Here is a 72089-nt window from a genome sequence, read left to right on the forward strand (position 1 = left end):
ATGTCATTGATGTTTTATTAATACTTAATTTAAAATTTAGTTTGACATTCACGAAGTGTCAAACTCAAATGTAAATAACCTATGCTTGGCAAATCGAGATTTAAAAAAAAAGTAGCCTACTTCCTAATCAACCATTTGAGCTGACGTTTAGTGTGTCTGTAGGAGATAACCGGATTGTGACGTCACATTTTAGACTTTGAGGTCGATTATCTCGAAGACGGTTAGATATATCGAAATGCCGTTTTCAGATTTGGATTCAGAAGGCAAAACTACATATTAATCCATCGATACACCTGCTCTAAGTATTGCAGGAGCGGCAACGCAATAACACACAGACTTTTGCAAATTTATAAACGAAAAGTTTTCGTTGATAATTTATTAGTAATACATTTTACAAAAAAAAACACAACCACTACATGCAACATTTTTGAAACAATTAAAAACTATCTTTTTATGTAAATGCAACAAATAAACAAAGAAAATTAGTAATAAATTTTACAAAAAAACACACAAACACAAAATAAAATATTTTGTGAAGACAATTAAACACTACTTTTGTATGTAAATGTAACAATGTAACAAATAAAGAACGAAACATTTATCAGTAATACATTTTGCAAAAAAACATGTTTGAAAAATTAGAAGCTACTTTTAATAAAATATTTTTAATATTTAATTACATAAGGTGTTCAAAATTATCTCCTAACACATTTATGTACGCCTAAAACCGATCATTGAATGAGCTACTTACTCTACGGAGCATTTGTAAATAACACATCGAAATACACTTTGTATTCTATTTTTCATCTCATCCCTTGTTGTTGGAGGTATTTTATAAACTTCATTACTTATAACCTAGGTTATAACCTAAAGATGCTACTAAAAGTGAACTCGGACTTCTGGTTCCACAGTTTCAACTGAAAGTACTATTTTTACATCGCCAACATAATACAAACGATATATTATTCGACGCGCCTTAGCAACACTAGAACAAAAAAACACCTCTCAGTTTTTATATCACTTCCGGTTTAAAAGTTATGACCGAAAGTTTAGCAAAACATTAGTAAAATGGTATTTCAGTCTACGAAAACTCACACGAAGAATTTAAATATTGACTTCCGGTTCTAATTCCGGTAACGTAGGGTGAAAATCTATTACTTAGGAAGTCCAATTGCTTGGTAACGTGTATATTACACAAAGCATAATATCACGATCCGTCTAGAAGAATTTCTTTGTTTTGATTGTGTTCGAAGTTCTAGATCTTCCTTTTTTATGTTGTTAATTGTTGTCTTCTTTTGTCCATTTTGAAGACATCGTATCTGAGTGAGAAGTTTCTACTAAAAATACGTTTGATTACTATGAGTTTTTTAAATTATCCTGGTATTTAAAAATAGGTTTCATCTTTTTTTTACCAGTACTATCAACCATCTCATCATCTCGCCATCTTCAATGATGTAGGATCCGCCATAGATCTATATGATCTATGTTTTGGTCATATATTCTGCCCGAATATAAGAAACACGTAGGAATCGTGATCCACAGATGAAAAGCAAAGTAAGCATAAAATTAAATATAGAACACGTTTACCTTACCCACTTGCGTCAATTTTAAATTTTTATTTTTTATTTTATTCTCTTTTCATGGACGTCGAGTCCCAAATAATCACGAAATCATGGCCCTCATTTATGGTTTAAGGTCAATAAAGATTAAAGTGGTTAGTATATAGGATACAGCATAGTACACTTACTGTGCATTATATTCTAGTCTATCCTAAAATTTTATAATGGGTAGTCAACAGTGGAAGATTGTATTTTTGGTTTTTATTTTTCTAGCCAAAAACAGCATTGTTGGTGCAGGTAAGCAACGATACTAACGTGAACTTTAAAATGTCTTAAATAAGTTATATACAGTTGAACATCGATAGGTAAGATTAATCGGGACCGCTGCCGATCCGCGTTATCGAAAATCCGGGTTAACCGGAGAATATAATAAAAATTAATAAAATATTGCATACTTACAGATAAATTCCATTATAATTGCACAAACATGAAATATATAGGTACAGTTGTACCTTACAGTATTGTTTATTTCTTGGTAAAAAACTCAGGCAAAGTGAAAAAATGATTGTTTTATCTGATGATAGTCGGTCCGGGTTAGCCAAACTTTCTAGTTATCGGAGGCCGACTTATCAGAGTTCCACTGTACATACTTTCAATAGATTGCAATCGATTTCTGTATTTTAGATGTTATTAAAGATGAGCACTACGAAGCATGTAGGATCATGAATAATTGGTTTCCTGGTTTTTTCCATTCTTTAAAACTTTTATTTTATTTCTTCACATTTCTTCATTTTAATTGTTGCTTTCGATCATGATAGCTATTTTTTCTCGGTAGTTTCCAAATATGATCAACAATCTTTGACTTTTTGCTTTTACGCTATTACTTTAATCATCATCATCATCAATGGCGCTACAACTCTTCGTGAGTCTTTGCCGCGTTTGCTATTGCCTTCCATGTTTGTCGGTCCTGTGCCACTAATTCCCATTGTCGCACCCCCATTTTCTCTAGATCTTCTTTGACTGCATCTTTCCACCTTTTTCTAGGCCGAGCATCTTTTCTTTTTACAGACCTTCTTCCATCTGGCCTTTCCCAGAACACATTGTTTATAAGGCGATTGTCGTTACTGCGTATCACATGCCCTGCCCATCTGAGTCTATTAGCTTTTATATATCTAACTAGATTTTCTTTTCCGAATAGAGACTCTAGCTCGTTATTGTATCTACGCCTCCATTCGTTTGTCACGCTGTCTCTGCAAGGACCATATATCATTCGAAGGATTTTACGTTCTCACACCAGCAATTTATTTACTTCTCTTTTTGTTAGCGTCCATGTTTCGCTTCCATACGCGACTGCTGGTCGTATTATGGTCTTATATATCTGGATTTTTGCACCTCGTGAAAGAAGTTTTGACTTCATTAGATGTTTCATTGTAAAGAAAGATTTCTTTCCTGCCATTATTCGCGTTTCAACTTCTCGCTCCAATTTGTTGTCATTTGTGATTGTTGCTCCTAGATATTTAAATTCTTTAACCACTTCGAAATTATGATCGTTTATAGTAATAATTTGCCTTATTCGCCGTCGTTCTTGTTTTGAGACGACCATGTATTTTGTTTTGTCTTCATTTATTTTTAGATCGATGTTCAATGCAGCTTCCTCAAAGCTCGAGAAAATATCCTTAATTTCTAATGTTGATTGTGCTATTGCGTCTACGTCATCGGCAAAGGCGAGTATGATTTTTGCTCCCCGAGCAGTTATGTCTGGTTTGAGTTTGGATACATTTTTCGCATGACATATTCTAAGGCCAGGTTAAACAACAATGGGGACAACGGATCTCCCTGTCTTAGTCCAGAATTTACGCAGAAAGCATTTGATATTTTCCCCCTATTCTAACTTGTGCAAAGGAGTTACTTACACACATTTTTGTTACCGCAGCTAGTTTCTTTGGTACGCCGAGCTCGATCATTGCCTTCCATAATGTTGCACGATTAATTGAATCATAAGCCTGTTTGAAGCTTATAAAGATCTCATGAACGTCCTGATTATATTCCCAATACTTTTCAAGCATTTGTCTTATTGTAAATATTTGATCAACAGTCGATCTGCCCGGCCTAAAACCACACTGGTAGTCACCAATTATTTCTTCGGCGTATGGTACTAATCTTTTTAATAATATTGAAGCCAATATTTTATACGCAGTGTTGATTAGTGAGATTCCTCGGTAATTCATGCATGATTCCTTTTTTCCTTTCTTGTGTATTGGTACAATAATACTATTACACCATTCTTTCGGCATCATTTCTTGTTGCCAGGCCTTTTCTATTAACCCTTAAACGCCCAACCTTTTATAGGTTCCATGTACGCCCAAGGGTGGGTAAAAAATGTCCACCTCGAAAACAGCTACTATATTTATTGAGAGTTGTTGGAAATGGATTAGACTTAAGAATCGTATGCTTAATAAACACAGCATCTTTTAAAATATTAATATAAACAGTTTGCAAACCTTACAACAAAATTACAATGTACATCCAAATTAACATACCAGTAAAAGCCATTATTTCAGATTTGTCGATTTTCTCCACATTCTTCCTTTCAGCCTCCTCATTGGCAGATAATTATGTTGATAATGTAATTATACGTCGATAATTATATGGATTATGTTCCTACCAACGAGAAATTATAGAGAAACCTTTAGTAACAAGTTTTACCAAGTGTGTACTTTTCATGCCCATCCATATTTAACTCAAGATATTACTTTTATTTTCAAAAATATCGGTGAAACCAAATTAACATTCGATAAACAATAAATAATTTTTGAAAAATTTTTAAACACGTAATAAATATGTTACAAGGGAATACGCATTAGGTGGACATTTTTTACCCGCCCTTGGGCGTTTAAGGGTTAATTGATGGATTTTACTTATGCGTTCATGACCGTCTGTTTTAATTAGCTCGGCATCAATATTGTCCAGACCAGGGGATTTATCGTTTTTAAGCGTTTTTATGGCATGCGTGATTTCTTCCATGCTTGGTGGGGGTGTTATATTACTTTAACACTAGAGGCTTAATATAGCTTTGCCCCAATACAATTTATATGTTCTTTTCAAGTATTGCTATGATTTTGGGGTCTTAATATAATATCTACATTCAGACCCCAACTCATATTAACAAATAAGTTGGGACAAATACATATTATGTAGCTTTTTCCCAACTTTCTCCCAATTTTTAAATCAGTCATAATTTGAAAAAAATAACATAAATTTGTACAGAATTAAAATTTGTTTTTCTTTTATATCATAATTGGAGCAATTTTCAGATTCAATTGAATAAATTTGATTCACAAAGTAGTAAAATTAAAGGTTCTTTTTTTTATGATTAGATAAAATTTTTTAAACATGATAAAGGTTAGCGTAAATTTAATTTTAAATATGTTTTATGGTATAATAAATAAATGGTATTTGAAAATATATATGTTGTTTATTGAGTATACTTATTTTCTTGTTTATTCTGAATAAAGCAAGCAACTGAGAAATACTAGAAGCCACGAAATAAAAGTAATTCATACGATAAATTATCCCTGAGAATTTTGTTTTACTGTAATTAATAAAAGTCAGCTTATTCACATAACAAGAAAAAAAGCAGATCATAATAATACATACTTAATGAGATTTTGTATATTATTTGTAGTTAGGGCATTATCTATTTAAATGTTTTTCATTTGGAAAAACCTGGTTTTTTATTTTACATTATCTTGCAAAGTCAGTTATTAATTCTCCATTCTCTAGTGGTGTTAAATGGAAAGTATATTTTTATATTCTAGAAATAAATATTTCTGATATGAAATAGTTATTTTCCTAACTAATGCGGAAAGTGAGACTTTCACGCACGAGATTGCCGTTGAGCAGAATGGTAGGGGAGCCCAAGCGGGGATTTTTGCAGTCACTCGAGCGCGTCAGATTAGCATATGGTGAGAAACCTGGTACCCTGCAGATGTACCTCTACCATATATTGGCTCGTAACACAGGGGAGTTCGTTAAGGGGGGCCCGAAAAAAAAATATATCCTTAAAAAAACTCGAAATTGTCAGATTAAGATAAGGTAAGTTAAGTACATGCAAAAGAGTGTATATTTCAAAAATCTGACGATTTGAGCCGGGCGTAAGGAAATGGGTGAGTCCCAAAGTTTCACAAGAAAAAAGCGAATATTTCGCGAAATGAATAACAGATCGAAAAACTAGAAAATATGTGCTCAATATTTTTAAAAAATCTATCGAATGATACCAAACACGACTTTCCATGGAGAGGGGTGGGGGTAAATTTAATATTTTAAATACGAATCCCGCGATATTTTGCGAAATGAACATCAGATCGAAAAACTGAAAAATACACTTATTCAATATTTTTGAAAAATCTGTCCAATGGCACCAAACACGACCCCCCATGGATGTGGGGGGGGGTTACTTTAAAATCTTAAATAGGAACCCTCATTTTTTATTGCAGATTTGGATTCCTTACGTAAAAATAAGTAACTTTTATTCGAAACATTTTTTCGAATTATGGACAGATGTCGCTGTAATCGGAAAAAAACCATTGTTGGAAATGGAAAATTAAATTAAAAAATGGCAAGCGCCCACTAAAATGGAAAATTTTACTTAACTTTTTTTGGTTTTAGGACCTATTCTTTACAACCCAATAGGTCCCCAAAGCGCTCGAGTGACTGCACATTTAGCATACTTTGCTCCCCTACCAGAACGACGCGATAGTGGAGTTCGGGCAAGCAGTCGAGTGCGGGGAAAACACTTTCCGCATGAGTTAGGAACAATATTTTAGTTAAGGCCGTACGTTTGGAAAAAAGCCACAAAAAAATGGAGTTATATCAATTTGTATTTAGAAATGAAAATAAACAAATTAATTATTTGACAAGGTTGTCAAAACCAAACTTTCAATATAATGGGTTACCACGACGATGATATTGGTTTCCATGACGACGATTCAAAACCATTGTATTACTGATCTGACTTTTAAATATTACGTCAAAATAATTTAATTTTTTTATTACGTCAAAATATTTTAAGAGCTCTAAGGGCCGGTTGTTCGAACGCTAATCAACATTGATCACTACCAAATATTTAATTACTGTCACAACTGTCAATGTTAACCCGGGTTGGGTTGCTGAAAACATAGTTAATTATAATTATGAGATTATTTAGTCAATTAACATAACAAATATTAACATAATTGATTAACTAATTTCATAATTGTCATCAATAATTATGTTTTCGTCATCCCAACCTAAGTTGACATTGACAGTTGTGGCAGTAATTAAGTATTTGATAGTGATCAATGTTGATTAGCGTTCGAACAACCGGCCCTAAAATTATCGAATTTTTCCCGAGTGACACTTTGACAGTTTTAATTTCACGACCCGAAGGGGAGTGAAATTATGTCAAAGTGTCACGAGGGCAAAAATTCGATAATAATTTTAGAGATCGAGTGCAATTTGTTGCGATTATTTCATGAATAAAACTGTTCAAAACCAAAATTTTATTGTAATTTATATATATGTATATGTAAGTACAAATTAGTACAATTAAACACAGAGTTGTTATAAATATTTGACGGCTGAAAATCATTACTTTTATAATTTTTAAAACATTAATTTGTCATTAATGTCACTGAATGTAATTTTTCGTAGCAACGAAGGGCATCTGACGTAATGTACTTGACGACGGGATATTATCAAAAATTATCAGTTTAATTTTTATTTCTGTAGCTTTCTATTGGTCAGAATCTCCTATGAATGAAATAATCGCGCTAATTTAATTAAAACATGAACAAAATAAGATAAATTTGAAATAAATTAGTAAATAATATCTAAATATTAGTTTTTTGCATGTATTATATATTATATCCCGCACGGCGTGCGGGAAAATTTACTTTCACGCACGCAGTGGCGCGCCCTCTGGGTAATACTCTGGGTCATTTTTGGTGACGAATTTAGATTTCTCGTCCCAAAAACCCCTGCGTTCAAAATTTCGTGTTATATTATCCCATGTCTGTTAGGAAATATTCAAGAATAAATAAAATAAAAGTTAAGTTAATAAAAGTAAAACTGCGACACCCTGTATTTCGGTGCTGCATTTAGTTGAGAACAACCTACAGCGTCATCGGGAGATGGTAGATATTTTTAAGCTGGTATAAAGTAGTCGGCTATTTATTTTGCAGTTGAAAGTTTAGCTGTTATATCTTACAATCTATTTGAGTTTCGGGTTCTGATTTTTTAGGTAACAGTTTACGAATAATTGGGGGACGCAAAGCTAACATTGAGGACCATCCGTGGATAGTTTCTCTCAGAAATTTTAACAAAGTTTTCGGAGGATGCGGAGGATCTCTTGTAAATGAGGACACTGTTGTTACCGCTGCGCATTGCTATGGTTTGTAAGTATTTTATGTTTATTTTCAAGCTATTTGTAAGCAGTTTATTTATTTGGTAAGTTTATTTGGTTATATTTTGGTTATATTGACGAACATTTAAAAGTATATACGAAAGAACAGTTGAGACAGTGGTGAACTGAGCATGGTCCCGAGGATTCTGTGGAACCAGGGCCCAGGCCCCGGAGGTGCCCGCTCTAACTCAGTTTTTGCTTCTTTTGTTTCTTATTTAACAGGAACATTTGGAACTACACAAGTACCAACTAGGAAATGTAACTGCTTAAGAAATTTAAATTTTTGTGTCTATGTAAATACAGCAACTTTAAACAGTAGGTAATATAAATAAAAACGAAGGATACCTATTCATCAACAATTTTAAAATAACATTTACTAAGAAACACATGGAACGATTTTTTAAAATTCTGTACTCGTTTTACCTGCTTACCGAAGCCCTTGTTTCAACATTTGTTTAAAGACTAACCGCTAGTACCTGCCTACACGTGCTAATTGTATTTTTTTTTATAATAAAACGATCCATGGATAAGTTGTAGGTAAACTACAAAGTTGCAGAAATTCGAAAACTGATCAATGCAATTTGTATGCAGTGGGTCATAAAAATAATTCCAATACAATAGGCACGATGCTCGATACTACACGTGTCTATAGCACACTTATCCTTCAGCCTGTACTTTTTCCTTCTTCTTCAGGTGTCATCTCCGCTACGGAGGTTGGCAATCATTATAGCTATTTTAACTTTTGAGGCAGTAGCTCTAAATAGTGGTTTTGAGCTGCATCCTAAATTCTCTCAGGTTCTCATGAAATTCGTCTTCTTCCGATGGCTGTACTTTTAGGTAATTCTTAATAACTGAAATTAAATTGTAAAAACTGTTTATTTTAAAAGCTGTTTTAAGATTTAAATTTAGAGAGATTCTACATTTAAATGAGATTTAAATGTAGAAAATTTTTTAGTTTCATTATTTATAAAAACGGCTGACGTAACAGATCAGTCATGACAGTATGAAAAACGATAGGATTAGTATTAACTTACCGTTTTAATAGTCCATTGTTTTTTTTTAAGTACGTAACATCAAAAGTAAGTAAGTTACGACCAAAGTAATGTTGGTATCTTTTTTTTTTGGTTGGTAAAAACAATCGTGAAAATCACCCTCTAATTAGCATCCGAAATTAAATTAATCGTTATCGCTTCATAAATTACGTTACTTATGTATTATTTATAAGACATAATATGTAAGATTCGTTGGTTCAAAATCCATATTTTTGAAAAGGCTGCAGTTAAATTTGCTTAAACGAATTACTAATCACAAGTGTGTGCAAATTTTATAGCCATATTTTATATAACCAATTTTTGTCTTCAGGAAAACAGAAGTAAAAAGTAGTCGCAATAGTAATATAACCTATATTTTTTACTAGTTGAAATTTTTGATATCACCAATAATTTTGAAGTTATTTTGAAAAACATTTTTTTTATGACTGTTGCGTCAGATATTGGGTTTCTCCATGAGAGACCGAATCCCAAACGAAGAAATACGTCGTAGAACAAAAACAACAGACGCTGACGATGTCCGACAAAATACATAAGACGTTTTCGTAATCTGACGTTCCAAATTCTTAAACTGTTCCACAATTAAAACTTCCCCTCTTCCAGTGTTCCCGTACATCAAAGTTTGTCCGACTATACACCGTAAAGCTATTAACGAATTTTCAGCTTGCTATTAATCAACTTTTTTTTGGTACGCGGGATCCAGGTCTAACACCTTGTCATGACAGTCGCCAATATCTGAAACCACGCATAGACACTAAAAGAATAAGATATGTGTATATAAAAAAACATACACATGTTGTTCAATGGTCCCTCAACAAAAATACGCTACAATATTACTTACGGTTTTCTGCTGGACAGAAAGAATATTTCGTTCTGAATGAAGACGTTATAAAATACAGTGAGGAGCACGCGAATAACCAAAGAAATAAACACAGAAGATGGAAAACATATTAAGTTGTGAGATAATAAGAAATGAAACTAGTCGAGTTGTAAAACTTTAGCGATAAAAACCTATACATTTATATTCTATCTAATGTGTCCAACCTTTACACGTATCAGAGGAGTATGTCAACTAAAATTGTCACTGTCACAGTGACAGTTGCCAAACTCGCCTGATACGTCTAAAGGTGGGAAACCATAACTAGAATGTCAATTTATAGGTTTTTATAGCTAAATTTCCCAACTCTACTAGTTTCATTCCTTTTTATTTCACAACTTAAAATGTTTTCCATCTTTTGCGTTATTTTGCCGGTTCTTAGCTCGCTCATCACTGTATAGTTCTCTGCATTTTTGCTTATGTACAATTATGTTGTAAAGTTAATAATAAACGAGATTCAATTCAGTAGTTACACTTCCACCTCCACCCACTCTCTTAACTCGGAAAATATCGACGGCACGAAAAAAGTTGTAAAAAGGAAATTAATTGTAGGAGATCAAATTTCCATTTCTATCCGTTTTGTCGAAAAGTTGAAAATGGTGGAGATATTGAGTTCTTTAATATTAAGATGGCGTCTAATACAACGGCAGAATTCATTCTCGATTTTCAATTTACACAACTGTGGATCCTTCCTATTGGGACCGTGCAAGTTCGGAAAAGAGACACCTGGTTTCATATCTCAGCAACATTTTGGGCACTTTTAATTATATTGGCCAATTATATTAGTCCTGGTTGCTGGACAATTGTCAGGGCCATAGCCCAAAAAATTATAAGAAGAAAAAGTAATATTAAGGTTATGTTATTAAAAGGTAAACAATTGTATGTAGTAAATAAAATTAATTATTAAAATGCACTACTACAACCAAAATACAATTAATTAATAGTTATGTAGGATTGTAAATAGTTTACCTTATATTTTAAATTCCCCTGTATATCATTTTTCTTAATTATTAGTACGAGAACGGGATAAGGGTCTCACATATGGACGTTGGCCCAGATGTGCAGAACAAATTGGGGATTACGGCGACGGTGGCGGACTACTTTTAACTTTATAGTTTTAGTTTATTAGAAAAAGACGGCGGTGGGTCGGTACATACTTTGAACCAATTTTAATTGTGTTCTTTCACAGGAAAAAAGAGATTAGCCTAAGAGGGTTGGTTTTAGCGTAGGGAACTAGAACGAATACAGGCAGTCGATTATAACATCACAGCGACGACAGACGCGCTCTTAGGGTTAATAAGACGTAAAAAGACGAATTAAGACGGGTATTATATTGATTAGTCGCAAATTATCTATAAATACATTTCTTTTTTGTCAGAATAAGAGCACGTAAGATTTTAGTCGCAATTACACAACACTTTTACATTTCGTCAATTTAATAGTATCAATAATTTAGTCATCTGTTTTATTAATTAAAACTGTTAAACATCAAACGGACTTTTATTGCGATTGTCTTTAAAGAAAACCTACATTTTGGGGGCTTAACCGGGATCTAAGAAAGACAATTTCGTCGTAAAGTTCGCGAAATACAGTAAAGTGACGTGTAATTAAAAAATCGGCTCAAGTGACGTGACGTAATTTTTGGAAACTGTTTATTACTGTTCGGGAAACGTGGAAACTGTTGGTGATTTTTGAATTTTTAAACTATTGGTGACTTTCACAAATTGGGAAACTGTTGGTGAATTGTTGTGTTGGTGGAGTAGCAGGCTAGTACAGTGTAGACGACGCTGTTAGGCAAATACGACGGCTGTATGGGCAGTGACGACGACGACGACGAGACGCAATCATAGCAAGCAGTATTACCAAGGAGAAATCAGGTGTGTTTGTTCCAATATTTTAAAAGTAGACAAGACACTTTGGTCTTGTGTCTGGAAATTAGAAATCTGACCAAAGACTATTTTTTTCGAGGAGCTGTGAACTGGAACTTTGACGATAAACAGTGAATGTTGCGAAAGAACTATCATAAATCATTTAACGATTAACTGTTTTTTGTTTTTCATTGTTTTTTTTTTGTTCATTTATTTTAATAAACCATAACTTTGTTAGTATTTGTAGTAAATATTGATCATTTTGAAGTAAAAGCGACTACAATTCTACAGTTCACAAGTACAATTTGCACACGGGAAAAATAATCTAACTTTTTAGTTAAAAGGTAATTTATCTTTTTATTTTTTTTTATGTACTATTATTATATACCTTTTTAAAATGCAGTCTAAACAAACTCTTAACGATTTTCCAAAAATTAGTTTAAACCTTAAAAATTCGGCATTAAGTGCTGTTAAGGCGTTGCATGTTGTCGCGTACGGGGATAAAGGGTTGCCGCAACAAACTAGGAAGAATTTGCGGAATTTTACAAATTTTGCGTGGGATAAAGAATCCCAGGAATACTCCACAAAAATAGACGACATTAAAAACAAACTAAGTATGCCGGACTTAGTAGCAGTTTGCAGTGTTTAAGATCTGAACTACACTGGTTCAGAAGACGACGTGATTGAACGTATTTGTTCATTTTTGAACGACTTCAATCTTGAAGACGAGAATGACGATGAAGACGAAGACGCTAGCGATGATGACGGTGATAAAGACGTTTATCACAAGGAAAACGGTAAAGACGTTACCGAAGACGATCGCTATAATGAAGATAACGACGCAAATAGTGATAAAGACACTTATCACGAGGAAGAAGGTAAAGACGTTACCGACGACGATAATAATGATGACGATATGGATGATGAAGGGACGACGGATTTATTTACGAGGAATAGATCAAAATCAAACACAATGACGAGAGGTAGACTGAATGATTCATTTACCTTAACTTTTAGAGACGTAGAGGACAGTATAAGAAATTTCGACGGAGAAGACGATTATCCCATAGGAAAATGGATCACTGATTTTGAAGAAATTTCCAATCTGATGGGATGGAATGATTTGCAAATGTTAATTTTTGCTAAACGATCTCTAACAGGAAAAGCTAAACTGTATATACAGTCAGAGAAAGGAGTTAATAGCTGGAAGCTCCTGAAGAAGAGACTGACAACAGAGTTTGAGAACAAAATAAGTAGTGCCGAAATACACAATATGCTGATGAATAGAAAGAAGAAACAAGGTGAAAGCGTACAGGAGTATGTACTAAAAATGAGAGAAATATATAATTGAGGGAATTATGGACGACCCTGCTAATAAAGTAATACTTTATGGTGCCAAAAATTTCAATGATTTTAAAGAGAAGATTAAACTGTACGAATTGATTAAAAAACAGAGGACGCAAAAATTAGTTAAAACCGAGATGCATAAAAAGACGTGGACGAACGAGGAAGTAAGACGAGATGAAAGAAGAGCGCCTTAAAGTAGGAATAAAAAGGAAGAAAAATGTTTCAATTGTGGAATTGAGGGACACAGATCGACGGATTGTCCTGACAAAGCCAAGGGACTAAAATGTTTTAGATGCCATCAGTTTGGACACAGGTCTTTTCGATGCAATGAGAAAGAAGAAGAATCATCAACTTCTGGACATGCAAATGTTGTTAACTTGGGGTTAGGGATGGCGGTTTTTGACAAAACACCGGTTTTCGGTTATACCGGTTTTTTTGCTTACGGTTTAACCTGGCGGTTATAACCGGCCACAAAAAACCGGTTTTTAAAAAACCTGTTTTTGGTTTTTTTAATCCAATAGGTTACAAAGTTACATTTACAATACACTTTAGTTTGCGATACTCCATTCGACTCGATATCAATATGATCAAAATTAGTACTATCGAAAGAACATGTATTACTTTTAACACGTTTGTATATTTGTAGAATAGGTACATTTTAACTCATTTAATACTTCCTGTATGAGTGTATCATTACTCATCAGAGCATTATTTTTGGTAATCAGAAAAAGTCATTCACCCACTTTCAATGTCAAGAGTTAAGTGTGAAAAATAGATGATGTTTGCGTCTAATACAACCAGATCACTTCTTATGTAAATATTATGATTACAAATACCTTTTCAAGGAAATATTATAATAAAACTTAATAACTGTTTCTGGCTGATGTGAGATTGAACTTTCAGTATGCTTCTGTATTTTATAAAATAAAATAAAATTTGAATAATGGTTTTGTTTGGAATAATTACTTGAGAATAATAATTATGATTGGGATCCGAAATAATACCTAACTTAATCCTAATCACCGTAAAAACCTAATAACCGGTTTTTACTTAAAAAAGAAAAACCGGTTATAACCGGGACAAAAAACAACCGGTAAAACCGGTTATTACGAAGTAAAAAAACCGGTTTTAGGTTTAAACCGGTAGGTTTTTCCCATCCCTACTTGGGGTATAAAAACTCGGTAACAGTGAAGGTTGGAAAATTATCACTACGTGCATTATTGGATACAGGAAGTGACATTAGTTCAGTACGAGAAGATATTTTTGAAAAATATTTTGATGACGTGATTCTTTTACAAAACATATTAGATTTAAGTGGATTAGGAGGTACGGGAGTTAAAACTTTAGGTTCATTTAATAAAATGGTAGAAATTCAAGGAGAGGATTTTAATATTTTATTTCATGTTATTCCAAAAGGAGCACTAGACGTTGAAATTATTCTCGGAAACAATATACTGAGACAAGCGGAAGTTACAATAACCGAAGACGGAATAATTTTATCAAAAAACAGAGTAGATACTTTTATAAGGAGGATTACAATAATTAGCGAGACTATAGTCAATAATCATTTTCAGCTGAACCATACAGAAGATAAAAAAATAAAGACGGATATAGAGGGAGTAGTCAAAAGTTACGAACCCGACAAGACAAAGACGACGGAAACGTACGAGGACTTCTTTTTAAAAAACAATATTCTTTTTAAATACGAAGACGGCAAGGAAGTGTTAGTCATTCCGAAAAGAATGCAAACAGAAATAATTAGAAGCTTACACGAGGTAGGACATTTTGCTGTAACAAAAACACAAGATTTAATTCAAAGAGAATGTTACATTCCAAATCTTAGAGAAAAAAATCGAGCACTGTATAAGGAATTGCGTTAAATGTATACTTGGAAGCAAGATAGAAGGCAAAAAGGAAGGTTTGTTACATCCGATAGTAAAAAATCGATGGGCCTTTACAAACGTTTCATGTTGACCATTTAGGACCCTTAGCTACGACTAACAAAAACTATAATCACATTCTGGTGATTTTTGACGATTTTTCGAAATTCGCATGGTTGTATCCTACAAAATCAACGAAGGAGAAAGAAGTTATAGAATGCATGAAGAGACATCAAAAGGATATGGGAAATCCGCTCCGTATAATATCTGACAGAGGTACCGCATTTACGGCGAAGGAATTCGAAGACTATTGCGAAAGTGAACATATAAAACATGTAAAAATTACAACAGGCGTACCAAGAGGCAATGGACAAGTAGAACGCATCAATAGAACGTTAATCCCAGTATTAACTAAACTCAGTCTAGAGGAACCGACGAAGTGGTATAAACACATTCATAAATCACAACAGTTCTTTAATGCAACTTATTAAAGAAGCATAAATTCGACGCCGTTTGAAGTACTGTTCGGAACGAAGATGAAGAATAAAGAAGATCTGAGGATGAAGGAGATCATAGAACAGGAGATAATTAAACAATTTGATGAAGATAGAGAGATGCTGAGAAACGAGGGTCGACGTCAGTTAGTCAAAATTCAAGATGAATATAGACGCAGATATGATCTACGAAGAAAAAGGGCGAGGATGCATAAAAAGGGGGACTTAGTGGCAATCAAGAGAACACAATTTGGTGGAGGACTCAAACTGCTGAAGAAATATTTTGGACCGTACGTGGTAGTACAAGTAAATCCAAACGACAGGTACAAGGTAAAGAAATCTGGATACCATGATGGACCTCAGAGCACTTCAACGTATGCAGAGTACATGAAGCCGTGGATAGATAACTACATGGATTCCAAGTCGGATTCCGAACAGGATGGCCGATTGTAGGATTGTAAATAGTTTACCTTATATTTTAAATTCCCCTGTATATAATTTTCTTAATTATTAGTACGAGAACGGGATAAGGGTCTCACATATGGACGTTGGCCCAGATGTGCAGAACAAATTGGGGATTACGGCGACGGTGGCGGACTACTTTTAACTTTATAGTTTTAGTTTATTGGAAAAAGACGGCGGCGGGTCGGTACATACTTTGAACCAATTTTTATTGGGTTCTTTCGCAGGAAAAAAGAGATTAGCCTAAGAGGGTTGGTTTTAGCGTAGGGAACTAGAACGAATACAGGCAGTCGATTATAACATCACAGCGACGACAGACGTGCTCTTAGGGTTAATAAGACGTAAAAAGACGAATTAAGACGGGTATTATATTGATTAGACGCAAATTATCTATAAATACATTTTTTTTGTCAGAATAAGAACACGTAAGATTTTAGTCGCAATTACACAACACTTTTACATTTCGTCAATTTAATAGTATCAATAATTTAGTCATCTATTTTATTAATTAAAACTGTTAAACATCAAACGGACTTTTATTACGATTGTCTTTAAAGAAAACCTACAGTTATTTATGAAATAGTTCATGAAGTATGCTTTTTTCGAACGCACGCGATGTTTACAACACGTGCGACAGCGGAGCGAGTGCCATACTTCGCGTAAGTTCACAAAAAGTACTTCACGCACAGTTTCATACAATACTGTATCTACGATATACAAATAAAAAAACTGTAACTCTTCGTCACCGAAATTCATTTTTATTTTACAATTTTTAGAAGTTTGATATTTAAAAATTCTAATTTCTTTCAAACCACAAAACTGTCAAAACTTTTGTTGTAATTTATTGCTCATATGTCATCACCATGACAATGCGAAAATTAAGGATATTTGATTATATGAAAGTGTGCCAAATAACAGTGCGAAAAAGTAAATCCCATTTAAAATACATTATTACTTCACGCACTGCTATCTATAATGACAGTTTTCACAAACTAAAAATTTATACATATTATGATATAGAGTAGATAAATTTACTTTTATATAATAATTGCATATCTTATCAATATTGTGGAGCAACATAAAATTTTTCTTCTTCATTGAGAGTAGATATGAAATATACGTCAATTTGACAATTTCAATTGACAATGAATTATTTAAAAAAATTGCAAGATTTCTCCGCTATTCGCGCACGATCGTTTCTCGTATACCCTCCAAGTACTTGCACACAATGCACACGGCGAATAGATTATGTATAATATTTAAATTTCTGGCAAGGTCAAATGCTATCCCGACGAGACTATTAATTTTGAGGAGAACTTTGAAATATTTATGCAATTTTGACAGTTATTTGATGTTTTTGTTTTCATTACTTAATTAGAACGTTCTTATTTTAATTTTTTTTAGAAAATATGTTGTAGCTGGAGTTTCCAAATTGTATCGAAAAGAAGAAATTTATATAGAAATTAAGGATTTTAAACAGCATGACCAATACAATGACGAAGCTATCGATTATGATATAGCAATTGTTAAGGTGCGTATTATACCTATTCGCATCCATATTTTTAATTAACCTATTCTAGCAATAATTTTTGTTTTTAAAAACTTTTGTTCATTTTCTGCTTAGACTTTATTTAATATCGTTTCCTTTTTGTTGTGGTTGTCGTTCTCTTGCTGGCCTCGATCGTGTTCTTCGGATTAACCGTACTTGCAGTCCAACCATTCACTTAATCGCAGAGAGAATACGACTACTTGCGTATTAGACATTTGCACCTTTGCAGAGCATTAAAGTTATTTCTCAAAAAACTTTGAGCAAAATAAACAACTGTTTTTTAATAAATGCAAACTTTCAAATAAATTCAAACAATCTAAAAATTAAAGGAATAATAGGGCTTTTCATCGATTGACACTTGTCTCGAGCTTCTGTCATATTTTGTATAATGCATGTACCTATATTAAAAATATTCGCTCCGTGCGTCTCATCTCTTTTAGAGTCACGTGACACGCTGTTAGATTTGCAGGACGTTTTAGCATCGAGTCTTATGGGATTATTTTGTTACATTTGAATATTTTATTTTGTAGTGATAATAACCGAATACAAATTGTGAGAATCCAATAGTTATTCTTTTAGAATGTCATTTATAGTTCAACAAAAATATTTTTTGTCGATAATAAAGATTTATTGACATAATCTACGATAGTGAGGTTATATATACATACCGTGTCCGTATTTTTTGGGAGTCAATTCGGATTTATCAGAGCTAAAAAGTGTATGTAATATGTATGAAACTTATAAAAACGTAAATAATATTATTATATCGCCTAGTGAGAACAATAGTGGCGAAACCCGAAAATCAACGTTTTTGAGTTAAGCGCAAACAGTAGCGATCAACAGGTAGCAACAAACGCGTTCCTAGATTGCGGCTCTAATTTTGAATATTTTGTCGAGATATTTGGCACACATATTCGTAATCATCATCATCATTCTCTTTGCCTTATCCCTATGCGAGGTCGGCTTCCCTAATTGCATTTCTCCACACAATTCTATCTTGGGTCATATCAATGTTAATTCCCTTTACCAACATGTCCTGCCTTATCGTCTCGCCCAGGTCTTCTTTGTTCTTCCTCTCCTACTCCTTCCAGGAATCTGCACTTCAGCTATTCTTCGTATTGGGTGATTAATGTCTCGACGTTGAACATGACCAAACCTTCTTAACCTATGCTCTCTCATTTTGGCATCAATTGGTGCCACACCTAGACTTCCCCTAATATACTCATTTCTAATTTTATCCTTCTTTGTCACTCCAGTCATCCATCTAAGCATTATCATTTCCGTCACATGCATTCGTTGTTCCTCTTTCTTATTTACTGCCCAACATTGAGTTCCGTACATCATAGCCGGTTTTATGGCTGTTTTATAGAATTCTCCCTTCAGCTTCATTGGAATTTTTCTGTCACACAACACACCACTCGCTTCTTTCCACTTCATCCATCCAGCCCTAATTCTACTGGATGCATCTGTATCTACTTCTCCAGTACTCTGTAATACCGATCCTAGGTACTTAAAACTATTGCTTTTCACAATCATTTCACCATCCAAAGATACCATTTTAGTTGTAGTAGCTCCATCTTTAAATAAACATTCTAAATACTCTGTTTTTGTCCTACTAAGTTTTAAACCTTTTTCCTCCTGAGCTTGTCTCCACTGTTCCAGTTTTTGTTCTAAGGCTCTTTCACTATTTCCTACTAACACGACATCATCAGCATACATTAAGCACCATGGAATGTTACCCTGTAGTTTCGCTGTTATCTGGTCCAAAACTAATGAGAATAAATACGGACTAAGCACAGAGCCTTGGTGCAATCCTACTTTCACATGAAATTTATGTCTCTCCCACACCTGTCCTACCACTAGTCGTTACTCCCTCATACATATCCCTCACAATCTTTACATATTCACCAGGGACTCCTTTCTTATTGAGTGCTCACCACAGAATCTCTCGAGGAACTCTATCATATGCTTTCTCAAGATCAATGAATACCATATGAGCGTTTGTTTCTTTACTCCTGTATTTCTCCATCAACTGCCTTATAATGAAAATTGCATCTGTTTTTGATCTACCCTGCATAAAACCAAATTGGTTCTCGGATATTTCGGTCTCTTCACGTATCAGTCTATCAATTACTCCTTCCCATATTTTCATGGTGTGGCTAAGCAGTTTTATAGCCCTGTAGTTTGTACATTGTTGTATATCTCCCTTGTTTTTGTAAACAGGTACCAGTATACTGCTTGTCCATTCGTCTGGCATTTGTCCGACTTCCATAATAATTCAATTAAATAGACCTGCTAGCCACCTTGTTCCTGTCTCTCCCAATGCTCTCCATACTTCCCCAGGAATATCATCTGGTCCTACCGCTTTTCCTTTCTTTATTTTTTGGAGCGCTTGAGCCTCTTCCTTGTTGGTTATTTTGGTGACCATTGCTGCTACTGTCTCCGTTGACTATACAGGCTGTCTGTCAAATTCTTCATTTAATAAGCTGTCAAAGTACTTTCTCCATCTCTTTTTGACATCCCTTTCGTGAACTAGTATTTTATTATTTTCATCTCGGATAGATCTAATCCGATTAAAATCTTTTGCTTTCTTTGCTCTCTGTTTGGCTATTTTATATACCTTCATTTCGTATCGTATAGTTTTGAATACACTTCTGCTTTGGCTTTTGCTACTGCTACTTTCGCTTCCTTTTTCGCCACCATATAGTTTTGAAGATCTGTGTCGGATCTGGTTTCTTGCCACTTTTTATATAATTTTCTCTTCCCTTTTATTTTTCCTTGTACTTCGTTTGACCACCACCAAGTCTCTTTATCCTCAAACTTTTTTCCTGACGTTTTCCCAAGTATTTCAATAGCAGTCTTTCTAATACTGCTAGCCATTTTTCTCCAAATTGTATTAGGGCTTCCTTTCATGTTCCAGCATATTTTTTCTACTATTTTTCTCCTGAATAGACCTTCTTTCTCATCTTTCAGCAGCCACCACTTGATTTTTTGTGGTCCTCTCCGATATTTTTGCACACATATTCATAATATAATAAAGAATGGCGGTACAGAGCCCAATTTCAGAAATATGTTAGTATGTGGAAATTACTCTATAACTAAATAAAATATTGAAAAAAGGAGCCTGTACCGCCATTAAGAAAGACAAAAAAATACACTTTCTTCAAATAAACTTTTTATCCCGTGCTTAGATTTTGTGTCACTTTGGAACTACTAAAAGTCGATTTTTTTATAGCAAGAAATCAAACGTCACTGACTTGGCAACATTTCGCGCCTAGTTGCATAAAAATTATTGTTTTTGATAGTATAACCGTCACTGTCAGTATCGAATTACCGAAGCACTGTTGCCTCACTTTTGAAAGTTCGCACAACTTTCGAAATCTTGGATAGCTTTTGTTGCTACCTGATGCGATGACATCTAAATATGCCCTCTTTTATGTGCAATATCGGCGAACCAATATTTAATTACCTTATTACTAGAGGGCGCCTACATGTCTTTAGGGTATTGTGAATTTGTCAAATGTTTTGATGCATTAACGACGAAATGTCAGTTCTTAAATTGTCTTCAATCTCTAATTACGCCGTGCTTCCACGTATTTGAACATTCAATTATTTTCTTTAAAAATAGTAGTGCAATGTGCAATAGTGGCGAATCCGCTCTTTTGTCGGTGTGGTCTTTTTTGTTTGTGTAGTTTTTTTAAACAACTTCTTACACAGAATCTAAGTTTCAATCGGTCTTACTTAGAAATAGAAAATCAAGAAAGCGACTATGCAGTTTGGATCAGTATTCTTTGGTTCCACACGATCGAGAATCAATATCCATTTCTAAAAAGAAGTTTGATGACTTACAAAGTCTCTTACAAAATAAATAAATTCCTTCCGACCACAATCAGTTCTTCAGTGGCTTGAAATATGAACACAAGTGAAATAATGAATTTGATTTTACTATTCATAGCTTTTCTGCTTACTTTTCATTTTTTTTATCATGTTTATCGTTTTGTTTGTTCAGAGATAATGTTAATAAGTATTACTTAAGATCATATTTTGTTATTTTTCTATGTACTTCTATTGTAATTTAGTCTCATTTTGTGAATAAATTTTTGGATTGTACAATAAAATATGTTATTTGATTCAAAAATCAAACTGTTTTAGCGTAGTAGTAGTAAGTATAGTGGCGAAACATCCAATTAAACATCATCGATAATGCAATAATGACGTAATAAATAAAAAAATCTAAGTATAACTTTGCTCCCTACAATCAGGTCCAGAAAAGTATACTTTCGGTAGAGGTAGGTGGAAAAAAGTATTTCTCCACGTATTTTTACAGTGAACAACACCACAAATAGTGTGATATGACATTTAAAAAAATATATCCCATTTAAACATTCACTAAATCGTCCTTACAAGCATTTCAAGCAACCGCCACCATGAGCAGGTCGGTCGATTTTGCTTTGACTGCTGTTGAAATGACTGTTGTTGAAAAACCCTAGTAGGAAAGGACAAAAATTGCAGATATAACTAAATTAAGTAACCCATGAATTAAAAATGCCAGTAATGTAAACATTTTATAAATGACAATAATGTCAAAATTTTATAATTTAGTGCAGTAAGCTTGCTTGCGGTTGGACCAATAATTATAAACAAGCATTATAGCGTGGTGAAATGAATTACTCCTTCTAGATTAAAAACGAGGTATATCAATCATCAGACAAAAATTACCTTCCTAATTGTTTTACTGTATACTATGCTAATATCAACAAAACATGTATTAAAAATAAATTGTTAAACCATCGTACCTCTATGGTTGCCAAATGTACACCTAAATGAAGATGGGGGGGGGGGGATCCTCAATTTCAAAACTTGGGTAATCAATCCCAGAAATAATAACTTCATTAATTTTAAGGTTAGTATATTTGGCTTTAGTTATTATAGTGAATATTTGATAATAACAAGATTATTATCCAATACATACTTTTTAATTTGATTTATGGGCATTTTAATACGTTTTTGAGTATTTGTTTCATACTTGTCGCACTACAAGATTTACCTCTATCGTTGTCAAATGTACAATAACACGACTTGAGGAATAGAGGTGGCTTTGTATGAAACACTATTATAAGAATACAAGGAAGATGGGTGGGAGATCTCATATTTCAAAACTTTGACAATCTATCCCAAAAATAATGACTTTATTAATTATTGGTTAGTACATTCGGATAGTAAATATTTGATAATAAAAACAATATTATCAAATGCCACGTTTTATACTTTTGATCTATGGGTGTCTTAATACGTTTATGAGTTTTTCTTTCGTACCGATAGGATGTTTTATTATATTTTTATATAAATTTTACATTTAGAGAAATCATAATTATAATTTGTTTATTAATTTTAGTTAGCCGAAAAAGTTAAATTCTCCAATAAAATTCAACCCATACCTCTACCAGAACAAGATGCCGAAGTACCACCGGGTGCTGTAGTTACCACTGCGGGTTGGGGCGTAACTGAGGTAATAGTTATTTATGTACCAAGTCAGTAAAGTTACTTTTTATCGAAAGAGTCTGATATTATGAGTAGGGCGAGCGTAGCGAGCGAGGTGAACAACAGACGAGTTCGATAAAGAGTCTTTACTGACGTGGCGCACTCAAAATTTTATCGCCAACAATTTGATATTGGATTTAACACTTACTTACAATTTATAATTTAAGAATTTTTTAAATTTTAGACGTCATAAGAATGTCATGAGAGTGTTGACAGATGACTTTTGCATGATGGCTGCTTTCGATTTTTAATCGATAGTTACCAATATTGAATAATTACTAAATCGGTAAAGTTTTTATTTATTTTATAACAACATAATTACAAAATACTATAGAATTTCAATTTTTCACATAAATTTAATGAAATGTAACTTTTGTACAATATTTCTAATAATTAAAGTAAATAAATAATTGAGTGTGAACTCAAATAAATAATCGATTACTGCCATCGACCACTTACATTCAATCTCGATTGATCGCGGCAGGTAAAATACAATTCTTCTTTCAGTACAATAAAGTGTTACGTTACTGCCGGAAATTAGGTCAAATAAGTACAATAATGAATGACTTTACTGACGGTTGGGCAGAGAATGACAGAGAAATAAGGTTTTTGTCGGGGCACTTGACCGGTCAGGACCTCGATTTTTGACCCTTCGCTTCGTTATCGATCATTCGCTATCTGTACACTAAACAAATGCGAAGGGAATACGGTCGATAACGAAGCAAAGAGTCAAAAATCGGGGTCCAGGTTGTAAATGCGTTTTTTAGGTACTACATACCTAATACATTATAAATTCAAAAATGCCCTTCACTGTTTGGACGAGAATTTTAGTTATTAAAAATTAAGGGTCAAAAATGGCTCTTTTTTGGTTTAAATCGCTGCAGGTAAAAATAGCGTGATTAAATATCATATTTAGATTATTCACCATTTATAAGCAACTGTTTAAAATGGTTGTTTTTGAAGTTTGGTCAGATCATTTGTTGCCTCGGAAATTGTAAAATAAAACTAAAATTTCGAAAATAAAAAATTTGCTATAGCTTTTGCAAAAATGAACTTAAGACTTTGATATTACACAAAGAGTAAAGTCAAATAGTCTGTATAACACACAAAGAATTAAAAAAAAATCCGCCAATTAGTTTAAATTTTATTCAGTTTGTTTTTCCCACAGAGCTTTTTTGCAATGTTTATTCAGAAAATAATAATTACAGGATTTGTTTGGAGACCGCATGAGAGAAGAATACTTCTATTTGAAAGTATTTAAAAAAATCAATAAAAAGTAATTTTTACCATGCTGAAAACCTTTTCGTAAAGTAGAGTCATTTTTTTCTTATAAATAATTTGGATAACTTTGTTAATATTGACTGCAGACTAAATCTAATTTGTGATTTTAAAAGCTGACATTTTTAAAATAATTCTTGAAAAAGTATTTTTTGCCTAGGTTAATTTCGGTCAAAGTCAGCCACTTTTTTATTTAATTCACAGCTACTTCTATAAATATAAAATTGTCCTGTAACGGTGTTAGTTATCATACTCCTCCGAATCGGCTTAACCGATATTTATGAAATTTTTCACATATGTCTTGTAGGACTGAGAGTAAGTTTTACTCTATTTTTCATGCCCATAAGTTATAAGAGGAGTTACCCCTGACATTTTTTAAATTCTTTTAAACAAAATTATCTAACTTAATTTTATATGATGTAGCGATAAAAAATACACACAACTCTTAATTTTCACCTTTCTATCACCATCCTATATTTTTTAATAGCCATCTATATATTTGCATCTATAAAATTCTACTGTCGTAGTGTTAGTTGCCATACTCCTCCAAGACGCATTGACCGATTTTTATGAAATTATATATATATATATATATATATATATATATATATATATATATATATATATATATATATATATATATATATATATATATATATATATATATATATTTGGTGGGTCTGAGAATCGGTCGGAATCTATTTTTCATATCAATGAGTGATAAGGGGGCTCCCCACCCTAATATTTTGTGATGTTGGGGTGGGGACATGTGTACATAACGTACTCTAGAAGCCTACGAATACATACAAATTAAAAAAATAATGATCAAACTCAATCAACAAATTCCTGAAATATTAATCATAGCATTTGTTTGAAGAAACAATTTTATATTTTGAGTGCACGGATTTTAATAATACCCCTCCACCGACTCCGAGCTGATTTCGTTAGGACGTAATTTTTAAGGCTTTATTATCCGTTATGTCGAAGTTCAAAGTTTACTCAAACTTTTACACATAAATTACATACCTTGTGCTTCAAAATGGAGCTAGTTAGGTTGCTTAATTCTTATAAACAAAATTGCTGTGAATTAAATAAAAAATGGCTAACTTTGACTTTAATTGATCTAGGCAAATATTTTTTGTTGAGTTAATTTGTGTAAAAATTATCAGCTTTACAAATAATAACAAAGTGGATTTAGTCTACAGTTAATATTAATAAAGTTATTCAAATTAATTATAAGCCAATAATTTCTTTAGTAAAATGTTTTTGCAATAGTAAAAATGACTTTTGTTGATTTTTTACTAAAAATAATGAAAAATAGTTCTTCTTCTCTCATATGGTAGCCGCAAAACCGCTGTATCATTATTACTTTGTGAGCAATAACACTGCCAAAAAAGCTCTGTGAGATAAACTAATTGAATAAGATTTAAACTATGAAAAGTCCATTTAATGTACATCCGTACCATTTTCTCAGTTTGCGCAGCCACGATATTCTAAATAAGATATTTAATTACCCTATTTTTACCTGTAGCGATTTAAACGAAAAACTGCCATTTTTGACCTATATATGCTAATAAATAAAATTATCGTCCGAACTGTTATGTGACGGACATCTTTGTATTTAATCTATTAGGTATATTGTACCTAAAAAACCCATTTGCAACCTTGCTGGTCAAGTGTCAGGATAATGGTATATTTTGGCCTTATTTCCTTGGAGTATACTCAAATCTAATTATTAATGCTTAAATAACCAGAAAATGAAGCATTTTATAACATCTACTTACAAAATGCTTGTCAAAGGATTGAGAAATATCTATCAAACGAGCTCCAGAAAAAGTTAATATCATCAAAATTTATACTCCAAATTTTTTTTTTCAAAAATTATGCTAAAATACTTTAGTGTTTTTTTAGAACAACTTCGCTAATTTTTATAATATCAGATTCATCTAAGAAAAGGTAATTTCAAGGAATATAAAATTGCATTAAACTTTGTCTTGCAGAGCCTTATCTGTTTTTTAAATATAAAAGGTTAAAAATCCCCGGTTACATGGTTCTTGCTTTAAGGCTTTAAACGTCTCTATCCCTGTTATTTTTTGTTATAAAAATAATAAAAAATAAATAAAATCTTTGTTAAAAAAACTAAAATTTGGTTGTGTACCAATAAAATTTACGAAAATTTGAAAAGTTCTGATTTTTTAATCATATTTTTTTCAAAAATATACCGATAATTTTCAGGTTCATTACTTGCCAAAAAAATGCCAAACATATGATTTATTATTCACTTTTTCTTAAAAAATTCGAAAGGGTTCTATTATTTTCATCATAAATTTGGAGCTTATTTGATAGGTACTTCTGAATATCTTGATGGGTGTTTAACAAGTATATGTTATAAAACCCATAGTTTTCCCGTTATCTAAGCTTAGATACATAGATTTCAGTACCCGCCGAAAAAAAATATACATCCAATTACATATGACTCACTATAAACAAATATTAAAAGTTTTTTCAAGTACTTAAGTAGTTTATTTGATTTTTTATTGGTTTCAATCCATATTGCGCCTGTGGTGGAATGGGAGATCTACAGCACCTCATATTGGAGTGTGGATTGTACAGACAAAATATTAAAGTAATGTATGAAAAGTTAATTGATCTAAATTGGCCTTTACCTGTCAATTTAAACGAAATTCTTTTTCCAAAAAATAAGCAGACGTTACAATGTCTTTACGAATATGTAAGGTCTTGTAAATTTAAATTTTAAATAGGCTTAGATAATAAAATTATAAAATTGTAAAAATATCACACAAAATTGAAAAATGTATCCATTAATATATTATAACACTCTGTAAATTTAGATAATAAGTAGGCTTAGATATTAACTTAAAATTGGTATTGTAATACCATACAAAAAAGTACAAATAGTCTGGCTAATTGGCTCTGTCAAAGCCAATAATAAAAAAAAAATTTGTTAATTATAACTTTTTTGTAAAAACTATAGTTTTTGAGTGATTTATGAAAAACCGCTTTAAAACAATAATTTTTTTTCACGAAGTTTTTTTTATTTATGCCTCAAAAATAATGGCCATTAGCACGGTACAGTTGATTTTGCAATCAGATACCTAGTGTAGTTAGTAGTGTTTGTGTTGAGTAAATGTTTTGTTACTTTGAAAAACCGTCTTCATTGCCTTTACAAAGAGATGCTCTAATTATATCCGAACGTCTGCGGTCCCTCCTCTTAGTACCGGCCGGCGACCCCACAAGGATAGTTAATTTATTAATTTTTAATAAATGAAAAATCGATTATTCTTGGTGAGATTTGAACTCACGTCCTCTGAATCCAAAGGTAGTCTCTCTTACCACTGAGTTATAGAGGGGGATTGCGAAAAATTAAAATCTTTGATCTTTCGTAACCCAAAATGTATTTAGGCCTAGATCCCTCGTACCCAATTTTTTTTAACATCCCATTTATTTACAATCTGTAATAATGATTACAATAAGTAAATTGCTTAACAATTAAAAGAGACTTGCAGGAGCCTGTCCAGTGACAATAACCTATGAAATCATAATTTTAGTACTTAACAAAATTATTTGTGACTAATAAATAAAACCCTATAAATAAAACTCTAATAAATAAAATATTTTTAAAAATTTAAAATTTAAAATCTTGTTCGTAGATCGCTTGGAGTGTGGCGCTTTAGTCTTCTGTTTACTTGGGGTCTCATTAGGTTCTTCGCTAGCTTGTTGGGGTGGTTTTGTAGTCGGATGTCGTATTTTTGGGCGTAACTGGCAATTTATTCTATGACAGTCTTCATTTGGAGATCACGATTGATGTGTTCATTGGGCATGTACCATGGTGCATTTGTGATAATGCGCAAGGTTTTCGATTGGAATCTCTCCAGGATGTCGATATTGGATCTCGACGCAGATCCACACAGTTGGATACCATAGCTCCATATTGGCTTAATCACTGCCTTGTATACTAAAATTTTATTGTACAAACTCAGTTGTGACCTTTTTCCTATCAGCCAGTACATTTTATAGAGTTTCAGACCCAACTGTTTTCTTTTCGTGAATATGTGTTTCTTCCACGTTAATCTGCGGTCCAAGTGCATACCTAGGTATCTTACATCATGCGTTTGTTGTAGTACTTGATTATTTAATGAGACGGTTGGGCACGTATCTTTTCGATTAGTGAACGTTATATGTACTGACGCTTTCGTTTACTTTAATTCGCCATGTTTGTAACCAGATATTTATTCTGTCGAGATTTGTCTGGAGCAGTTGCGAGGCGATGTACGGGTTTGAGTGAGCTGCAATGATTGCTGTGTCATCTGCATATGTGACTGTGATGATGTTTTGGCTTGTAGGAAGATCTGTTGTGTAGAGTAGGTAGAGAACTGGTCCAAGGACACTACCCTGAGGTACTCCAGCTTTGATTGGATATAAGTAAGTGCACTGATCTTTAACTTTTACAAGGAAATTGCGGTCGGAGAGATAGGACTTGAGGATTAGAAAGAAGTTGAGAGGAAGGCCTTTTCTTATTTTGTATAGCATGCCAGTGTGCCAGACTTTATCAAAAGCCTGCGAGAGTACCCAAAATAAGTTGATTAATAGCAAGCTAAAAATTTGTTAATAGCTTAGCGGGGTCTAGTACGACAAACTTTTATGAATGAGAAGACTGGAACAAGGGAAGAACAAGGAAAAAGGAATCTATATTGTCGGACAGAACTCCCAATTGATTTGTTACCCTTTCATTAAACTTTCGTACAAAAATCAGGCTGCTATTTATCACCAACATAATTCCTGTCATTTGAAATGTTCTACGTGTCGGACTTATTAATACGCCCAATATATTTGTCGGACAAATTTTTTTTCATATATCATATAAGGTTTGCTATTGAATAAACTTAAAAACAACCTGCTAGTTTTCACAATCATAAACTTGTCTGGATGACAAGTTCCACAATTAAAATCACGTTCTACAATTAAAACTTCCCCTGTTCCAGTGTTCCCATACATCAAAGTTTGTTCGACTAGACACCGTTAAGCTTTTAAAAAAATTTCAGCTTGCTATTAATTGACTTTTTTTGTTACGCGGGATCCCGGCCTAATTGATTTATTTTAATAACTTGATATAACAAATTTTGCTATTATCGATTTCTGTGAATATTTTTAATAAAACAATTTTCATCCCAAGAAAGTGTGGCAACCAGGCCATGGTAAAGGTTTAACGAAATCGGAGGTGAAAACCTTCAGTGACTGCCCTATCACACAAAAATACAGAAACATACTAAGCGATATACGGACTCACTCAGCCATTTTAATTAATTACTTTACTAATAAATACTAAGAAAAATAAAATTATTTTAATTTTTTAGGAATGGAAACTTCCTGATCATCTATTGGAAATAGACATTAACATCGTAGACCGACACACCTGCCAATCATTTTTTAATACAACAATTACTGACCGAATGATATGCGCAGGGAATATTGAAGAAACAAAATCCACATGCGTCGTAAGATTTTTTTATCTACCTTTTTTTTAGTTTTCGTTAGATTAGAATAGAATAGAATAGAATAGAAATATGCTTTATTGTCGTTCAAAATTGTACAATTTTATAGACAAAGCTTTCAAATAGACGAAAAACAAAACAATAACAAATTACCAGAGAACGGCAGTTCTCGCCAGTGGTGGACACCTACACCCCCTACTCGCGACACTATATAGGGTGAGGCAGATAAAGGGCCTATTAGAAATATCTCGAGAACTAAAGACAATTGAATTATGAAAATTGGAATAAGGGGGTTTTGAAGACTGATCTATTTAATGAAAATATTTTTATTTATTTGGTACTTCCGGTTATAACGGAAGTTGTTTATAACTTCGTTTTTTTAAATGGGACACCCTGTATATTTTTACATTTTTGGATTCTCCTCGATTTCTTCTTTCTTAAAATATAAGGTTTTGTAATAATATACAGGGTAGGTTAAAAGATAATTACGTTTTCTTATTAATTTCGTAGCAATATTCCCACCCTGTAGGATTGTAGTAGTTTGACATAATAAACTCTATTTATGTTCAAATGATTTTTAATATAGTCTACTATTGTTAACAATTATTAGTGTAGTTAAATTTTTAATTTTAGTATACAGGGTGGGTCGAAACTCGGAATGAGTATTTTCTGAGTTTTCTTAAATGGAACACCCTATATTTTAGTATTGTAATGAAATGATATTTCATGGTACTTTTTACTTCTTAAGCATTCAATATACCTAACTGCTTTAGTTTGTGCTTAATTGTTAATCGCACCAACAATCTTAACTTCGATGGTATTTTGATACCTCAACCACTATTGTCAATTTTAAGTATCAGTATAGATTAATATGTATTTATTTCCAAAAAATTATTTGTGGATGAATATTTTCACAGTTAACCTACAATTTCACCTATTTTGTGTTGCAATTAATGTTTGGTTTTAATCACCCATAACTCACAAATTAAAGAAGATAGGTATAGGGAATGCTTAAGAAATTAAAAAGTACCATAAAATAACATTTCATTACAATACTAAAATACAGGGTGTTCCATTTAAGAAAACTCAGAAAATACTCATTCCGAGTTTCGACCAACCCTATATACTAAAATGAAAAGTTTAACTATACCAATAACTCTTAACAATAGTAGACTATATTAAAAATCATTTGAACATTAATAGAGTTTATTATACCAATCTACTACAATCCTACAGGGTGTTAATATTGCTACGAAATTAATAAGAAAACGTAATTATCTTTTAACCTACCCTGTATAATATTACAAAACCTTATATTTTAAGAAAGAAGAAATCGAGGAGAATCAAAAAATGTAAAAATATACAGGGTGTCCCATTTAAAAAACGAAGTTACAATCAACTTCCGGTATAACCGGAAGTAGCAAAGAGAAGAAAATATTTTCATTAAATAGTTCATACCTCAAAACCCCTGTACTCCAATTTTCAAGATTCTCTTAGCTTTAGTTCTCGAGATATTTCTAATAGGCCCTTTATCTGCCTCACCCTGTATATACACGAAATTTTCGACTTTCTAAATCTGACTGAATTGAAAATTGGGCCAACTCCCATCTTAAAGATTAGGAAAAGACTCACCCATTCATATGTCAACCATCCATTTTGGTCCAAGGGTGTGGATTTTACGGCCCTTCCTATTTAGGGTCTGTTTTTCGTTCCCGTCTTCAAAGCTCCTAAAAACTTCAAAAATTTAACTCCAACCTTTGTGGCTTCTAATAGAAGCGATCATTACCTTTCCAACGCATGTCTAATTTTGAAAATCGGTTATACCGTTCAAAAGTTACCGAGCTCAGAAATATGAGTCAATTTTTATTTAAAAAAGGGAAAATGTTTGTGGATATGTATGTACAGTCGGAAAAATGAAAGAATACCCATGAACGAACATATAAAACACGCTGTATTTTCCTGTCACCGTGTCACAAAGAAAATTGCCCAGCGCAAGTACATGTAATAATAATTATTACATGTACTTGCGCTGGCCAATTTTTTGTATGACACGGTGACAGGAAAACACAGCGTGTTTTATATGTTCGTTCATGGGTATTCTTTCATTTTTCCTACTGTATGTATGTGTGTGGAAAAGTTAAACCGATCTGAATTTTTTTTTCTGTGTTTGAAGAGGGGGTGAGGGCCGATTCAGAACCGGTGTAGCTTGTGAATTTTGACTACCCATAAGCCAGCTATAATAGGACTTGTTAGGTACAAAACGGCACATTTTTTGGAGGTATATATCTTCAAACAGTAAATACACCAAATCAATAGCGTTGAGTTAAGCTTTCAAATGGTGTCTAAGCTGTCAGGATCAGGCATACAGACGGCTCAGTATAGCCGAAAAACTGAAGAACTAATCTTTGAAAATTTTGGTTTTTCGACAATTAATCAAAATTTCAACCTACGAATTACGCCAATAACTGAGCGTTTGTAGAAGAACTCTAGACGAATCTAACGGTGTATACCTTATATCCGGGAAAATTCGAATTTTTAAGTCATAGGCTTCATAAGTATGATCAAATCTATTTCTTATGGGAAAAACGGTTTTCAAGCTCAATAATTACTGTAATAGCTTCAGTTATCACACTTGACCTTAGATGCATAAGATACTACTTGTCAATACGTTTCAAACTCATGTTTAGTGAACAAAATCGGCTAAGCCGTTTAGAAGTTATTAGGCTACAAAAGTATAATCCAATTAACGATTATTCCCTAAATGGTTTATGTAGTTGTAGTGGGTACGACGCTAATTTGATCTGGCAACGGGCAATCCAAGTTCATTTACCGGCCATCCCAATATTTTCTTCAATTTATTTCGAATAGAAAAAAAAATCTAGTGTACATTCGATGGACACTAGATCATTTGGGAGATAATGCGACAAAGGCCACCATTTATAAAGCTTAACGTGTAATCGAGAAACATTGCATTCTTTATACATCTTAAAACTTTTTATATTTAATTTATAAATAACTTGGAAAAACTCCTGATACAAGAATAAAAAACAGCTAAACGCCGCGCCGTAAAAATGAGTGGCGCATACAATATTCCAGCTACAATAGATCTGATATGAATATTACGTGGCGCGAAAATGTATTTTCATTTTGATGCAAAACAAAATTCTAGTTTTATTTAAAAAATTTTTTTATAATATTTTATTTGCTAAATTTGAAGAAAAACGCGCCACAAATGAGTTTCAAAAGTCAAACTGTATCAAAGTTACTCTTTTGTGGCGCGTTTTACTTCAAATTGGGCACATATTATGAAGAAATCTTTTAAAATAAAACTAGAATTTTGTTTTGCATCAAAATGAAAATACATTTTCGCGCCACGTAATATTCATATCAGATCTTTTGCAGCTGGAATATTGTATGCGCCACTCATATTTACGGCGTTTAGCGGTTTTTTATTCTTGTACAATTTACTAAGATTACATAAATCGTCAATATAAACAAAAAAAAATAAATAAACAAAAACAATCTATTGCAAAATTTAAATAAGTAAATTGTAAATAATCAACCTTAACAAAGAATAAGTTTAATAATTTAAGCTGCTACCTATACGATACCCAAACATAGATAAAAATACTACTTTTATGTAAGAGTACTGTAACTTCTTAGTTATTGAAAGGGCATAGGCGCAAAAGTCGCCTGACAAAATGTTCAATGTGTTTTAAATGTATTAATTTTTTTCAAATCCTGAGAAAACTAAAGAATATTTTTGAAAAATTTAAACGGATAATGAAAGACTGCATTATTACCGAGGGCCGAAAGTCCCCGAAAACTTCAATAACGTTTATTTTAATAAGTTACAGGGGTGAAATAAAAAAGAAAATTTAGTGTGACTTTAATTTCAAATATCTCATTCAAAAGAAACATTTTGGTTTTTTTTAAGGGACTTTCAGCCCTCGATGTAACTGCACTATTTCATTCTGAGTTTAAATTTTTCAAAAATAAATATTAGTTTTCTAAGGAGTCGAAAAGAATAAATACATTTAAAACACATTGTACCTTTTGACAGCCGACATTTTGCGCATATGCGCTTAAGCAATTCTTCTACTAAATCATATGGTCTTTCATATAGATAGGTTTTTGTTATTTTACGGAAATCGGGGAAATATGTTGCAGATTTAAGTTGCAGAGGGAGATGGGTGTATAGTTTTTTGCAGAATATAATATAGACTTCTTTACTAACTCGGTGGAGGAGATCGGTAAATAGACGTCAAAGAAAGAATTTCTGGTGGAATAGTTATGACCAGGTCTTGCTGGAAATACATGTAGATGTTTACAAATTAAGCAAACAGTTTATAAATTAAGAAGGAAGTGGTGTTAAAATCCCGTGATCCTTAAAGTAGCTTCTGTAATTTGTCGTTATTTTAAGGACAAATAGATATCTTATTGCTCTTTTTTGTAATTTAAAAATAACATCGGATTGGGCAGCTGTACCAGAACCTCTAAAAAGAAGACCATATCGAAGATGCGGCTCGAACTAAGAAAAATATATTATTTTGAAACAGGCTAAATTGATTTCCTTTGAGCTGAGAATAGTTTCTTACTTAACACATCGATATAAAGGGATCATTTAAGGTTGCTATCTAACAATATACCAATAAATTTTACAGAATCAACGGTACTGATCTGGCTGTTATTAAGAGGTAAGGATTGAAGAGCCCCTTTATACGATAATGCTTTTGTGCTATCTACATTAAAAGAGAGTAAAAAGAATCGGACCAGGTTTTGGTTGTAAGTAGATCAGAAGTTATACTAGCATGAAGAGTTGCAATGTGACCAGCTTAAAATACCTGCAAATGTTGATGGATTCGACAGTTACTTGATAGAAATTCATTTTATCTAACACTAATATACTGAAAACTTTTGTTTTCAATATTTACAAAAAATTTATTAAAAATTAATGTCACTACAGCTATTTCGGCAGAGTGACTTTCTCTCGTGATGGGGTTTTTCAATGCGTCTACACTTAGTCTCTAACTGACTAAGTTGGGGAATGGTGAGCTATTTGTCTCAAGTTCGTCATTCAGAATTATATCTGTATTTTTTAATTTATTAATTCATTAAAAAATTATTATGATCCAATCTAGAAGGTGAACTGCTTGAACTGTGGTGATCTATAAGTTCGATAGATGTTATGACCTTTTTCTCCTGCCATGTATGTAACGAATTTATTAATAGCAACATTCTAGAGTACGAATTGCTTTTTAAAGTACATAGAAGGATATGTCAAACATAACAGCGTTACTGCTTTGTTTTATTTATTTGGTATTTTTCAAAATATATACAAGACCTTGACTGTATTTGTTCTGTTCGGCGATCTTTTCCTAGGGATTGAAAGTTCTACATTTATTTCAGTACTTTTCTAATTCACGCTTAGTGATTTGCGGTTTGCGTATTTTCTGTGATTGTTTTAAAGGCATAATGAGGTAATTAGTGGACCACAAGAAGCTGTAATATATTTTTTTTATATTAGTATCGACGATTTTGTATATCTCATTATCTTTTACAGGGTGACTCAGGAGGACCACTAGTAAACAATGGTACGTTAGTTGGAGTTGTATCCTGGGGAGATTACTGGTGCAAGGAATATGTTGCAGTTTATACAAACGTCGGGCATTTCTCAACATGGATTAAAAAAATGGTGGCCTCTAATGCTGATTGAAGTATCATTCTTTCTTTTTCTTCTTTCCCAACTAATATGTAACAAAAAAGATATGAATAAAAGATATAGAGAACTAAGATAATAATTATTGTTTTCCCAAACAACGAACCTTTTAAAGTAACAAATTTTAATTATAGGAAGAAAAGGCATATGACTCAATATACAGTGTTTAGTACACTAATAACCGAAAAAATATCGCAAAAGGTGAAAAAATAATACGTTGTTAAATAAAAAGGCATGAAACGAATGGATTTGTGGAGGTGGAAAATTATCCATAGACACCTATAAGTTTACATTACAATTACATACCACTATCGATAGTTAGTTCCCACCTTTAGACATTAGCTTAAGCGCTAGCAGATTTCAGTCATAAAATTATACGTATGACATGGTATGACGTTAACATGACAATAAAATTTTCTTAATTTCGCACAAAGTCAAAACTGATCGAAAACAATAAAGCAAATTTAAATAAAATATGTTTAATTAGTAGTTATTTTTAATCCAAAATTAAATTGTTACTTAAGGGCCGATTTCTCATGTCGAGTTTTGTTTTTCTGAAAAATGGCTTTGGCAGAGCCAATTAGCCAGACTGGTTTGTGATTGATTATAGTCATAAATTTCTTAATTAATAACATAGATAAGTACTTAAATATTATTGTTATAGATACATAGGTACATTGTGTTGCTTTTTAATTGTTAAGGACCCCCTCTGTGTCTCAGTGTTAAGAGCGCTCACCTTTGGATCTAAAGGTCCGAACGGATTATATTATAACATTTTCTTAATTTCGTATAAAGTCAAAACTGATCGAAAACAATAAAGCAAATGTAAATAAAATCAGTTTAAGGACTAAGTTTTCACTCTAATGGCATATAACATATCCCACCGGAATGAAAACAATGGGAACCTTCTCTGGAAGGTTTATTCTCTGGAAGGGAAATCAGTTTAATTAGTAGTAATTTTTAATCAAAAATTAGATTATTACTTAAGGGCCGATTTCTCATGTCGAGTTGTTTTTCAAAAATTGACTGAAATTGAGTTTAACTCAAGTTTAACCTGAACTTTTGGACTTTTGGTGAACTACAGTACGACGTCAGAATATTGACGTTTAACTATGGGTCACAGTGAAAATTTTGACTGTGGTTCACTGGAAGTTCTGCTTAAACTTAAATTGAACAGGATATGAGAAATTCGACCTAAGGTACTTGAGTACACTTTGACCTCTGACCTCTGAAGACACGCCAAGATAGCCGACGCTTGTGACGTCACAATCATTCGAGGCTGACACACAAATAAACGTTAAAACATGATAGGGTAGTAGCTAAATATTTTTTGCCTGAGCGAATGAGAAAACCGTGTCAGTGTAATTTTGAAAATTAGTTTTTTAAAAAAATATATTTAAAATTAAAGCAAAATTATCAACTCATTAATCATAATCTTTGTTTTTTATTTATTTATAAACAGTCCTGATGTCAACTTCACTTATTCTATTATGTACTTATGTAAAGTTGTCATAGCTATAATTATGACTGAAATCAGCTAAATAAGCTAACGTCTAAAGGTGGGAAAATACCTAGAGTTGTAATGTAATGCAATGTAAATTTATAGGCTTATATCGATCAAATCCCACCTCTACTAGGTCTATCTCGTTTTATTTCACAACGTATTATGTTTTCCCGTTTTACGTTATTTTGTCGGTTGTTAGCGCAGTGGCCTGTAAGATATTTATGTGCATTTTATTTTATGAGAGGCAAATAAATGGCACTTAATTGTTAATAACATAAAACGTTCCTATAAGATATTTTATCTACTCTATGTCATATTATGTATAAGTTTTTAGTTTGTGAAAACTGTCATTATAGATAGCAGTGCATGAAGTGTTTAAAGTGTGCGTGAAGTAACAATGTGTTTTAAATGGGACTTACTTTTTCGCACTGTTTTTGACACACTTTCATATAATCAAATATCCTTAACTTTCGTGTTGTCATGGTGATGACATAATGAGCAATAAATTACGACAAAAGTTTTGACAGTTTTGTGGTTTGAAAGAAGTTAAAATTTTTAAATGTCAAAGTTCTCAAAATTTTAGAATAGAAATAAATTCCAGTAACGAAAAGTTATAGTTTTTTTATTTGTTCATCATAGATAAAATATTGTGTGAAACTGTGCGTGAAGTACTTTTTGCGAATTTACGCGATGTATAGCACTCGCTCCGTTCCTCACACAAAAGAACTCACTCATGCAAAAAGTGGTTTCAATTTTATTTAAACAATTTTTTAAAACAAATTGTAAAAATCAACATTTTTGCATCGAATAATTCTTTTTGTATTTTTTGGACCCTTCTGAATAAAATAATTATTTAGCAACTTTTTTCTAAATTTGATCGTTTTCGAATTAAAAATAATATAAAACTGAAAAAACGAAAAATGACGATTTTCAAGAATGTAAAACACAAGCAAAAAATTTTAAGTTTAAAATCATCTAGTGGCCAAGGTCAAACCTTCTTCTATCAGATGCCTATAAGTATTTTTTACTTATTATGTTATTGATAAACATCGTGTTTTAATTATTAATGAAGTGTTTAGATAAAGGCGAACAATTTTACTTCAATAAAATTGAAAATAATATTTAAATAACATTAAAATATATAATTTTATTGAGACCAATCTTCTGGTAACGCATTTAGCCCAATAAATGACCATTTTGGAGTGTACTTTCCAGGGGCAACTCCGAATTGCATGACAATTTGGATTTAGGTTCTACTTGTCCAGGCCCGGACTGGGCCGCCGGCCCACCGGTGCGCCTTTTGCCTTCGTTATTATATATCCATTAAAAAAATTAAAAGCTGAAAAATTTTTTTTTAATCTTTACACAAAGACTAGGTGGCAACCAGTCCCCTAAAAACTGTTTTGACTTAATAAAGAAGCTGCTATATAAACCTATATAATGAAGCCAGTTGGTACAACAAAGTATAACTTTTACCAGGTATCAGATAATCAAATAGCACAGATACGACGCGCGGCGCCCTCGAAGACCATTTTTACGATTAGGGCGCCTTTCGTAGGTATCAATATCCGGTGTTTCTATTATAATACATAGGTAGCTTAGATACGACTCGCGGCGCCCTCGAAGACAATTTTTACGATTCGGGCGCCTTTCGTAGGTATCAATATCTGCTGTTTATGTTAGTTTATATTAGTTTATATTATAATAAATAACTAAGACACGACGCGCGGCGCTCTCGAAGATCACTTTTAGATTCTGGTGCCTTTTGTAAGTATCAATATCCGCTGTTTCTATTATAATAGGTAAATAGCTTACTTAGATACGACGCGCGACGCCTTCGAAGATAATTTTTACGATTCGGGCGCGTTTCGTAGGTATAAATTTCCGCTGTTTCTATTATAAAAATGGTCTTCGAGTGAGCTGCGCGTTGCATCTAAGCCATCTAATTATCTGATACTTGATACAAACAGTGTTACATCCCACAATTGGCCTATAATAGACAGGTGTAGTTTTCTGCTCTCCATAACTACATTATACATATAGGATTGTTGCGCCCCTGAATCCTAAATAATGAAGCCATTGGGTACAACAAAATAGAACTTGTCAACTTTTATCAGGTATTAGATTGTTGAGCCCCAGAATCCTAAATAATGAAGCCATTGGGTATAACAAAATACAAATTATCAACTTGTATCAGATATTAGATAATCAAATGGCTTAGATACGACGCGCGGCGCCCTCGAAGACCAATTTTACGATTCAGGCGCCTTTCGTATGTATCAATATCTGCTGTTTCTATTATAATATAAGAGTGTTACATCTCACAATTGGCCTAAAATATATGAGTGCATTCTTCTGCGCTCCATAACTACATTATACATGTAGGATTATTGGGCCCTAGAATCCTACATAATGAAGTCCGTGGGCGTAGTAGAAACGCAACTTTGTCAGAATGCGCAAAAAGTGACCATTTTAATGTTTGGTATAAATGTTTAAGAAATTCGATATGCATCCTTTAAAAATAAGAGCTTGCCGATATTGTAACATCCCATTAATCAGTTACATCCCATTTATACTCCGGGCACTGAAGTGAGTCAAAAAGTCGCTTCACTACTGGAATCTCGTGCCTGATGGCCTCCCTGGCCACATCTGTAGCAGGAGCCGCTCTGTTTTCTCCCTTGCAGTCGGTTTTACCATGACTGAATTTTAGGCATCTGAAGCATCGCTGGACATGCAGTCTCTCTTTCGTATCTTGCACGAGTTATAGAGTTATAGCCAATATGTTCTTTTTCCAGTGCTTTTTTGGCTGCGATGCGCGTCAGTCTGACTGTGACGTTTGTGTTGCCTTCTCTATTTTCCCTTATAGAGACTAGTTTGATGTGTTAGATTTTCTGCTGCCGGTATACCTGCGATCCTGTCTCAGGATTTCTTTCTTTTTGGCATCACTGTCTATATTAAATATATCCACCTGGTCCCGATAGCCCCGGACGTTCTCTACTACGTTTTCCTCCGTGCGGGCCACGCTTATCTTCTTCAGGTGTTCGGCCTGTTCTTTCCATGCCACTTCGAGCTTTAGGTCCCTGTATCTTCTTAGCGCTTTTGACACCAATTTGACTCTTCCTCGTGTCTGCACTGCCTTTGTTTAGCTTTAGCAACTCGGCGTAGGATTTTCCACCTCCCTTCACTATCACCTTCTGCGTCACCACGTTCATACTCCTCCAGCGCGAGGTGGAGGTCCATACCCATAAAGGTGACTTCGAGGAGCTTCCTGAGGTTCCTACCTCAGTATGCCTCCTATACTGTTAGGGACGCCTCTCTGGTCTCCAGTGTCTCTATGTCTTCCCTCAATAATTTAGAGATAATTGCCAGTAGTCTCTTGTCCCCTTCCATTTCTGTCACCCCTTTCTCTACAGGGATCATGAAAATAGTCTGACGATGTCCCCGGTTCTCTTTTTCCTGACTCTACTTTGTAATTGTGATCATAGAATTAAGTGGGAGGTCTCTTGGTCTGCATGTACTTACTGCACTTCTACCAGTTTCGGTTTTTCCTGGTCAGGTCGTTGGACCTTTCCCCTTCACCTAGAAGTCCAGGTTCCAAGGCCATTACTAAGTCTCCTGGAGATTTATTTCCTCTTCCCGGTTTGATGACCGTAAAGTAAAGTGATCTTCCTATTCGAATTTATAATGTTAAATTTTTTAAAGCCTCTTTCCCTTGAGTTCAGGACCGTTGCGATCATTTGTATCTTTCTTTCACTAAGTTATTCGGGAAAGAACTCTTCGAAGTCCATTTGTGTGGACACGCTTGCCGCCTCTTAGTCGTTCCTTCCTCATCGCTTTTCTCCAGTATTATATTTCGGTTCTCAATGCTGCCGAGGGCGACTTCTCTGAAAGTTCCCTCCATGTCTTCGGTGGACAGTGGTCTTCGACAGTTTAAGGACAGCGTGAGACGGTTCTCCAATAGGAAGAAGATCAGTGGAAAGACCACGAAAACGTTGGAACGACAACTTACTAGAAGCACATTGAAGAAACAGACAGTCATGTCTATACAAAAAGAAGAAGATGTCTTTGGTGACTCTTTTAAGGTTTTTTACCTCATTCTTGATTCCGACTTTCGTGTTCTTATGGTCGGACATTAGTTTCACTAAATTATTTGTAACACTGGTAAGTTTATTCATTGCTCTTACCATAGCCGTTATTTCGAAACTCTACTCCTTCTCTCTAGATATTTTCTCCCCAAATGAGGAGCTCCTTTGCAAGGTTGCCTCCGCTGGAAGCTCCGTCTTGTTCAGGTCCCTACCCCTGACCGGAATTCTTCCAACAGATCCCCTTTTTTTGAAGTCTCCTTCCTCTTTTCTTCTTCGCTGAATACTGTCCCTTTGTTTCCTTCACTACTGATGAACACGATATTATCATCTAATTTACAGCTTGGATCACCACCGGTGACTCGCTCCATTGTCCCTTCATTTTTGTTTTATTTTTTTCTGTTTGATTAAATACTTATCCATATAGTTCCCATAAGTATGGGCGACTTATACTGTCCGGCGATGCAGTGCGCCCTTACCCACGTTAAGGCTTGAATTTCAAATTTCAAAGGGTTTCGTCAGTTCTCCGAGGGCTCCGTTTGCGGCTGTCTGATCTAGGTCATTCACCACTCAGGCACGGATTGCCTGACACCATGTGGTTGCGGATATTTTATCTAGGTATACTCTTCTATTATATCGAGTGTTAGAGCGCTCTAAAAATTTAAAAAAAAATTCAAAAAGTGAGTTATATTGAACACCAATCATGATTTTTGTTAGGTAATTGTTTTTGAACCAGTAGATTCCTCTGTAGAAGCAGTTGAAAAATTACTCAAACTTTTTAAAAATTTGTTTTAAATCTCCAGAGATCATCAAAAAATGTAACTGAGTAAAAGGGATACTGAGAAACTGCAGCTATATTTTTATGGCATCTTAATATAATTTACTGTTTCCAATAAAAATAGTAAATTACTTTATGGATTTAAATTAAAATAAACTTAAAAAAATCACAAGTAATATTTGTAGAGTTACCTACTTGAAAATACATGCGTTAGGATTTGAAAAAAGTTTGATGTAAAAAAGGGTGGGGGGTCTGGCGCCTTTTTTTAGGATTTGGGTTGGCGCCTTTTTTATGTGCCAGTCCTGCCCTGTACTTGCCCTCCACTTCTAAGTTGAAGTTGTGCCGTTGGTTGCTTTTACTTGGGGGGTGACATTTACCCCTTCTCGGGGGGTGAAAAACGCGTGTTTAAAATAAGGTCGGAAATGGATAAATTGACTTATTTTAAGCACCTTTTGTTCTATAAAGTTTTTTACGTAAGTCAATACTTTTCGAGTTATTCGCGATTTAAAATGTTGATTTTTCGACAAAAAAACTAGGTTTTCAGACAGTTTTCGCCAAATAACTCAAAAAGTAAATATTTTATTGAAAAAAATAGTTTTAGCAAAAGTGTAGCCTATAAAAAAACCAAAAAAATGGTGTACCAGTAAAGTCTACAAATTGAGTAGAAGCAAAGTTGTAGCTCATGAAAAATACGTTATTATTCGTCTAATTCCAAATCGAATAATTCAACACGAAATCACCGAAGTAAAAAGCGTTTTTCGGGAAAACCTTATTAACATTTTTAAATTATCGAAAAAAAGCTTATTATTTTTTTTTTGTAAAAGTTTACAGCATCAAAAGTAAACAAGTTACACTGAAAAAAAAAGTTGGCTCCTTTTTTTGGTAAAAAAAATCGTGAAAACCTCCCTCTATTTAGCACCCTAAATGAAATTAATCGTTTGGTTTTACCATCTATTTTAACTGTATGTGTATTGTTTATATGATATGTAAGTTTGATTGGATTGAAGTGCTTATTTTTGAAAACATTTGGTTTTATATTAAAAAAAAATTTCTAAAAATTTTTGAAAAATTTCATTTTTTCAAAATAACTTAAAAAGTATTAGTGATAAGAAAAATCTTAAAGAGTAAAAAAATATAGGTTTTGGTATTATAAATATGCTAGTTTCATTTTCTTTCTCCGTAAGACAAAAATTGGTTAAGATATGGCTGTTCATAATTTGCATACACTCGTGATTAGTGATGTCTATTAAGCTAGAAAGACCATTTCATAAGGGAGCCATAAGACACACCCCATATTTTTTTGCTATTTTATTGCTAATTTATTACGCAAATTAAAAATTTATTGCTTCATCCCCTTCAGAGAAACAGGTGGCCATTCCAGCTTAATATTAAGCTAGAAAGGCCAACATTCATATATCCGGAACGAAAGTAGATAGAGAGTTGCTTCTGGTGGCCTATTTTATTGCTAATTAATTGCTAATTTATTACGTAAAACAAAAATTTATTGCTTCATCCCCTTCAGAGAAACGGGTGGCCATTCCAGCTTAATATTAAGCTAGAAAGGCCAACATTCATATATCCGGAACGCAAGTAGATAGAGAGTTGCTTCCGGCGGCCTATTTTATTGCTAATTAATTGCTAATTTATTACGCAAAACAAAAATTTATTGCTTCATCCCCTCCAGAGAAACAGGTGGCCATTCCAGCTTAATATTAAGCTAGAAAGGCCAACATTCATATATCCGGAACGAAAGTAGATAGAGAGTTGCTTCCGGCGGCCTATTTTATTGCTAATTAATTGCTAATTTATTACGCAAAACAAAAATTTATTGCTTCATCCCCTTCAGAGAAACAGGTGGCCATTCCAGCTTAATATTAAGCTAGAAAGCCCAACATTCATATATCCGGAACGAAAGTAGATAGAGAGTTTCTTCCGGTGGCCTATTTTATTACTAATTAATTGCTAATTTATTACGCAAAACAAACATTTATTGTTTCAACTCCCTCAGAGAAACAGGTGGCCATTTCAGCTTAATATTAAGCTAGAATAGCCAACATTCATATTTCCGGAACGAAAGTAGATATAGGTTAGCTTCCGGCGGCATATTTTATTGCTAATTAATTGCTGAAAGATTGAGTTTACAAAAATTTACAAACTCACCCCCTTCAACCCCTACCGTTATCGTCATTCCCTGGAATCCACAAAAAGTGAAAATAACCAGTTTAAAGAGCTAAAACCAAGTACGTATTTTTTGCTCATTAATTACTACATGTCTAAGCCAAAAATGAATGTTTTGCTTACTCCCCTAACGAGCCACAATTGCTACAGCGGTTTAATACTTAAGGCTGCAATACTCAACACTGCTATTTCAGGAAAGATAGCAGATAGAGGGTCGCTTCTGGCGGAATATTTAATTTTTAATTAATTGCTGAAAGATGGGTTATACTAGTATTTACAAACTCACCCCCTCCAACCCCTACCGTTATCATCGTTCCACGAATTTCACAGAGCGTGAAAATAATCAGTTTAAAAACTTAAAACCAAGTAAGTATTTTTTTCTAATTAACGGCTGCAGGTCTACGCCAAAAACTAATTTTTTGCTTCATCCCCTAACGAGAAACAATGGCTACTGCGGTTTAATTCTTAAGCTACAATACCCAACACTCCTATTTCAGGAACGAAAGCAGATAGAGGGTTGTTTCCAGCGGCATATTTTATTGCTAATTAATTTCTGAAAGATAAGGTATACAACAATTTGCAAACTCACCCCCTCCAACCCCCACCGTTGTCATCATTCCCCGGATTTCACAGAAAGTCAAAATTACTAGTTTAAAACCCTATGACCAAGTGGGTATTTTTTTCCTAAGCAACTGCTGCAGATCTACGCCAAAAACGATTGTATGGCTTCATCCCCTAACGAGCAACATTGGCTACTGCGGTTGAATACTTAAACTACAACACTCAGTTCTCCTGTTTCAGTAACGAAAGCAGATAGAGCGTCGCTTCCGGCGGCCTATTTTATTGCTAACTAATTGCTTATTTATTACGCAAATTACAAATTTATAGCTTCAACCCCTTCAGAGAAACAGGTGGCTATTCCAGCTTAATATTAAGGAACAAAAGTAGATAGAGGGAAGCGGGTATTTTTTGCTTATTAATTGCTACAGTTTTAAGCCAAAAATGAATGTTTTTCTTCATCCTCTAACGAGCCACAATGGCTACTACGGTTTAATACTTGAGGTTACAATATCCAACAGTCCTATTTCAGGAAAGAAAGCAGATAGAGGGTCGCTTCTGGCGGCATATTTTATTCTTAATTAATTGCTGAAAGGAGGAGTATACCAGAATTTGTAAACTCACCCCCTTCAACCCCTACCATTATCATCGTTTCCCGGATTTCACAAAGACTGAAAATAACCAGTTGAACGACTTAAAACCAAGTGGGTATTTTTTCTAATTAATTAACTTCTACGCAGGTCTACGCCAAAAACGAATTTTTTGCTTCATCCCCTAACGAGCAGCAATGGCTACTGCGGTTTAATACTTAAGCTACAATACCCAACACTCCTATTTCAGAAACGAAAGCAGATAGAGGGTCGCTTCCAGCGGCATATTTTATTGTTAGTTAATTGCTGAAATTTGTTGTATATAACAAGTGACAAACTCACCCCCCAACCCTAATCGTTATCATTCCGCGGATTTCACAGAAAGTGAAAATTACCAGTTAAAACCCTAAGACCAAGTGGGTATTTTTTTCCTAAGTAACTGCTGCAGGTCTACCCCAAAAATGATTTTTTTGCTTCATCCCTGAAGGCCATCGCTGAAGGGCAACAATGGCTACTGCGGTTGAATACTTAAGCTACACAACCCTAGTATTTCAGGGGCGAAAGCAGATAGCTGGTCGCTTCTGGCGGCCTATTTTATTGCTATATTATGCAAAATAAAAATTTATTGAAAAAAATGAATAACCATTTTCAATTTCGAAAATGAATAACCATTTTCAATTTCGTTGCAAAACGAAAATACAGCCGAACCATATTCTAGTCCAATCAGAGAGTGCTTGCAAGCACCTCTACCGGTTTCGAAACTTATTAGTCTCTCATCAAAAATTTATTGCTTCAACCCCTTCAGAGAAACAGGTGACTATTTCAGCTTAATATTATGCTAGAATAGCCAACATGCATATATCCGGAACGAAAGTAGATAGAGAGTTGCTTCCGGTGGCCTTTTTTGTTGCTAATTAATTGCTAATTTACTACGAAAAATAAAAATGTATTGCTTCAACCCCTTCAGAGAAACAGTTAGCTATTCCAGCTTAATATTAAACTAGAAGAGCCAACATTCAGATTTCCGGAACAAAAGTAGATAGAGGGTAAGTATGCAACTTCCTTAAAAAAACGAATTTACTAAGAGAGTTGACCATAATTTTTGTACTTATGCGTGCTAATAATAAGCTGCGAAAGAATTTAAGCATAGGTTTCAAAAAAATTAAAGCAAGTGTTGTTTATTTAATTTTAATTTATTTTATCTTTAATGTACATTAGTAATCTGGGCGCTATTTTTTTGTTTCTTTAACGAAAAATTATTTTTCTAGTAAATTATCGAAGCCCATCCAAGATGTGTTTCCTCTTCGATAGGTATAGGTTATGTAGTGACCACCTCGATTTTCATTAAAATCAGACAAACTGGTTCCTCCTACACCAGTGTATCCGATAGCACCCATTAATACTAGCTGATGATCGTCGTCGTGGGGTGTTTAAATTTTTATGGAGTGTCTTTAATGGTATGGTTTTAATTTCTTCATGTTCATTATAGACTTGAAAAACCGCAACATTGAGAACTAGAATACATAAGTGGTATGTTTTCTCCATCTTCCTCTATGGGGTTGAAGCCTGGAAAATGACAGAAGTAACACAAAAAAAATCCAAGCATTCGAACTCTGGTGCTACCGTAAAATGCTCAGAATGTCCTACATGAGCCATACGACAAACGCGGAAGTCTTTCGGAGGATGAACAAGGAAACAGAGCTTATGATTATAATAAAAAAAAGGAAAATACAATGTTTTTTCATCGTAAGAAATCAAAAGTATGAACTGCTCCAACTTAACGAACATAATCTTAAGCAAAATTAATAGCAAAAGGGGACCAGGAAGAAGACGCAACTCTTGCCTTAAAAACCTACGACAATGGACGAATATGAACAGGATGGCTGCAAATAAGATAAAATGGGAAAATGTAATGGTCAAGGTCCTTAAGGATAAGGCACCTTAAGAAGAAGATAAAATATATGAGTAATTCCACATAAATTCTCTAGATTTCTGTCACCGATTGTGGATTTTTTGAAATTTAGGGGCATGCTTCTGAAACCACTTTTTGTTCGTTCTCTAGGACCTGAAAGTCAAACTTTTTTGGGAATTGAAATTGAAACTTATGTCGCAATCTGTCCGAATTATCTTTCCTATCCTTGTTTGCATTCATTAAATGCTATTTTGTAAATTGTTTGGTACAATATATCAACACTCTCGATGTAAACTTGCACGCTCAAGAAGATGGCCTTAACATAATTTGTCTAAAGTCCAAAGTAACGTTCCTATTACCTATTTTTGAAAAAGAGATAAGTGTATTTTAGCATGTTTTTAAAGCGAAGGAACATTCCTACTAGCTATTTTTGAACAAGTGTATTTTAGAATTTTTGCGTTTTTCTGTACTCCGACTATAATTTCAACACAAAAAAAGATACAAGAAATATTTCCATATGGCATAAACAGAATTTACCTAAAACCGTAAGGAACTATCCTATAAGCCATTTTTTTAATGAGAAATTAGAGTATTTTAGCATGTTTTTTTTTCATTTTTATGCATTTATTTGTAGGTACTCTGGCCATAAATACAACGATAAAAAGTAACAGGTAGGTAATATTTTCGATGTAAAATTTTACACTGAAAACATGATACTAACAGAATTTAGCTAAAGCCTGAAGGGAGTTTCCTATAACCAATTTTGGAAGGAGAGATTAGTGGATTTTAAGATGTTTTTTAAGCTTAATTACTTTTTCTACAATCCGTTTTGATGCGCCATTTTGGTGGTGATTTAGTTTGAGATTTTTATCTGAATACAATATTAAGAACAGTAAGGGTATTCTCTTAAATTACTTTTAAGTATAAAAGTATTATTTTTAATCAATTCATCACGAGAACGGCACATGAAGATGGATTATAGAAAAAATCCACTAACATCTACTTTAAAAATAGCTTATATGAATGTTCCTACGAGCATTGTATTAATTATTCCATTAGTGTCATCTTCTTTATCCTGCAATATTAAATCCAAAATGTTACCTGATACTTTTTTTAGGGTTGATATTATGGACAGAGTGCAAATAAATACATAAAAATGAAAAATGATGCTAAACTACACTTGTCTCTAATCTATCCTTCCAAAATTGGTTATAGGAAAGGTCCTTCAAGCTTTAGCTAAATTCTGTTAGTATCACGTTTTTCAGTGTAAAATTTTACATCGAAAATGTTACCGACCTGTTACTTTTTTATCGTTGTAATTATGGTCAGATTACAAATAAATGCATAAAAATGAAAAAAAAAACATGTTAAAATACTCTAATCTCTCATTAAAAAATAGCTTGTAGGATAGTTCCTTACGGTTTTAGGCAAATTCTGTTAATACCATATGGAAATGTTTCTTGTATCTTTTATTGTGTTGCAATTATAGTCGGAGTACAGAAAAACGCAAAAAATTCTAAAATACGCTTGTTCAAAAATATAGCTAGTAGGAATGTTCCTTCGCTTTAAAAACATGCTAAAATACACTTGTCTCTTTTTCAAAAATAGGTAATAGGAACGTTACTTTGGACTTTAGACAAATTCTGTTAAGGCCATCTTCTTTAACGTGCAAGTTTATATCGACAGTGTTGATATATTGTACCAAACAATTTACAAAATAGCATTTAATGAATGCAAACAACGATAGGAAAGATAATTCGGACATATGACATAAGTTTCGATTTCAATCCCCAAAACAGCTTGACTTTCAGGTCCTAAAGAACGAACAAAGAGTGGTTTCAGAAGCATGCCCCTAAATTTCAAAAAATCCACAATCTGTGACAGAAATATAGAGAATTTATGTGGAATTACTCATATATTTTATCTTCTCCTTACGGTGCCTTATCCTTAAGGACGTTGACCATTACATTTTCCCATTTAATCTTATTTGCAGCCATCCTGAATAGTCCTGTGGAGGTCATATTCGTCCATTGTCGTAGGTATAAGGTATAAGCATAAGCTCTGTTTCCTTGTTCACCCTCCAAAAGACTTCCGCATTTGTCGTATGGCTCATTTAGGACATTCTGGGCATTTTACGGTAGCACCAGAGTTCGAATGCTTGGATTTTTTTTGTGTTACTTCTGTCATTGCTCAGGCTTCAACCTCATAGAGGAAGATGTAGAAAACATAGCACATGTATTCTAGTTCTCAATGAGATATCCAGCTGGAGGTTGCATAGAACGTTTTGTATTTTGTAAAACACTGTACGTTCCTTTTCCAGATGTGTTCTTACTTCCAGTGAGTGGTACAAACTTTCATCAAGGTTGCTTTCAAGGTACGTTATTCTTGTTACTCCTAACTCCCTCCAGATCTTTGTTTTGTCACAGTGTGAAGGTCAATGTTTTGTCGACATTGACCTTCACACTTCTGTTTAGGTGCTTGCTAATGACCACCCTTTTTGTCTTTTTTTGTACTGAATTTCATTCCAAATTCTCTACAGGTATTTTATAAAAAACAAAAGTTAATTAATTTACATTCATTGCAGGGGATGTTGTGGTTTTCAAGTCTATAATGAACATGAAGAAATTAAAACCATACCCTTAAAGACACTCCATAAAAATTTAAACATACCCCGCGACGACGATCATCGGGTAGTATTAATGGGTGCTATCGGATACACTGGTGTAGGAGGAACCAGTTTGTCTGATTTTAATGAAAATCGAGGTGATCACTATATAACCTATACCTATCGAAGAGGAAACAGATCTTGGATGGGCTTCGATGATTTACTAGAAAAATCATTTTTCGTTAAAGAAAAAAAAAATAGCGCTCAGATTATTAATGTACATTAAAGATAAAATAAATTAAAATTAAATAAACAACACTTGCTTTAATTTTTTGGTACCTATGCTTAAATTCTTTCGCAGCTTATTATTAGCACGCATAAATGCAAAAATTATGGTCAACTCTCTTAGTATATTCGTTTTTTAAGGACGTTGCATACTTTATTTTAAATGTACAGATTTTAGAGAATCTGCCAATATTACCATTTAGTTATTAAAAAACGATATACAAAAACTGAGCATTGGGTCACGCGCTACAGATATGTGATAATGGATATCGACAATTTAACATGGACTCTAAAGTATAAAAAACTCTACAAATCAATATTGAACTGTACAGATATTCTTAATGAGCATTTAAGAAAATTATAAATGAAATATGAGTGTTGGGTACTGTGGGTTCATTATAAAACTGCAGTAGCCATTCTTGCTCGTAAGGGGATGACGCAAAAAATTCATTTTTGGCGTAGACCTGCAGCAATTAATTAGCAAAAAAATGCACACTTGATTTAAATCTCTAAACTGGGTATTTTCACATTTTGTGAAATTAAGGGGATGAAAATAACATTAGGGGTTGGAGAGTGAGTGTCTGTGAATGCTTCTATACCCCACCTTTCAGTAATTAATTGGCAATACAATATAGCGCCGCAAGCGACTCTTTATCTACTTTCGTTCCTGAAATATTAGTATTGGGTATTGTAGCATAAGTATTAAACCGCTGTAGCCATTGTTGGTCGTTACGGGGATGAAGCAAACAATTCCTTTTTCGCGTAGACCTGCAGCAGTTGCTTAGGAAAAAAATACCCACTTGGTCAGAGGTTTTTAAACTAGTAATTTTGACTTTCTGTGAAATCCGGGGAATGATGATAACGGTGGGGGTTGAAGGGGGTGAGTTTTTAAATTGTTGTATACCATATCTTTCAGAAATTAATTAGCAATAAAATATGCCGCTGGAAGCGACCCTCTATCTACTTTCGTTACTGAAATAGGAGAATTGAGTGTTGTAGCTTAAGTATTCAACCGCAGTAGCCATTTTTGCTGGTTAGGGGATGAAGCGATAAAATCGATTTTGGCGTAGACCTGCAGCAGTTGCTTAGGAAAAAAATACCCACTTGGTCTTAGGTTTTTAAACTGGTGATTTTCACTTTCTGTGAAATCCGTTGAGCGATGATAATGGTAGGGGTTGGAGGGGGTGAGTTTGTAAATTCTGGTATACCCAATCTTTCAGCAATTAATTAGCAATAAAATATACCGCCGAGAGCTACTCTCTATCTACTTTCGTTCCAGAAATATGAATGTTGGCTCTTCTAGCTTAATATTAAGCTAGAATAGCCACCTGTTTCTCTGACGGGGTTTAATTTGCGTAATAAATAAGTAATTAATTAGTAATAAAATAGGCCGCCGGAAGCGACGCTCTATCTGTTTTCGTTACTGAAACAGGAGAATTGAGTGTTGTAGTTTAAATATTTAACCGCAGTAGCCATTGTTGCTTGTTAGGGGATGAAGCAATAAAATCGTTTTTGGTGTAGACCTGCAGCAGTTGCCTAGGAAAAAAATACCCACTTGGTCATAGGTTTTTAAACTAGTAATTTTGACTTTCTGTGAAATCCGGGGAATGACAACAACGGTGGGGGTTGGAGGGGGTGTGTTTGCAAATTGTTGTATACCATATCTTTCAGAAATTAATTAGCAATAAAATATGCCGCTGGAAATGCCCCTCTATCTGTTTTCGTTCCTGAAATAGGAGTGTTTTGTATTGTAGCATAAGGATTAAACCGCAGTAGCCATTGTTTCTCGTTAGGGGATGAAGCAAAAAATTGGTTTTTGGCGTAAACCTGCAGCTATTACTTACAAAAAAATACCCACTTGGTTTTAAGTTTTTAAACTGATTATTTTCACTCTTTGTGAAATCCGTGGAACGATGATAACGGTAGGGGTTGGAGGGGGTGAGTTTGTAAATTCTGGTATACCCATCTTTTAGAAATTAATTAAAAATTAAATATTCCTCCAGAAGCGACCGTCTATCTGCTTTCTTTCCTGAAATAGGAGTGCTGAGTATTGTAGCCTTAAGTATTAAACCGCATTAGCCATTGTGGCTCGTTAGGGGAGGAAGCAAAACATTCATTTTTGGCTTAGACCTGTAGCAATGAATAAGCAAAAAATACGTACTTGGTTTTAGCTCTTTAAACTGGTTATTTTCACGTTTTGTGGATTCCGGGGAATGATGATATCGGTAGGGGTTGAAGGGGGTGAGTTTGTAAATTCTTGTAAACTCAATCTTACAGCAATTAACTAGCAATAAAATAGGCAACCGGAAGCAACTCTCTATCTACTTTCGTTCCGGATATATGAATGTTGGCCTTTCTAGCTTAATATTAAGCTGGAATGGCCACCTGTTTCTCTGAAGGGGATGAAGCAATAAATTTTTGTTTTGCGTAATAAATTAGCAATTAATTAGCAATAAAATAGGCCACCGGAAGCAACTCTCTATCTACTTTCGTTCCGGATATATAAATGTTGGCCTTTCTAGCTTAATATTAAGCTGGAATGGCCACCTGTTTCTCTGAAGGGGATGAATCAATAAATTTTTGTTTTGCGTAATAAATTAGCAATTAATTAGCAATAAAATAGGCCACCGGAAGCAACTCTCTATCTACTTTCGTTCCGGATATATGAATGTTGGCCTTTCTAGCTTAATATTAAGCTGGAATGGCCACCTGTTTCTCTGAAGGGGATGAAGCAATAAATTTTTAATTTGCGTAATAAATTAGCAATAAAATAGCAAAAAAATATGGGGTGTGTCTCATGGCTCCCTTATGAAATGGTCTTTCTAGCTTAATAGACATTGATTAGTGACCCATTCAAGCTTTCTCAATTATAACCCTTTCAAAAATAAACACTTTAAACCGGTGAGACTGACAGATCATATAAAAAATAGACAGGTAAGTAAATTGTTTGTAAAGCGGTAGCGATTAATTTCATTTGGGGAGCTAAACACGGCGAGATTTTCATGATTTTTTACAAAAATAAAGAGGGCCAACTTTATTTTGAGCGTAACTCGCTTATTTTTAATGTTAAACTTTTGTTAACAATTAAAACCAAGCTTTCAATAAACACTTTTAAAGTTCAAATGGGTTTTTCCCGAAAAGTGCTTAATTTTTCGGTGATTTCGGTGATTTTTGATTGATAGACTTTACTGATACACCATTTTTTTTGGGTTTTTTATAAACTACACTTTTGTTAAGGATATTTTTTTCGATAAAATATTTACTTTTTGAGTTATTTGCGAAAAACCGTCTGAAAACGTAGTTTTTTTGTCGAAAAATCAACATTTTCAATGGCAAATAACTCAAAAAGTATTGACTTAAGTAAAAAACTCGTAAAAAAGTTGCTTAAAATCAGTCAATTTATCCATTTCCGGTCTTATCTTGAAGGTATGTTTTTTCACCCCCGAGAATGGGTGACTGTCACCCCCCAAGTAAAAGCAACCAACGGCACAATTTCAACTTTGAAGTGGATGGTGAGTAGAAACAAAATCCAAATTTTCATGCAATTCGGAGTTGCCCCTGAAAATTATACGGTATCGCCGAATTTCCAGTTCATTTACTGGGCTAATTCGCAAACCATATGAATGCTGAAGCAAAGAAGACCAGGGGAGGTCTATGAATAGGGAACTTGCACATTTTTTTTATTACATAACAATGTTCAGTTTTGTTTAAAAATGATTTCCAAAATTTCACGCTTCAAAAACTCATAATAACTTAGAAATACAAATTTAAAATCTTCTGCGATATTGAAATAGTTCCAAAGTCCCGTGACGTCACATAGTTTAACTTATTTGGTTATATTTATGGTTATGTTTAGGTATATTCTTCTTCTCCTTATTTAGTTTATTGGCCTCCACCTACTTGGGTATTTGGCCAGCTCATCGTCGCGGAATAAGGGAAAAATATTTATATTCTAATGACATTTATCGTATGTAATTGTAATAATATATACCAGTTTGTTGAGATTGGAGTTGGATACAGTTTTTGAAGAAAAGGAAAGAAGGTTTACTATGGAAAAGAAAACCATTTTGTAAAAGTACAAGTTTTCTATGGATAGTTCAAACGATCAAAAACACTTGTGACGTGACATAACTGTATTTTCTACTGACGTTTATAATGTCTAATTTATAGTTTTTAAGGTACCAAGGGTATTATAAGGATAATAATGCTTGAGGTCAATGGTGTATATACCGAGGGCCTTTGGCCCGGGGGATATACGTTGACCAAAACGTTATTATCTATAATACCCATGGTGCCTTCAACGTTTAATGTGCGACTAAATATTCTTTATATGCAAAAAATTTAAATGAATTTTGAATTAATTAATTTTCCAAATAAGTACATTTACCAGCAATAGTCGTAACGTAATTGTGGTAACTATAGTTTGATTTAGGTTGATATTTGTTAACTTGACAGTATTTAACTAGTTATTTAAATTTAATACCCTAGGGCGCCATTTTTCAAAATAACGCCCTAGGGCATTAAATAATACTTAACTGACTTCGAAATCATGTCATTATTTTTGTCAAATAATATACCAGTCGGGCATTAAAATTATATTTATATTTTTGTTTACTTTGTTGGTGCAGAATGTAAGCATATAATCATATGACGTCACGACGCGTTTTGGGCTAGCTGCTTTAATTTGAATTTAGAATCGTTTTTAGGGGCCAAACGGAACACAAAAACAACTTTTTTATTTTTGATACATCTTTTAACTCATGTTCTGTTGTGATTTATAACATTTTTTTCGAATTTAAAATTTTATGAAAGTTCCCTATTGCATCTCACTTCCTGTCTGCTCAGTGTGACAGAAATTACAACGAAAACTTGGACCGCCATGCTCTGTTATGAGTAAACTAATTAAAATAAATCGAAAGTACTATTTCTACATCGCCAACATAATAAAAGCGATATATTATTCGACACGCCTTAGCAACACTAGAACAAATATTTTTCAGTTTTTATATCACTTCAGGTTTAAAAGTTATGACCCAAAGTTTGGCAAAATATTAATGGAATCCTATATCGTCTACGAAAAGTTACACGAAGAATTTAAATATTGACTTCCGGTTTTAATTCCGGTCACGTGGGGTGAAAATCTATTACTTAGGAAGTCCAATTGCTTGGTCATGTGTATGTTACACGGACATAACGATTCGTCTAGAAGAGTTTCTTTGTTATAGTTGTGCTCGAAGTTTTAAATTTTCCTTTTCATGTTGTTAAATTACATTTAAATTTCAGAGAGTAGGTCCAGTTGTTTGCTTTACATTTTTGTAAGATCTACATTGTTTTCTCCATTTTGAAGACATCGTTTCTGAGTGAGAAGTTTCTACTGAAAATACTTTTGATTACTCTGAGTCTTTTAAATGCTCCTGGTATTAATCAACCAACTCATCGTCTCCCCATCACTAATGATGACGGATCTGTTATAGATCTATATGATCTATGTTGTGGTCATATCGCACCTTGAAAACCATAGGGTAGTAACTGCAAAAATCATAATATTGAGTTATGAGCATTTTAAGTTTTTGTAAAGTTAATTTTATTTACTGTAATTCCAAAAATTAAGCTGCAAACCTGGTATTTGGCACAATTGTCTTTAATTTTACATATTTTCATATGAATTAAGAAGTACATAAAATTTCCCCCAGGAAATAGGTATTTTAGCGCATACGGCCATATGGTATTAAAAAATATATCAATTTTCGCACATGGTAGAGTAAAAATTCATATAAAATAACAGTTTTTTTATTGATTGTACTTATTTATTACAAATTTTTAGTGTTAACACTTAATCAAAGTCTTGCATATTATAATCTGTCGCTTATATAATGTCTGTCGGTTATAATTCGCTTTTCTTTTGGGATCTGCAGTACGACGTTGTATATCAATTTGTTATAGTCTTGTCGCTTATTTCCAGTGTTGCAATCAAATCTCTATGCAGCACTCTGTTTTGTTGCATTCAAAGGATGTTTCCTTAGTAGATCTTGCTTTTATTTTACGAGCGTGGGTCACATTTTGCATATATTGCCATATAGATCTGGGTTTTTTTTCCAATTTTAGAACCGTAGAGCATCAACTACTGCAGATAATGCCTGATGGTATAAAAAGAAGAACCGATTTTTGACAAAAGCCATAGGGATGTATCTTTCTGGTGCCGAACTTAAAATTTTTTTCAGACGCTGCTGTATAGCATTAAAAAATAGATTTTTTTTCCTATTAGACTGCATTCAAAGGTCATTTCATGAAAAAATTGCAGATATTGCCATATGGTTTTCAAGGTGCGATATATTCTGATCAAATATAAGAAAAATGTAGGAATCGTGATCCATAGACGAAAAGATAATTCCTTAACGTCAAATTAAAAAACATAAAATAAAAAACATAAATATAAAACAAGTTAATCTTACCCACTTGCGTCAATTTTAAATTTTTATTTTTTCATTTTATTTTCTCTTCACGAAATTCGATTCCCAAATAGTCACGAAATCATCGTTTAAGGCCAATAAAGATTAAAGTGGTTCGTATATAAGTTACAGCACAGTACACTTACTATGCGTTATATTCTTGTCTATCCTAAAATTTTATAATGGGTAGTGCTCCGTGGAATATTTTATTTTTGGTTTTTATTTTTCTAGCCAAAAACAGCCCTGTTGGTGCAGGTAAGCAACAATACTAACGTTAACTTTAAAATGTCTTAAATAAGTTATACCTATCAACAGATTGCAATCGATTTCTGTATTTAGGATATTATTATTATTTATTAGCACTCCAAACCTTGTAGGATCATGACCATGATTTGGTCGCCAGGTTTTCTCCATTCATTATAATTTCCTGCCTTTTTTTGGAATTTGTACTTTTATTTCTTCAGATCTGCTTTTAATTGTTAATTTCAGTTTTATTTAGGTTCTCCATGTAATTATTTCATGCTAATTTATCGATCATCATAACTCTCGGTATTTTTATCTGTGGCAGTGTTCAGATATTATGATCAACAATAATTTTAGACTCTCCGTTTTTGTTATTGATTTAAGGCCATCGGTACATAATTCGGAAATATTTTATGGCTATCCCAACTTTTTATGTCTTTACACTGTAAATTACGTGTAGTAAAATTCACACTGGTATGGATATGTAAACATTACTAGAATGTCATTCTACTTGAAAATGTCATCCTTAACTTAAAGAGATGGCTTTTGAATGTTCTTACTGTAATTTGTATAATTGCAAATTATTAATTCAGTTAATAAATATGATAATTTTTTCACTAACTATGTATTCAGTGATTGTAATAATTTATATGTACAACAAAAACTAATACTCAATCGAGAAAAGAGGAAAAGTGTTAAAGTGATTTTTTAATAATATATTGTTACTATGGAACGCTTACAATTTTGAACATCTTTAACCACAAAATACTTGGATCACAGAATATTTATCCTCATGTATTATCTGCTTGGATCTTCCACAAATAATACACAATAAATAACTTTTTATTAAGTTCACGTCTTAAATCAATTATTTTTATGAAATACATTATATAGGTATCCATATTATTTAATCAACAACTTAAAATATTCCCGATGCCCTATCAAATATTTAAAATTGTCACTGATTGTCACTATCTGACTGACAATACTCTGACAATATTCTATTCGACTGAGTGCGTTTTAAGATAAAGATAGATTTGGAAAATATTACCACGGACATTGTGTTAATTTTTTTCGAATCCTGAAAAAACCAATAAATATTTTTGAAAAATTTAAACGCAGAATGAAAGACTAAATTATTACTGAGGGCCGAAAGTCCCTTAGAATAAATTGAAAGTTTATTTTAAAAGAGATATTTGAAATTAAAAATCACACTAAATTTTCTCTTAGATTTTCACCCCTGTAACTTATTAAAATAAACGTTATAGAAGTTCTCAGGGACTTTTGGCCCTCACTAATAACGTAATCTTTCATTCTGCGTTTAAATTTTTCAAAAATACTTATTAGTTTCCTCAGGGTTCGAAAAAGATGAATCCCCATTTGAATAGCATTGCAGCCGAAAATACGTGCCCATCCCGTTAATTCTGTAGTCTTAATATGGTGAGAACGTTTAGTTTGGAATGAATTAATTTTCTCCAGAATGGGCCATTTTGGAGATACATCCCGAAATCACACGATTTATTTTTGAATTATAATTTTTTGGCATATATATCATACTAGTGACGTCATCTATATGGACGTGATGACGTAATCGATGATTTTTTTAATTAGTCTAGGGATCTTGTGCTAGCTCATTTAAAAAATTATTCAATTATCTATTCAATATTATACACATTAACATAATTATTAATTAGGGTGTTAGGGTAAAAATTAATTTATTTAAAATACATTTTACTGCTGTCAGAAAATAAAAAAAAAATATTGCGTTGAAAGTTTAGCTGTTATGTATCACAATCTATTTTTGTTTAAGGTTCTGCCTTTTTAGATAACAGTTTACGAATAATTAATGGACGCAAGGCCAACATTGAGGACCATCCGTGGATAGTTTCTCTTAGAGATTTCAACAAAGTTCATAGATGCGGTGGATCTCTGTTAAATGAGGACACTGTTGTTACCGCTGCGCATTGTCTTCAGTATGTATTCTATGTTTATTGTCAAGCTTTTTGTAAGCAGTATTTTATTTGGTTATAGTGACGAATATCATTTAAAAGTTGACGAGAAAGAGCACAGAAGACAAAGATCTCTGAAAAACCTATTATTTTGCTTCATACAGAAAATGTAAAATTGTTTGAAGTAGCCTATCATAAAATACACATTGCCATGACAGTCACCAGTATCTAAAACTACGCATAGACAATAAAAGAAGAAAATAAGTGTATATAAACAAACGATAATAGTAAAACATTACAAAGTATGTTTTCATTCTGAATGAAAACATTATGAAATATATTATTATGTATTTCGGAAAAAAATTATGGTACGAGAAAAGCCTTAAATTCTATCCAAGAGAGCCTAGGTCACTAATATATTATATTGTTTAATTTATTTGTTGCAATTTATGATTTATAGGTCTGGATCCCGAGTACCAAAAAAAGTTGATGAATAGCAAGCTGAAATTTTGTTAATACCTTAACGGTGTCTAGTCGGACAAACTTTGATGTACGGGTACACTGAAACAATGGGAAGTTTTAATTGTGGAACAGGCTGCATGTTTCGAACGTCAGACTACGAAAACGTCCCATGTATTTTGTCGGACAGAACTTCCAATTGATTTGTTACACTTTCATTAAACTCTCATGCAAAAATCAGACTCCTATTTATCACCAACATAATTCCTGTCATTTGACATGTTCTACGTATCGGACTTATTAAAATGCCCAACATATTTTTCGGACAAACAATGTTTTTATATATTATATTAAGTTTGCTATTGAATAAACTTAAAAACAGCCTGCTAGTTTTCACAATCATAAACTTGTCAGGATGACAAGTTCCAGAATCACGTTCCACAATTAAAACTTTCCCTATTCCTGTGTTCCCATACATCAAAGTTTGTCCGACTAGACACCGTTAAGCTATTAACAAATTTTAAGCTTGCTATTAATAAACTTTTTTTGTGCGCGGGATCCATGCCTATTACTCAATAAATACGTGGAATAATTAATAAATTTGATGCAAGGGTTAATAATAAATAATATTTTAAAATATTTTAAAATTTAGTGGTTTTTAGTATATTTATTTGTATTTAACTATGTGTATTTTTATATATTCTCTTTTTTTATAACATTCATTGCAATGCTCTTTTTGTAAATGCCGCTTGTATTTTGTATATATTTAACATCTATGACAACAACCTCAACCGACATTCCTGATGTTAGTGAGTGCTAGCGAAATATGGGATCTGTAGGAAAGAGTACACCGAGTCTTCCATTTGAGCTATGTATAGGATGAGGCAGATAACTGGCCTATTAGAAATATCTCGAGAACTAAAGGCAACAGAATCATAAAAATTGAAATAAAGGGGTTTAGAAGGATGATATACTAAATGAAAGTATTTTCATCTCTTTGCAACTTCCGGTTATACCGGATATTCCGGTTATTCCGGTTATACCGGAAGTTGTTTATAACTTCGTTTTTTTTAATGGGACAACCTGTATATTTTTACATTTTTGGACTCTACTCAATATCTTCTTTCTTAAAATAAGAGTTTTTGTAATATTGTACAGGGTATTTTAAGAGATAGTTACGTTTTTTATTAATTTCGTAGCAATATAGAGACCCTGTAGGTAGAATTGTAATAGTTAGACATTAAAAATTCTGCTTACGTTCAAGTGATTTTTAATATATCTACTATTGTTAAGAATCATTAGTATAGCTAATTTTGAAATTTTAGTATATAGGGTTGGTCGAAACTCGGAATGACTATTTTCTGAGTTTTCTTAAATGGAACACCCGGTATTTTAGTATTGTAATGAAATAATATTTCATGGTACCTTTTTATTTTATAAGTATTCCCTATACCTAACTGCTTTAATTTGTGAGTTATTAGTGATTCAAACTAAACATTAATTGCAACAAAAAATACGTAAAATTTTATTAGGTTGGCCGTGAAAATATTCAATCACAAATAATTTTTCAGAAATAAATACGTATTAATCCAGGAGGATCCTTAAAATTACCAATAATGGTTTAGCTATCAAAATACCTACGTAGCGTAGTTAAGATTGTTGGTGCCATTAACAATTAAGCACAAATTAAAGCAGTTAGGTATAGGAATGCTTAAGAAATAAAAAAGTACTATAAAATATCATTTCATTACAATACTAAAATACAGGGTGTTCCATTTAAGAAAACTCAGAAAATACTCATTCCGAGTTTCGACCAACCCTGTATACTCAAATTAAAACTTTAGCTCTACTAATGATTCTTAACAATAGTAGACTATATTAGAAATCATTTGAACGTAAGTAGAGTTTTAGATGTCAAACTACTACAATTCGAATACACGTCAAAATAATTGTCAAAGTTAATTTAAATTTGGAAATTTCTCCGAAAAATATTAATTTTTGGCGGATTATTTGATTTATACCGTTCTAATTTAGTTTTGTTTAGTTTTGTTAAACTTTTCCTTATTTAGTTTACATTTTGAAAGTGTTCATAAGTTAAACGTTACTTGAAAACTCCTCTATGGAGTCATCTAGTGGAGGCGAACCGCCTGATATTGAGAATTCGATGGATAGTAGCTGTGATTTACAAGATTTAAATGGATTTCTACCCAACCAGCCTCAAAATAAGATAAGTAGTAGTATTAATCTTAACAATATTAATGAAAAACAAAATACTTTAGTAAACTCAGATCAACCAGAAAAAATCAGGCCTGTTTATTTATACGAAAAAATTGATTTAGGACCTTTTTACATTTTCATTGAAAACTCCAGTTTAAATTTTACAGGAAAATTAAACGCTGTTAAAATAGGCGAGATCCTATTTACGTTACATCCAGAAATTGACAATTATATAAAAAAAATTGACTCAATCGGACGCAACCGAGTTAGGGTCTCATTTAAAAATTATAGTAGCGCAAATGCTTTAGTTACTTCCAAATTCCTTATTCAAAAAAGTCTGACCGCATACATTCCAAAATTTCAATTGTTTAAACTAGGTGTAGTAAGGGATATAGATTCAGATATATCGGAAGAATATCTTAAAAATAGAATAAAGGAATTTGATCACCATTGCAAATTCTCGGTTGAGTATGTGAAACGAATAACAAGAAAAATAGTAGCAGATGACAAAGTAATATTTAATCCAACAAAATCAGTTATTGTGTCTTTTAAATGCCAGAATATACCAAAGTATGTAGTAATTCATCATGTCTTACACACTGTTGAAAAATACCAGCAAAAGGTAATTATCTGTTACCACTGCTATAGGTATGGGCACATGAGTAAGCAGTGTAAAAGTAATCCTCGCTGTTTTAAGTGTCATGAATCTCACCTTTCCGATTCTTGCCCTTTATCATCGTTTAACAAAAAATGTCTATCCTGTGAAGGTGAACACGTCACTAATGAATGGGAGATATGCCCAGAATTTGATCGCCAAAAGAAAATAAAACATTATATGTCTGAAAACAGCTTATCTTTTAAGGAAACAATTAAACTCTTTCCTAAGATAACTTATGCATCTATAGCAGCCAATAATTCCTCAATAAATTCTCATCAAACTCCAAATACGAATGCACCATCCTCTTCATATTCCTTTACTCAATTGTCCACGTCTCAAACATCTTCCAATCAGTTCGCTCTACCTTCAGTTTCAAATAGATATACAATAATAAAACCACCAAAATACAAACGACCTATCTCTTCCTCACCAGACCAAGTAACAATGGAACATCAAAAAATAATAAAGTTAAACCCCATGTCCAACAGACCTGGTGGTATTATCACCTCTTCTTCGTATCAATCTACATTTAATCCAGAACAAGGATCTAAAATACATGAACCATCAAAAGAATTAACAGAATTAATATCAAATATAGTTACAAGTATTATCTCGAATATAAATCACAAAAATTTTGAAATTCCAGAAAAATCAGTTCTAGTAAATTCAATTCAATCAGTTTTAAGTTCTCTCTTATATAATAATGAATAGATTGGTAATTTGTCAATGGAATTGTAGATCGGCTAACTCTAATAGAGAAAACCTTATCCACCTATTAGAAGACCAGAAAGTTGATATCGCATTATTATCAGAAACTAGATTTAAACCAGAAAAGTATTATAACTTTCACGGGTACAATATTGTCAGAGACGACCGCTTTTCAGTAACTGTTGGCGGTGGCTCAGCAATTTTAATAAATTCAAACCTATATTACGAGGAAGTCACCATGAAAGTAGATTTAATAAACGTCAATAAAGTAGCAATAAAAATAAAGTTTAAGTCATATACTGTCACATTTATATCTATGTATGTTCCCCCAGGAACCAAGTTATTGTTACAACAATGGAACAATTTCATAACATCTATAGAAAGACCATTTATAATAGGAGGTGACCTTAATGCTCACCACATTGCCTGGGGCCTAGACAACCAAACAGATATGAAAGGTAAAATCTTGATGGACTGTATAGACGATAATAATTTAATATTCAAAAATGATGGCTCTCCTACTTTCTTTAGGAACTTCTCGAAATCGGCAATAGACCTGACCATTTGTACTCCTGACTTAAACCACCTGATCACTTGGAAAACACTTCAAGACCTATTTGGTTCAGACCATACACCTATAAGAGTAGAGTTAGAGGATCAACCAACTCATACATATAATCCATATTCACAAAAGTGGAATTTAAAGAATGCCGACTGGAAATTATATGAACAGTATTCGGAAGATGTATTCTCTCAATTTAAAGATATAAATTCTTATGAACAAATTTTGCACAATATAAATACAACTGCATCCTACTGCATCCCCAAATTTAAAATAAAAAAACCGACTTCCAGAGGAAAATACTGGTGGGATTTAGAATGTGAAGAAGCAGTCAGAAGAAGACAGGAAAGTTTTTGTATATTCAAAGAAAATCCAAACCATGAAAACCTACTTAAGTATAAAAAAGATGATGCACATGTCAAGAAGATCACTAAACAAACTAAAAGAAATAGCTGGAGAGATTATGTCGGATCCCTAAATAGGTCAGTCCCTATTAAAGATGTATGGTCAAAAGTTAACCGAATAAAAAATAGAAAAACAAAGAACAAAGTCCCTGTTATTCTGTCGGAAGCTTCGTGGATAGAAGAGTTCCATCAAAATATCACACCGCCGTCTGCAGAATTAGTAATTCCTGATTTACAACTAAATGCTCTGTACGACTATCCAGAACCAATCCGTTTCCTAGTCAAACCATTTTCTGCCACTGAACTAAACTTTGCGTTGAAGAAAAACTCAAATTCAGCACCAGGTGCCGATAATATCCATTACTCGATGCTATCAAATCTTTCAAGAATTGGTAAGGCTGCACTACTAAATATATATAATGAAATTTGGATGCGCCGCATAAAGATTCCTGACGATTGGCACGTTTACACTATTATCCCGGTTTTAAAACCAGGAAAATCATCAAAGAATTGGGATTCTTACCGTCCAATCGGTCTGGCTTCCTGTATACTAAAAACATATGAGAGACTTATTAAAAACCGTCTGGAATTTTGGCTAGAAAAGAACGACCTATTACCAAGAAGTCAGTTTGGTTTTAGAAAAGGTAAATCCACACAAGATAGCCTCTGCCACTTTTTAATAGACATTTATAGTTCCTTTACTTATAAGAAAGCAGTTAGTGCTTTGTTCTTAGATATAAAAGGGGCTTACGACAACGTTAATCTTCACATACTATACGCGAAAATGTTGGAAATAGGAATACCCGAGATAGTAACATGGAACATCATTAACTTATACATTAATCGAGCAGTTCACGTTAGATTAAATGGAGATCAATCTAACTCCCGATACACATCTTTGGGACTACCTCAGGGTAGCATCCTAAGTCCTATATTATATATACTGTATACTGCTGACTTAGAAACTAAACTTCCTCAACACATAAAAATCCTACAGTACGCTGATGATGTTGCGATATATGCAGAAAATAAGTCAATAGATAGATGTAATAACTACCTTAAATCGACATTGAATATTATAAAAAAATGGGCTACCGATAATAACTTAACAATATCAGAGAGTAAATCAACTATTGTTACCTTTACTAAAAAACGATATGTTCCTCAAAGCCATCTACAATTTGATAATACTAGTATTCCTTATAAAACTTCAATAAAATTTCTTGGCGTATTTTTAGACTCCAAATTAAATTGGAAAGAACACACAAATTACATATTACGAAGAATGGAAAATGCAATGAATATCATGAAGACTGTAAGTGTCAGTAACTGGGGAGCTGATCCAAACATATCAATATTACTATACAGAAATTTGATAAGATCTGTACTCCAAAAAATCGAGAGGATCAAAAATAAGGCACTTAGGTTATGCACTGGTTATCTTCGTAGCACACCTATATTGGTCATGGAATGTGAGCTTAATGAACCTCCACTTTCATTACGCAGGGAATACCTAAGTGAGAAATTTATAGTTAAAACAGCGGTTAACGATAAACTGCTATTAAATAAAATTGTTCATTTAACCACCTCATACCTAACTCATTATTACTGGGAAAAAAAGAAACTGCTTTTAGTTGTGGAAAGCTTCCTCAACGTTTCTAATTCCATTGGCGACATACACCAAATTGAACAAAGCTCGTCTCGAAAGCTAAATTATGAAGATTATTTATCTCCAGTTAACTGTCATTTAAGTAATATTCGTGCGACAGACTTCCTTACTAAAATAGACCACCTTCAGTGTGTACAAAAAAACTGGGGGAGTTATCAGAAATTATATACGGATGGTTCAAAAATGGAAGGAAAAGTTGGATATGCTATATATTACCCACAAAAAAGTATAAAAATAAACAACAGATTACCTGATAAAATGACAATTTTCACAGCTGAACTCATTGCAATCAAAGAAGCATACAAAATATGTATTAATCAAAAAGAACTCAATTATGTTATATTTACAGACTGCCAAAGCATTGTAAAGAAATTGAAATATAATGTACATAATTTTGCAGAAAATTATATCATCAGTGACATCATAGCAATGAACAGTGAAGCTTTGAAATCGGGCAAAAATATAATATTGTGTTGGATAAAAGCACACATTGGTATAAAAAACAACGAAATAGTAGATGATCTGGCTAAAAAAGCAACAACGAAGGAATCCACTCTGCATACTTATCAACTTCCTATGGGAGACATAATTTCTATTATGAGATCTATCAAACGGACGAAATGGCAGGAACAATACAATAATTCAGACAAAGGAAATTATTACAAAAAAATCCAGCCTACACTTCCCATCAAGACATGGTTTAATCAAGTTTCCAACAAAGGCTTTATCAAAACTATTTGTCGAATAAGAAGTAATCACTGTCTGACTCCAGTCTACAAAAGAGAAATAGGACTTGTAGATAATGATGAATGTTTATGTGGAGAGCTAGCTGATCTACAACATATGCTATTAGAATGTCCTTTACATTTTATTGAAATATCAAACTTTTTTGCCAATCTAGTTCAAGTTAATGTACAATTTCCTTTTAATCTTATATACCTTTTACAATCAAACAATCTAGATGTTTATAAAATTTTGTACAACCATGTTAATTGTTTAAAATTAAAGCTCTGAGAAAAAAAGAAAAAAAAAATAAAAAAAAAAAATAATTAAATAAAATAAAAAGTTACTAAGATCTAAACCTCCGCGAGGTTGAATCGGGTTTAGGTCTTAGCGCGATAAAAAAATATACAAAAAAAAAAAAAAACTAAAAAAAAATAAAAAATGTAATAAAAAAAATGTTAAAAAATATAATAAAAAAAATAATAAAAAAAACAGAGTAAAAAAAACAGTAGTACTAATAGTTTTAAATTTAGATACTAAGCATATATTTTGTAAAAGAGAGAATTCAAAACACATTGACTGGCCAGTTGGTTGCTTAAACCAGTGCCAATAAAACATAAACACACACACACAAACTACTACAATTCTACATGTTGCTACGAGATTAATAAAAAAAACGTAATTATCTTTCAAAATACCCTGTATAACATTACAAAACCTCATATTTTAAGAAAGAAGACATCGAAAAGAATCCAAAATGTAAAAATATACAGGGTGTCCTATTAAAAAAAACGAAGTTATAAGCAACTTCCGGTATAACCGGAAGTAGCAAATAGATGAAAATGTTTTTGAGTCCTTATTTCAAAAAATTACAAAAAAACTCTGTGTATACGTCAACTTTTAAATATGCACTTTTTAAATATAATTAAATATACAGGGTGATTCACACAAGTCCGATAGCCCATCATCTTTATTTTTAATGGAACACTTTATATATATATTTTCTGTTTTTAAAAGCCCTTTAATAAGCTGTTCTTAACAAACGTAACTTAACAAAATGTAGGGTCTATTATGAATAAGACAAGCTGAAATTTTCAAATTTTGTATAATTTTTGTCACGACATTGAATAAATAGGTACATAACATTTTGAAATTAATAATTTATTCAAAAATGAATAACCACACGAAACTACAGCCGCGCCATATCCCAGTCCAATCAGAGAGTACAGCAAGCACCTCTACCGGTTTCGAAACTTATTAGTCTCTCATCAATAATTGTTTTCAGTCTGGTAGGATGTGGAGCAACATTTTGGGTATTGTTTTATGTGCTATTAGATTGAAAACTTTTTTTTTAATAATTTATTATTAAATATTGCTTTTTTTAATCAGCTAAATATTGACATTAATTTTTTAAATTAAATATTAACCATATATTGTATCAGTTTTTGTTTAACTTCTGGACGAAAATTATAGTATATAATTTCAGAATTTCACCTTATTTTATTGATAATAGACCCTATATAATACAGTGTGTAAGATCAGGCTATTAATGGAGTTTTTAAAAACAGAAAAATGTACAGGGTGTTCCATTAAAAATAAAGATGATGGACTATGCTAGACTTACGTGAATTACTCTGTATATTTAACTTTATGTTCACTCGTGTTATATGCATCATAAAGCGTGCCGCACCTGACACTTTCTCTCTCTTTTTTTATTTAGAAAATAACCGCATTAACCACGAAGGTTATTAGCGGGGTATCGAGAATACAATTAATAAGTTTACAAAAGTATGAAATTGTGTACTTACAATTAAATCTTACTTGCTTGGTTACATTTATTAAGGAATTGGAAAAGAGGTTTAAAATCGGTTTGCAAGTTAAGAATGTCTTCCATATTGTTTGAATAACCAGATATAGATTGTTTGTAAGCGGCAAATTCATCACATTCTGTTAGCACTTGTTTTATTGATAATGATATATTACACCTTCTGCATTTTGGTGCTTCGGTATGGGTAATGAGATTCTCATGAGTAAGTTTACAGTGTCCTAACCGAAGTCGAGATAAGATGACTTGGTTCAATCTGTTGATTGTATGTGGATTCCAAGGAACAGTATCTTCTTTAACGTCTCTTAACTTGCTTATAGATGTTTTCCATTTTTCATTCCATAAATTGAGGGTCACCGATTTTAGTAGTTGTTTTATATCTGCGGCTGGAATTGATTGTTCTGCCAATGAAGGTAATTGCGCAGCCAGGGCCGTCTTAAGCATACACGGCGCCGGGGTGCAAGACTCATCTTTGCGCCCCCTTTTGTCAGAAGATTATATAGGTTATAGGTACGCTAAAATTAAAACTAATTATACTTGCTTTCTTTATTTATAATATTTAAAAAAAATGGTTTCAGTATCCAAAAAAGAACAATCTTATAACAGTATATTTATATCAAAGTCTACTTTTCTAGCTTTTTAAGTTGGCAAAGATTTTTATTACTACGGTGATATCTATTTTTACTTGCTTTTCTATACTTATTAAAGCCAGGTTTGTTAATATGTCTTGACCCATTGTCAGGGGCGTAACAGAGGGCCCCGCAGCGTGAAGCTTGCGGGGAGCACCAATCGTTTAAAGGCCCCATCTTGTCATCTGATATTATGTGTAAAAATCTGTTATTGTTATATTATTTTTTACGTTGTCTGTTTAAATTTAAAAACGTAAAAATTTCTAACTAGACGTATTTGCCAAGTGAATCATCTCATAATATCTAGAAAATTAATCCCTTCCGGCCTACCGAAATTTTATGGCAGCGACAGTAAACTATATAATGCTTTGTATGTGACTATTGAAAGATATTAGAATTGAAATTTGACGAATTTAAGAACAATATTTTTAAATCTGAAAATGAGTTTTCTTTCTCTTATAGGTACCTACTTTTAGTATTTCGGTACAATATTATCGCCAGTAATTTCATATTGGTTGTTTGCATTGAATGTTATTTATGTTTGTGTTGTTTTACGGTTATAGTTGCATCAGTTTGGTACGCAATTATTTAACAATTATTGACTACTTTTCTTGTGTAGGTAATCATTGGACAATCTCTCAACAGATAAACGGTAAGATAAGGAAATTATAACACTTACGCTTTAGGGGAGTCAATGTAGAAAAGTTGTTTCGGTTTCGAAAAAAATCAAACAAGCTTATATTTTTCTAAAACATTTTCTGTTAGTTCATATATCTTATCTTAAAGTGAAAAGTTCTACTCACAGATGCCTCTAATTGTTTATTAATTCTTTAAACAATAAAACTGTTTTATATTAAATAATTTTAAAAGATATCGGCAAATTCATCATTTTACTTTGTTCAAAAATGTTTCTGTTTGCTTTTTGACTATGCTGAATTCGAACATGTCATTAAATCAGGGCCATAAGTACGATGTTAGGGGCCCCGGGGCAAACGTGATCTGGGGGCCCCCTACCGGGAGGTCTGGGGTTAATCACCCAGCAGAAGGAGTCCGGGAAAATTGATATTTAACCACTTGAAAACGCATTTTAATGTACTCCATGACTGAAGTTTCCTGTACCTACCTACATATTGCTATTTTAGTTGACCAACACAAAAAAAAAATTGAAATCACATTATTTTAAGCTAAATATTTACCATCAATATAACATCTTTTCTGTTTTCATAAAAAATATACTACGTATAATGTTACTTACATTCTTCGGCTATAATGTAGGTTTTTAATCGCGTTATATTGCCTATAGGCAGTATAACGCGATTACAATCGCGGGGCCCCCTTTGCCGGGGGCCACGAGGCACTGCCGCGGTTGCCCCAATGGTAGTTACGGCCCTGTCAGACATTACAATTTGAAAATTCAAAATAAATTTTTTTGAGCACTTATACAGTATGTCTGCGTGGCTTCGAACCATATGGGAAACATTTTTATTATCAATTTTACGAAAAAAGTTATACTTCATGAAATGCTCTGAATGGTCTTAAATCTGAGATACAAAATAAGCCAGATAAGCCATCAGATATCAAAGCTTATCAATTTTATATGAGGTAAGTCAAAAAATAGGAATTTAACTCAAGGATAAAGTACTTTTATGTTTAACAATATACGATTTTAATTTTAATATGTAATTATATCCTTGTAAATAAAAAATTAATTTTTCCAAATATTTCTCAAATTACCGATAACCAACATCATTTTATTACAATAATTATAATAACTATTTTATTGTTAAAATTTTACGAAAAAATTCTTATCAGATTCTTTATAAAAAGCTCTGCATTATCTCAAAACGAAGATTCAATCGTAATATATCACATTTTACCAACTTTATACGAGGTATGTCGAAAAATATGAATTTATCTCTAAGAGTTAAGTACCTTTATAGTTCACAATATTTCAACTGGAATGATAGAATTGCATATCTAAACACACTTTTTAATTGCGAACAACTTTTTATAATAAAATTTTTCAATATTGTAAAGTATAAAGGTGGTATGGTACTATTGAGCAAAATTAATATTTTTTGATATACCTCGTATAAAATCAATAAAATTTAATATCTGATTATTGCAACTTAGGTTTTATACCATGCAGAGCATTTTATGAAGAATAACTTTTTTTCGTAATATAGATATGTAATACAAAATTTTCCCATAGGTTCCAAGTTACGCAAACACACTTTTTTGGAATGGGTCTGTATAGCGATAAAGATGAGAAATGTAAGTTGTTATGAACAGTGAATGATAACGCTAACACAAAAAAGTTTTTGTTAATTAAGTCGTATTTAGTAATTGTTTAACGCGGGAGCAGTCGCGCTCACTTCTGTCACGTAAACAGTCGCGCGTAGAACAAAATCTAACAATACGAATTTAAAACAAATTTCAATTTAAAAATATTTTTGTTTGCTTGTTATGTTAAAAATATCTATTTCTAACAATTTTCAAAATTAATTGGTTCCCACCAAAGCCATAAATTCCACCAACAAAAAAAATGAAATTAAAAAAAATTAAAAAAAAATCCTAAGCATTACTACAATCTTCTTCGAGACACTTACAAGTGGAAAGTAATGTTGCAAAATTGTTCATTAAGTTATCACGGAAAATGATAAAAAGTTGGATTTTTTCTAACGGCGCGACTGCTCCCGGATTAAAAGGGGCCCCATTTCAAATTCTGCGGGGGGGCCCCGACGGAGTTTGTTACGCCACTGCCCATTGTTGAGCGCAGATCATTTTTGATTAATTTAAGTTTAGAAAAAGACTTTCGCTCCTCCGGCTACTGTTACTGGAAGTGTTTAATATACCCTGAGACATGTAAAAATTTGGGAAAGCGAAAAGTAATTTAGTAGAAATATTTATTAGAAATATAACTCAAAATATCGAGTGGAGTTGTGTCTTTATTTATAAAAAATATTGGTAACAATTCTAACTCATGGAATAGATATTATCTATATCAGATCTATTTCCGTACGCTAATTTTTTTTATAAATTTAAACATGGCGTGCTTTTTAAGTTTTCGTATGAGTTTCTCCAACTCAATACATTTTCCAATTAAGAGAAATATCCTAAAAAATATAATGTTCCCTCAACATTTCAAATCTTTTACTTAATTTTCCAATGGCAATGTTCAATATATAATAAGATAAGTTAATTTTAAAATTTGTTTTTGGGTCTAAAAGAGGCTGGTTACAGCATCGTAAATGAAATGTCTTTTTCTGGGACGTGGAAGAACAGTAAGCACAATAAAAAATGTACAATGTACAAAATGTATAAAAAAAGTTGTACATAAAATGTCAGTACGGTTGTTGGATAAATCTTTACTAACTTGATCCAGCACCTATAAGAGCTTCCGAAAAATAATATCGCTCGTTCGCATAGTTTTGCTGACAATATTATCCTTTGCTAAAATATTGTACTATGTCACGACAGAGCAGATAAGTTTAAAGTTCTTAATTTTGTTATCAATGAGCTTG

General features: G+C 32.9%; 2 protein-coding genes across 2 annotated transcripts; both read left to right on the forward strand.

Annotated features, from left to right (window-relative positions):
- The first annotated feature begins 1754 nt into the window (after window positions 1-1754).
- LOC114326719 (trypsin alpha-3) lies at window positions 1755-35652 on the forward strand. The gene is made up of 6 exons (XM_028275143.2): window positions 1755-1856; window positions 7840-7993; window positions 17383-17509; window positions 22923-23036; window positions 29722-29862; window positions 35423-35652. The coding sequence occupies exons 1-6, from the start codon at window positions 1784-1786 to the stop codon at window positions 35573-35575; spliced, it is 762 nt and encodes a 253-aa protein (XP_028130944.1). The 5' UTR covers window positions 1755-1783; the 3' UTR covers window positions 35576-35652.
- Window positions 35653-56674: 21022 nt separating this feature from the next.
- On the forward strand, window positions 56675-58793 carry LOC114326717 (trypsin-like). Its single transcript, XM_028275139.2, has 2 exons — window positions 56675-56774; window positions 58573-58793. Exons 1-2 carry the CDS (start codon window positions 56702-56704, stop codon window positions 58791-58793), a joined length of 294 nt encoding a protein of 97 aa, XP_028130940.1. The 5' UTR covers window positions 56675-56701.
- Window positions 58794-72089: the final 13296 nt, after the last annotated feature.

Source organism: Diabrotica virgifera, chromosome 1, assembly GCF_917563875.1.
Source record: "Diabrotica virgifera virgifera chromosome 1, PGI_DIABVI_V3a".
NCBI classification, from domain to species: Eukaryota; Metazoa; Arthropoda; class Insecta; order Coleoptera; family Chrysomelidae; genus Diabrotica; species Diabrotica virgifera.

Bases quoted from the DNA above. Each gene is read 5' to 3' on its own strand.
- LOC114326719 (XM_028275143.2), top strand. From the start codon at position 1,784: ATGGGTAGTCAACAGTGGAAGATTGTATTTTTGGTTTTTATTTTTCTA. The intron at 7,994-17,382 runs GTAAGTATTTTA...AATTTTTTTTAG, and splicing joins GCTGCGCATTGCTATGGTTT to AAAATATGTTGTAGCTGGAG. The intron at 23,037-29,721 runs GTAATAGTTATT...TTAATTTTTTAG, and splicing joins CGGGTTGGGGCGTAACTGAG to GAATGGAAACTTCCTGATCA.
- LOC114326717 (XM_028275139.2), top strand. From the start codon at position 56,702: ATGGGTAGTGCTCCGTGGAATATTTTATTTTTGGTTTTTATTTTTCTA. The intron at 56,775-58,572 runs GTAAGCAACAAT...TTTTTGTTTAAG, and splicing joins AAACAGCCCTGTTGGTGCAG to GTTCTGCCTTTTTAGATAAC.